The sequence below is a fragment of the Salmo salar genome, chromosome ssa27, assembly GCF_905237065.1.
Source record: "Salmo salar chromosome ssa27, Ssal_v3.1, whole genome shotgun sequence".
Lineage (NCBI taxonomy): Eukaryota > Metazoa > Chordata > Actinopteri > Salmoniformes > Salmonidae > Salmo > Salmo salar.
The window spans coordinates 17,686,161-17,758,249 of NC_059468.1; the positions used below are offsets into that span (position 1 = coordinate 17,686,161).

At 42.0% G+C, this 72,089-nt stretch overlaps 1 protein-coding gene across 1 annotated transcript; it reads right to left on the reverse strand.

The window, feature by feature from the left end:
- Nucleotides 1–1,242: 1,242 nt before the first annotated feature.
- Nucleotides 1,243–38,554, reverse strand: LOC106588605 (potassium channel subfamily K member 9-like). The gene is made up of 3 exons (XM_045709209.1): nt 37,954–38,554; nt 3,708–3,719; nt 1,243–3,521 (listed from the first exon to the last, which is right to left on the reverse strand). Exons 1-3 carry the CDS (start codon nt 38,552–38,554, stop codon nt 2,599–2,601), a joined length of 1,536 nt encoding a protein of 511 aa, XP_045565165.1. The 3' UTR covers nt 1,243–2,598.
- Between the last annotated feature and the right edge of the window lie 33,535 nt (nt 38,555–72,089).

Consider the following 72,089-nt stretch of genomic DNA (forward strand, 5'->3'; position numbering starts at 1 on the left):
AGTTCGCATAGAAAATACTGTTTGTGCGACAGTTGTCTGCTGGGGTGCGTTTTCATTTAACTATCTTGTCGATAAAAACAGAAGGACGTAATGACGTCACATCAACAACAAAAAATACATTTTTCGCATAACCCTAGTGTGGAATAAAAATGTAGTGGTTGAGTTGTTTCCATTACCCTTTTAATCAAATTGCTTGTTAATACATTGGCGACAGCTTGTATGCCCTCCCACCTATCTGTTTCATGTCTCAGGTAGCCTGCGAAAGCCAGCATGGATAGAATGCAATAATTGACTAATATTTGCCATATTGTAATAATTCTTATGTGCCAACATATCACCAAGGTCCTTGCCATGGTGAAACTCCTCTAGATCTGATATAATTGGATGGTGAAACTAGCCAACCAGAAAAGCAAGGCGAAGCAATTCAGGCATTCTTGAAAGTCAGGACAATCCTTTTCCTGAAAATAAAAAAAAATGTATAGTTGAAAAAATACATTTTGCAAGCAGTTGGCATTTAGAAGGAAATGTGAAGTAGAGCTTTATAGTTAACCTACGTGATGACATCACATACCCCGCGTACCTTCAAAATTATTTGGCAGTCATAATTTATTCGTAAATCACCATTTCCGTCATCATTTGTCACAATAAAGAAAGTTAGACAAAATAAAAATCCACCCCTGTAGAATGTCGATCTTTAGACAATTTCTCCAATATTTGCCGTTTCTATTACACGTCACAAATATTTGTTTTTCAACATTGCTTTTGATTACTAATAAACCAATGGAAATCTGCCTAATGGTATCCATGGCATTTATCCCTTATCAATGGCACATGGCAAATGGCACATGTTGTGCTAAATGAATCAATGCCCAGTATTGCATTGTTCCTTCAGAAATGCGTCTGGTCCTTTTTCACCCATTGATTGCCATTTGGCTGTCATTGAATTTAAATGACAGCCAGTGATAACATCACTGTATACATCTAAAATGCCTGTCATTGTGTTCGTAGGCTATAGTTGTGTATATATTCGCAGTGGCACAATTGAAGTTTGGATTACACCTGTCATCAACATTAACATCCTTACAGAATAGCAGTGGTTCCCTGGCCTGCTCCTCTATGGCTTGATACAGTGAAGGTGTGTGTGTGTGTGTGTGTGTGTGTGTGTGTGTGTGTGTGTGTGTGTGTGTGTGTGTGTGTGTGTGTGTGTGTGTGTGTGTGTGTGTGTGTGTGTGTGTGTGTGTGTGCACATGCTCTGAACCCACACTTCTCTATAGTACAGGAAGTTTCCCTTAGTAAGATGATGCATCTCAATATCCTTTTCCTGGAAAATTAGTACTATTTTTTATAAATGAATTAATATGTATTGTTTTGTTTGGCAGGTGCATTCGCATTTATGGGATTTCTTCTGTGATTTGATTCGGGGAGCAGAACCTAAAGAGGCTATCCTTTCAAAACCTGAGAGCAAAGGTTATTGTACAATTTTTCTGAATGAAAAAATTATGGAAAAGCGAATAAACTGTTCAGCCTACACTATACATCATTACTTTTAAGTGGCTAAATAAATAAAGTATCTTTTTAAATAATTATTATGATTATTTGCTATCAAAATTCATTTCAATTGCAAGGCTATTATTTTTCTCCATTCATCTATATGCATACCAGTTTCACAAAGTACATGCACATAGCAACTTTTCAAACTGGAAAGCCTTAAAATCCTTGCTTATTCCTTTTCACGTCCTCATATTTTACACTATCTGAAATCCAGAAAAAACCCATCTACAGACACAAACCATAATAATACAAAATCTGCTGTTTCAAAAAAATTGACAAAAGTATTGAAATAAAATAATTATGGAACACTCATTTGTTGACATCTAATGCACATGCTAAGATTGGCAACAATATTTTGGCATGATGTTCTGTGAACAAATCATTTACACTTTTTTTTCTGAGAATTGCTTATAGAAAATAATACCTGATGTCATTTCAAATTGTATCATCTCTGTCTGCAGTGACGCAATGGAGGAAAAGCACTTAACTGCAATCATTTTAAGTTAAGGTGAAACAGGCATGCTCACTTAAAAGAAATGACATATCCCCCTTATAATGCTAAGTGTGCATCATTTGGTACATTGTTACCAAGGTGCTATATTACCATTGTGAGCCAGCAATAAGAAAATGTATAACAAGATCTGTTGGTTCTGGTTAGTATTTCTCTGATGGGACAATTTCCTGGGACAATAAGTATCCATGCTTCATGCTTTGAATCCCTAACAAGAAATTAATGAGATAAATTCATGTCCAACAAGTTTGCCATTTCTTTCCAACGCTCCTTCCTCTTCAATCAATCGCTGTGAATCGCTTCAATATATTATATCCTTAGACCAACCAAAAGAAACAAAACAAAAGTGCTAAAATGAGATTTGGTTAGGAGCAGCATTGGAGATGCATTGTACTTGTGTATAAAAAGGAAAGCTAGCAGTTGTCTGTGTAGATAAGCCAACCCAGTCTGATGATCTGTTCCAATTCAACGTTTTAGCATTTAGGAAAAAACGTTGAAATGCAACATGTAGTTCAAAACACTATGATGCACTAGGCTCAGATAGATTTCCTTCTCTTCATGAGTCGGTGATTGTCTGTGAAGCTGTGGAGGCCTGGGGAGACTGAGCTGATGGGCGAGGGGAAGAAGCTGTTCTTTAGGGTGCTGGGAGAGATCTCCTCGATGCGGTACGACACCGAGTGAAAGTACTGGTGGGGGTTCAACTGGGAACTAAAGGAGTTCTGGTGAGAGAAGGCACAGCCCATCCCTCCGCCCCCCATCCCTCCTCCCATCCCTCCCCCATAGCTACCAAACTCGTGTGAGTGGTAGTTCATGCAGGAGCATACAGAAGGCAGGTCGGTGACCTCGGCGCAGTACTGGCCCTGCGTTTCCCTGCGCCTCCTCCTGGCACCAACTCCTCTCCCCAGCGTCTCCTCCTGGATGTGGATGATCATGCTGTTTCTGTTCCCCGCCAGCGAGGCCCTCTCCTCTGCGTCCCGCCTCTCGTCCTCACTGTTCATGGTCAGGAACCTCAGCACCACCAGGTTGAGGAAGGCTCCTATGACAGTCAGGCCCACCAGGATGTACATGAAGCTGAAGGCCACGTACAGGGGCCTCCGCTGCAGGGCCCGGTTCTTCTGCAGAGCCACAAAGTCCCCGAAGCCGATGGTAGTCAGTGTGATGAAGCAGTAGTAGTAGCTCTGGAAAAAGCTCCAGTCCTCGTAGTGGGAAAAGGCGGCCGCCCCGATGCACAGCGTCCCGATGCAGGAGAAGAACCCCACCGTCACCATGTTCTCCATGGAAACATCGGTGATGTGCATGCCACAGCACTTCTTGATGCGCTTCAGGAGGGACTTGACGAAGGTGTTCATCCTCTCGCCCAGGCTCTGGAACATGACCAGGGTCAGGGGTATCCCCAGGACGGCATAGAACATGCAGAAGGCCTTCCCCGCATCTGTGCCGGGAGCTGCATGGCCATAACCTGCAGGGAACAACAGACCACAGTCACCAGGATGTAACATCAACGGTACAGCACCATGGCCATAACCTGCAGGGAACAACAGACCACAGTCACCAGGATGTAACATCAACGGTACAGCACCATGGCCATAACCTGCAGGGAACAACAGACCACAGTCACCAGGATGTAACATCAACGGTACAGCACCATGGCCATAACCTGCAGGGGAGAGAAGACAGAGACATTGATCAGGACATAACATCTATGGTACAGCAGCATGGTCCTAACCTGAAAGAGAGACAACAAACCAGAAACCGGGACCTGTATTTTACAGCGATGGCTCGATAACTGCCAGGGTTGGGGTCAAATCACTTTTCAATTCAGTACATTCAGAAGGTCAAATAGCCCAATCATTTCCTCAATTAATTGAATTGAAAATAGAACTCAGCCCCACCAAGCCACTTTCCATAAACTTAACTCCCCAGTTTGGCTTCTGGCTTTGTTTACAAATTTGACCCAGTGAAAAATCCCCAAAGCGTCCAGCTAACCCCCACAGATTGTGCCGATTTTGAATAAGAGCTAACCCCCACAGATAGGGCCGATTTTGAATAAGCGCTAACCCCCACAGATAGGGCCGGTTTTGAATAAGAGCTAACCCCCACAGATAGGGCCGATTTTGAATAAGAGCTAACCCCAACAGATAGGGCCGATTTTGAATAAGAGCTAACCCCCACAGATAGGGCCGGTTTTGAATAAGAGCTAACCCCCACAGTTTGGGGCGATTTTGAATAAGAGCTAACCCCCACAGATAGGGCCGGTTTTGAATAAGAGCTAACCCCCACAGATAGGGCCGATTTTGAATAAGCGCTAACCCCCACAGATAGGGCCGGTTTTGAATAAGAGCTAACCCCCACAGATAGGGCCGATTTTGAATAAGAGCTAACCCCAACAGATAGGGCCGATTTTGAATAAGAGCTAACCCCCACAGATAGGGCCGGTTTTGAATAAGAGCTAACCCCCACAGTTTGGGGCGATTTTGAATAAGAGCTAACCCCCACAGATAGGGCCGGTTTTGAATAAGAGCTAACCCCCACAGATAGGGCCGGTTTTGAATAAGAGCTAACCCCCACAGATAGGGCCGGTTTTGAATAAGAGGGCAGCACAGAAATGGGTCCAGTCATTCATCTGAGGACGGCCCAGAGATTATAAGGTTGTCCAATTTAGTGCAACTTTCCTTTCCGGTCCTGTGAGCTGCAGGGGAGTGTGGGAAACGTAGGAGTTATTGGATGAGGAAGGAGTCGTACAGGAGCCAATAATGCTTTTAGGATAAGTAGACTTTATCTTTAGGCCTGTAGGTGCTTACACACACACACACACACTCAACCTGTGGTGATAACTAAAGAGGAAATAATAGTGTTTGTTGACCATCCAGATATGGAATATGATCAGATATAATGCAGAGGTAGGGTAGGCTATACATGCTTTGTTATACAGTACCGTACAATACAGTACAGTATATGAATGGCTTTGAGTATGAAAGGCCATGCTGAGAATATGCTACATTTCTGTAATACATTTCTGCTGTATCTGGCTCAGATACTGTATCTAGGCCTAACTCACTGTAACCAAATAACACCCACCATTTTTATACATGGATACAGAAACAAATGTTTTGACAAAGATACATTGCTCTCCTATTTTTCACAGACCCATTGTAACCTGAACTAGTCCATTGGCCTTTCTGTTTCTTTACTATTGATTTCATACATTCCCTGATGGGTGTCCACCCACTCAAGCACATGAGGAATTATTCTTTTTATAGACTCAGGACTTGCTCTATCTGACTTGCAGCAAGCGGAGAATGGAATTGTATGTGCATATAAAGTGTGCTCCCGTGATCCTATATGCTTTACCCGTGGAATTCAAGTGTTAAACTTCTTGAAGAATATCAAAGATGGACCATGGATCAATAGTTGATCTGACTGCATTTGATAAACTCCCGCAGCTTCTCTGAACTGGATTAGGTTTTTTTTTTTTACTTATTTAGCAAACAAATGGAAGGATAAACTGGTTTGAAAATCTATGGTACCTAACATACAGTACCAGTCAAAAGTTTGGACACAGCTACTCATACAAGGGTTTTTCTTGATTTTTACTTATTTTCTACATTGTAGAATAATAGTGAAGACATCAAAACTATGAAATAACACATATGGAATCATGTAGTAAGCAAACAAGTGTTGAACAAATCAAAATATATTTGAGATTCTTCAACGGAGCCACCCTTTGCCAGCTTTGCACACTCTTGGCATTCTCTCAACCAGCTTCATGAGGTAGTATTTCAATTAACATGTGTGTTTGAGCCAATCAGTTGTGTTGTGACAAGGTAGGGGGTGGGGGGGGGGGGGGTATACAGAAGGTAGCCCTATTTGGTAAAAGACCAAGTCCATATTACGGCAAGAACAGCTCAAATAAGCAAAGAGAAACAACAGTCAATATGGAACATTTCAAGATCTTTGAAAGTTTCTTCAAGTGCAGTCGCAAAAACCATCAAGCGCTATGGTGAAACTGGCTCTCATGAGGACTGCCATAGGAAAGGAGGACACAGAGTTACCTCAACTGCAGAGGATAAATTCATTAGAGTTACCAGCCTCAGAAATTGCAACCCAAATAAATGCTTCACAGAGTTCAAGTAACGGACACATCACAACATCAACTGTTCAGAGGAGACTGCATGAATCAGGCATTCATGGTCAAATGAATGGTCAAATGGTCAAACCACTACTAAAGGACACCAATAATAAGAAGAGACTTGCTTCTGCCAAGAAAAACATGCAATGGACATTAGACCTGTGGAAATCTGTCCTTTTGGTCTGATGAGTCCAAATATGAGATTTTTTGTTCCAACCACTGTGTCTTTGTGAGACACAGAGTAGGTGAATGGATGATCTCTGCATGTGTGGTTCCCACGGGAAGCATGGAGGAGGATGAGTGATAGTGTGGGGGTGCTTGCGCGTGACACAGTCTGTGATTTATTTAGAATACAAGGCACATTTAACCAGCATGGCTTCCACAGCATTCTGCAGCGATAAGCCATCCCATCTGGTTTGCGCTTAGTGGGACTATCATTTGTTTTTCAACAGGACAATGACCCAACACACCTCCAGGCTGTGTAAGGGCTATTTGACCAAGGAGAGTGATGGAAGGCTGCATCAGATGACCCGGCCTCCACAATCACCCAACCTCATCCCAATTGAGATGGTTTGGGATGAGTTGGACTGCAGAGTGAAGGAAAAGCAGTAAATAAGTGCTCAGCATATGCGGGAACTCCTTCAAGACTGTTGGGAAAGCATTCAAGGTGACTACCTCAGGAAGCTGGTTGAGAGAATGCCAAGGGTGTGCAAAGCTGTCATCAAGGCAAAGGGTGGCTACTTTTAAGAATCTAAAATATATTTTGATTTGTTTAACACTTTTTTGGTTACTACATGATTATTACTACATGTGTTTTTTCATAGTTTTTATGTCTTCACTTTTATTCTGCAATGTAGAAAATAGCCAAATAAAGAAAAATCCTTGAATGAGTAGGTGTGTCCAAACGTTTGACTGGTACTGTAGATATACACACCCCTTTGCAATGATGCTTCACATTGAGCATCCAATTTCCTTTGATCATCCTTGAGATGTCACTACAACTTGATTGGAGTCCACCTGTGGCCAATTCAATTGTTGGACATGATTTAGAAATAAACACACCTGTCTATACTGTATAAGGTCCCACAGTTGACAGTGCATGTCAGAGCAGAAACGATACCATGAAGTCCAAGGAACTGTCTGTAGATCTCCAAGAAATTGTGATGAGGCATATATTTGGGGAAGGGCAAAAAACAATTTATAGAGTGTTGAAAGTTTCCAAAAGCACAGTTGTCTCCATCGTTGGGAAATTGACAAAATATGGAACTACCCAGACTCTGCCTAAAGCTGGCCGTCCGACCAAACTGATTGACAAGGCAAGAAGGACCTTGGTCATGGAGGTGACCAAGAACCCAATGACCACTCTGACAGAACTACAGAGTTCCTTGGCTGAGATGGGTGAACCTGTCAGAAGGACAACAGTCTCTACAGCACTTCAACAAGCCGACGATTTATGGGAGAATGGCCAGACGGAAGCCACTTCTGAGAAAAAGTCACATGACATCATGCCTTGAGTTTGCAAAAAGGCAAGTGAAAGACTCTGAGAGCATAAGGCAAAAGATGGTGTGGTCTGATGAGACAAAAATGTAACTATTTGGCCTGAATGCAAAGCACTATGTCTGGAGAAAATCAGGCACAGCTCGTCACCATCCCGACTATGAAGCATGGTGGTGGTAGCATCATGCTATGGGGATGCTTTTCAGCGACAGGGAATGGGAGACTAGTAAGAATAGAGGGAACAATGAATTGAGCCAAATGGCAATTTTCCTTGATGAGAACCTGCTTCAGAGTGCAAATGATGACAGACTGGGCGTGCAAAGATTTACGTTCAAAGAGAACAATGACCCCAAGCATACAACCAAAGCAATGCTGAAATGGCTTCTGAACAAGATTGTGAAAGTCCATGAGTGGCCCAGCCAAAGCCCAGACTTGAGTCCCATTGAAAATCTGTGGAAAGACTTGAAGATTGCTGTTCACCACAGCTCCCCATCTAATTGAACAGAGCTTGAGAAAATCTGCAAGGAAGAATGGGACAGAATCCCCAAATCCAAATGTGCAAAGTTGATACAGACATACCCATGTTGACTCAAAGCTGTAATCGCCGCCAAAGGTGCTTCTACAAAGTATTGGCTCGGGGGTGAATAATTATGTAAATTAGATATTTCTGTATAAAAGTTTCAATTAATTTGCAAAAACTCTAAAAACATGTTTTCACTTTGTCATGATGGGGTATTGTGTGTAGATGGGTGAGAAATATTTGATATTTAATCCATTTTGAATTAGTAACAACAATGTGGAATAAGTCAAGGGGTATGAATACTTTCTGAAGGCACTGTATTTATGATTATGTCTAGCGTTCTGCGAGGTGAAATGTTTAGCGCTATGAATGTATCCAGAAATGTTAGGCTGAGAAATAGTGTAACGGCAGCTATGACTGTGCCCTCACTCACATCTTTACTTATTCATGTTTCTGCCCCAGTCCTCTCAGTGATACAGTAGCCCTGCGGTATTCATAAAATGAATGAACTGCATTATTAACCCAGAGCCTGGTCGACTGACTACATGTTCTGTCTGAACAAATGAAACACCGTTATTCTGTCAGACTGATTCTCATATTCCTCCTCAAAGTTTCTTAAAAGTTTCTACTTCATGTTGGTCGGTAGTGTGTTATAGTACCTCTCTATTTCGTTTTTCCCCTTTATCTCTTCTCTTTCTCTCTCTTCTCTCTCAATCTCTCTCTTGCTCTCTCTCTCTCCCACTGCATTTACATATTTAATTGTTGTGTACAGCTTGACAATGTTTCTCCAAGCAGCCACCACAGTTGGATAGCTGACTTGAATCTGATGACAGAATGGTGCAAATCAAAATCTCACACTGTCAGTAGGAATTCGTCTTGCTCCGTTTTGAACCAAATCAATGAGCCTCCGCAGCTATATCTATTTCTCAGACAAAGAGATGTCTGAAAGTGTTGTCTGTGTGTGAGCGGAGGGAAAAGTTGAACATCTGCCAACTAGGATTTAGATCAGTTACAGTGTATGGGGGTGTTTTGTTTATGCTGTCTTTATGCTGATAGTAGAATTGCGATACCGTATGCATTAAAATACAGTTAGGGTCCCAATGACAACACTGATATTGTTTTCTCAAAACGACCATATTACTCAGTTTGGCAGCATTTACTTTGAAATCTCTAGCTTCAAAACACAGTGAGAACCGCCTCTGTTACAGTAGCTAGGTGTAATATAAGATGATACTTGAGACGTCCTGTATACACTCCATCACCTTGCTGTGCTGCTCCCCTTGCCAGTGCTTATTCATCACCTTCAGATGGAGGGATGTTATTATCCTTTTCATCATCTCTGTGTTCTGCTTTTTAATCAGGTTGGGAGAGATAACAACCTCTAAGTGATTAAACTGTAAATGGATTTCATGAGACCAAACTGAGAGCCAAAACAAACACAAGTTGTTTGGCATTACCACAGGGACACTAGATGTTTGGCATTACCACAGGGACATTAGATGTTTGGCATTACCACAGGGACATTAGATGTTTGGAATTACCACAGGGACATTAGATGTTTGGCATTACCACAGGGACACTAGATGTTTGGCATTGCCACAGGGACACTAGATGTTTGGCATTACCACAGGGACATTAGATGTTTGGCATTACCACAGGGACACTAGATGTTTGGAATTACCACAGGGACACTAGATGTTTGGCATTACCACAGGGACATTAGATGTTTGGCATTGCCACAGGGACATTAGATGTTTGGCATTGCCACAGGGACACTAGATGTTTAGCATTACCGCAGGGACATTAGATGTTTGGCATTACCGCAGGGACATTAGATGTTTGGCATTACCACAGGGACACTAGATGTTTGGCATTACCGCAGGGACATTAGATGTTTGGCATTACCGCAGGGACATTAGATGTTTGGCATTACCACAGGGACACTAGATGTTTGGCATTACCACAGGGACACTAGATGTTTGGCATTACCACAGGGACACTAGATGTTTGGCATTACCACAGGGACATTAGATGTTTGGCATTACCACAGGGACACTAGATGTTTGGCATTACCACGGGGACATTAGATGTTTGGCATTACCACAGGGACATTAGATGTTTGGCATTACCACAGGGACACTAGATGTTTGGCATTACCACGGGGACACTAGATGTTTGGCATTGCCACGGGGACACTAGATGTTTGGCATTGCCACGGGGACACTAGATGTTTGGCATTACCACGGGGACACTAGATGTTTGGCATTACCACAGGGACACTAGATGTTTGGCATTACCACAGGGACACTAGATGTTTGGTATTGCCACAGGGACATTAGATGTTTGGCATTGCCACGGGGACACTAGATGTTTGGCATTGCCACAGGGACACTAGATGTTTAGCATTACCACAGGGACACTAGATGTTTGGCATTACCACAGGGACACTAGATGTTTGGCATTACCACAGGGACACTAGATGTTTGACATTACCACAGGGACATTAGATGTTTGGCATTACCACAGGGACACTAGATGTTTGGCATTACCACAGGGACACTAGATGTTTGGCATTACCACAGCGACACTAGATGTTTGGCATTACCACAAGGACATTAGATGTTTGGCATTACCACAGCGACACTAGATGTTTGGCATTGCCACGGGGACACTAGATGTTTGTGAGGATGTTCGTAACAAAATTGCTTCATAACATTTCATTGCAAAGTCAAAGACAGTAGCTAGCTAGATAGCTTCATTCATAGCCTATTTGTAGTGTTTGTTTTTAAATGAAGCATCTCTGGATGGGTTCTTACAGCTATTACATTGTGTACACCTTCTAGCAGCAGCAACCAGCTGTCTTCATTCCCTCTTGCACATTAAACAGCCTAATTAATATTGATTTTAATGTCTGGAATTATTCCTGGGGAGTAATCAGGCGGTAATTAATTACATTGGCAGACAGAAATGACAATGAATGAATGGATAAATCATATTTGTTTTGTTGCACTAGTTCAAGAGTGTGTTGAAACTAGCTCAACACCGTCTGCAGCCTATTGGTTAATGGCTGATTTATGCTTGATCCGGCAATGCTGTCTGGAGGCTCCGTATAGAGATGGAGCCTCCGGAGGCTTCCCAAATTTTGAAACAATGCAGAGGGCTTCTTTTATATAGAATATCCCTATACCTCTGCATTGACAGGATTGGTTGATGGTAGGTGAGGGCGGGAGGTCCTGTATAAACACAAACTCATTTCCTTGACAACTTCTGCTCAGCTGCTCTGCTCCGCGAAGCAGTGTGTGCTTTGCCCTTTCGGAAACAAGGAGCGCAGCCCACTGAGTACCTCTATCTCCATCACTCAAATCCACACAGACTATCTGGCATCAAACCTCACGTCCTCTGTACTCAGTCTCACAGAGAGAGAAGGGATGAGGGCCTAGACACATTGGTAAGCTGACAGCATGCACTTCTCTAACATGCAGTGTGAATCTTTAACTAAGACGTTAAGGAACCCACTGACCCCAGAACTGCTGTTCCCAATGTCCTTGAACAGATTCAACCATAATTGGGGGGAGGTTGGACATGTCCTTTTTTCTGCATTTCTCTCAGTAACACATCAAGTCCTACTGCTGACTAGATGAAACAAATAAGACCATTTTATTCTCCTTTCCTCTGTCCCTGCATTTGTTTCAATAATCAAGTTTAATCCCAATGTGCGACCACGCTGTTATGTTTTCCGAGTGCAGCTGTAAATATAGCTTACAATAAAATATGATTTCATTTTGCAAGATTGTCCAGAGCAGAGGGATTGTTGTGTTAGTAATGACTTGATTTACACAGTATATAGTACGTCTATGCTCTCTGAGCTGGCCTGCTAAAGTGACTGGTTGATGTTGGATACGTGGTTTTGTGTTGCAGTGTTGGACTGGTGATTGGATACTGTGTTCCATATTAGTGCTAGATTGGATACTTTCTGGACTCTGTCATTTGTTTGTCCTGTTATGACTATATTAGCTTTTGTCAAGAGAACAGACACATTTATTCTGCTGAGCAAAGACCTGTGTGTGGGGGTGGGTGCCTGCGTACGTGGGTGTTTGTGTGTTGACAGTGATGCACCTGACAATAAAATAGCTGAATAATCCCCTGTGCCTTCACAATTAGCAACTGAGTGTGACACTTTCAAGACTTCTATAGAAATCAATGCACACTGTGTTGGTCAACTCAAAGCTTTTGATACCTCTTTAATAATCGCAGTATTATCCAACTTGAACATCATGAAACTAATCCTGTATCTTCTCGACTTTCCTCATATATTTCAAGGCTAGTTAATGAGAATAAAATGGCCGGTATTGCAACACAGTGCTATACTCCCAACACATCTCAAACTGAGGTCTTGGTGAACCTGCTCTCTCTGTCATTCCTAACCATATCAAATGTATGGGAATGTAGCACGCATGACTGTAAGTTGCTTTGAATAAAAGCGTCTGCTAAATGGCAGATATTATCGAGGCCCCTCGTTGGTGTTGCGGAGAAGTGTTAGTTACTTGAGTAGTTGTTAAAACAAATCTCTATTAGCTCGTCTGTTCTGGGAGGTTAATCTACCTCATATTATTCCAGTGGCCCAGAGACATTAATTGCCTGTGAGCCATGGAATTATAAAGAAGGTCAGGACAGAGGAGTTAGACCGCAGGATAGGAGGCGGAGCAACAGTCAGACTGGATAACACCTTGTGCACCTCCCTCTGATGACCTGTCACCAGCTGCCACACTGACAAGAGCTAACTAACTGTGAGCTAACTAACTGTGAGCTAACTAACTGTGAGCTAATTAACTGTGAGTTAACTAACGGTGAGCGAACTAACTGTGAGCGAACTGACGGTGATGCTAACTGACGGTGAGCTAACTGACGGTGAGCTAACTGACGGTGAGCTAAATGACGGTGAGCTAACTGACGGTGAGCTAACTGACGGTGAGCTAACTGACGGTGAGCTAACTGACGGTGAGCTAACTGACTGTGAGCTAACTAACTGTGAGCTAACTGTGTGTGGTCCAAAACAGCACCTGCAGAGAAGACCTTCAAACACTCCTTCCATGACTCTGTCCAACTCAATGTTAGCATAACGGCCCAGAATGAAGTATCCTTAAATCTATGTATTTACTGTAGGTACACATTCATTTATGTGTGTTTGTGGTTCTGGAGAACATGAGAGAGTGGTAGAGAGGAAAGCCAATGGACATTAACTGAAAATAGTATCAATAGCCCTTTATTGCAATCGCTGATGCTTGATGTGGAAAGTTGAGTTTGTGTAGTCTAATGCTTTATGAGCGATGAAGCCTATGCTTGAAAGTATTTGTTTCATAGATGCATCTAGTTTCTCTGATGAAAGTACAAGAAGCAGTATCTGTCATCTAAGCTTACAGGAAACTTCCCGCGGACACAAGTCTATTTTTATCATTTTGTTAATGCTGAAGCTTCCAACAGTCTCATACACAGATACCAGTACGCAGGGACGTACACACATGCGAGCGTGCGCGCACACACACACACACCAGGCTGTTAAGATATAGACTATCTGCTGTTCAAACATCAAATTTGATCATATCTGTGTCATTTACGTTATCCCATAACCTTGTTGTCTTCACCCACTCACCTGCTCTACCATCTCCTGTGAGGCACACACACACACACACACACACACACACACACACACACACACACACACACCACTGATAACACAGGGGTTGGGTAGGTTATTATATTAGAGCGTTAAAGCACAGGTGACTCACATATCCTCTAACAACAACAAGGGATAGGATGTTTTACTAATTTTAAAGTGTTTCGTCTGAGGCCTGATTGGTTTGTCTTTCTCTTGCTGGGTGCCGGGTGCTCTTAGACTGATGCTAGAAGGGCCACCCTGAGTTACTAAAGAAACACACACACACACACAGGTATACGTTGGGGTTGCAAAATTCCAGGAACTTTCAATACATTTTCTGGTTTTCCATAAATCCTGGTTGGAGAATTGCGAGTTTCCTACTTATTCCCTCATGATGCCAGGAATCCTAGACCAAAGTGGAGCTACTGCCATACTGCTTACACCTTTAATCGTTTCAGATCAACGGCCTCTAAAAGGCGCTGCATGGTCAATCCGACGTCTGCATTGGCCGTGCAGCATTTACGGTGATACGGCCTCTGCAGAAGTCAGGGCATTCCCTGTGCAGCGTAGAGCTGTTGTATAGGAAGTTGTCAAGGAAGTGAGTTTATGTTTATACAGGACCTACTGCCCTCAGCTACCGTCAACCAATCATGTCAATGCAGGGCTATACGGAGCCCTCCGCATTGTTAAATAATTGGAGAGGAGCACGGCGATGCGGTACGGAGCTCAATTTGGCCTCCAGAAGCTCCACAATTGCGTCACACAATCCATACGCCGCCACATTTTTGGATCAAGCATAAATTGCCTATAATCCTTTTCAAGGTGAGTGGACAGAACTGTTAAAATGCCTCTAAATTACAAGAAGCTATCAAATACACCGATACTGAAGGTATTTATGGAAACAGCTCCACAGACAATGTGAATGTTCAGAAATAACAGAATTGGGTTTGGTATTGATGCTCACCAACCAGTGTGGTTGAATATTGATGTGGATGTCAATCATGTAAAGGTCAGTAATTTGTGCTAAAGTCACGGAGGCTTATAAATTATTAGTAGACAATCTCGACCCAGAATAACATAAAATATTTTTTGTATTATTCTGAGGTGAATTAGGTTTTGGATTTCAGAATTCGGTGTGAAGCATTTCAGTTCAGAGTTCAGTGAGCATACTCTCTCTCTCTCTCTGCCTCTGTCTATCACATTCTCACTTACTCACTTACACACACACACACACACACACCGCTACACACACACACTCACTCACTCACTCACTCACTCACTCACTCAGTCGCACAGTGCCTGCCTCCCTATCCCCCCTACACACTCATTCTAAAACTCAAAGGCAGCCAGTGCAGAGACTTTAAAACAGATGTAATGTGTGCTCTCCGTCTGGTCTTGGTCAGAACCCGCGCTGCAGCATTCTGGATGTTTTGCAGTTGACCAACAGCTTTCTTAGGTAGACCAGACAGGAGAGCATTACAGTAGTCAAGCCTGCTTGTAATAAAATAATGGATGAGTCTCTCTGTATAAGCCTGAGAGAGAAACAGTCAATTTGGTGAAGTCGTTATTTTTCAATAGAAGCTGGAACGTATAAAATAGTATATTTTACATACAGAAGCTTTTATTAGTGGATATTTTTGCACACACTGCACACACATGGTCTAATTCTACGCTACTGGTTACATGTCTCAACATGCCCATTACCTCACACTTCTAGCTGTTGTGTCACTGTTCACATAGGGCTATTTATAGTTCAGCTTTTTACACGGTGACACACACTGGCAGTGCCATTCCCTGCTGTGACCTGCAGGGGGAGCTGTGAGCACAGTGTTGATCAACTCCGGGGTATATTTGACTTTCCAAGCTGTGAAAATCAAATGTACTGCAGCCCTCCCGTGTGTGTGTGTGTGTGTGTGTGAGTGCTCTCTTACTACTGTGACTCTATTTGTTTTTCCAGCCCCTAGGGACACACTGTTTAGTATCACAGACACAAGACACCACTTGTAGAGCACAGCATGCTCTAAACTGCCAGAGCTGATTTCACTGTGCCCTGCCCACCACCATGTCTCTGGGGAGGGCATCTATTGTGTTTGTGGTACACCAGTCTGCTTTCACAAGGCAAACTACTGCTTCTTAATGAACAGAATGATAAGCTAATTAGGTGGGTGCTTCCATTTGTCCTTGGAAATATCATTTTTGGATATCCCACTCCCTGAGATTGGGGTCAGAGCCAGGGATCAGCCATTATTGACAGTGACCTAGGAGCAATTAGGGTTAAGGGCCTTGCTCAAGGGCACATCAGCAGATTTTCCACCTAGTTGGCTTGGGGATTTGAACCAGGACCCTTTCAGTTACTGGCCCAATGCACCTAACCACTAGGCTACCTTCCGTCCAAGAGACAGGACATGGACAGGATAACTCAATTATTCCTCCCACTGAGTGTATAAAACAAAGAACATAATGCCCCCCCAGGGTATGGACACTACAAGGTGTTGAAAGTGTTCCACAGGGATGCTGGCCCATGTTGACTCCAATGCTTCCCACAGTTGTGTCAAGTTGGCTGGATGTCCTTTGGGTGGTGGATCATTCTTGAAACACACGGGAAACCCAGCAGTTCTTGACACACTTAAACCGGTGCGCCTGGCACCTACTACCATACCCCGTTCAAAGGCATATACATCTTTTGTCTTGCCCATTCACCTCATGAATGGCACAAATACACAATCTATGTCTCAATTGTCTCAAGGCTTAAAAATCCTTCTTTAACCTGTCTTTTCCCCTTGATCTACACTGATTTGAAGTGGATTTAACAAGTGACATCAATAAGGGATCATAGCTTTCAACTGGTCAGTCTGTCATGGAAAGTTCCTAATGCTTTGCACACTCAGTGTAGATAAACCTTATAGGAGGCAATGAAGAGCACATTCCTTCCCTGAAAAGTAGTGGCAACATCAACACGTTGAGTACACAACATGGACCTGACACACCACGTAAACACTTTAGAAGAGGAATGCTTGGGAAGCAGAAGGTTGTGAGCTAAGCCCTAGCTGTTAGGTATTGTTGTGGCATTCTGCTGGCTCACCCGGTGAGGTGGGGTGGTCAGAGTGGACCAGGGGATTTAACTAGGGACACACTGAGCCAGAAGAGGAGAAGCACTGAGGTGGGCCGGGGGCACAGAGCAGGACCGGAGGTGCAGCGTGGTGTTGGACTGGGAGTGCAGTGCGGGGATGGGCCGAGGCCTGGACCTAATGGGCTAAATGCCACGGCTCCTAACGCAGCAGCACCCACGGGCCAGGCTACCGCCATCCCCCAGATCAGACTGCTATGGAAAGATTTGTAATATTCTAGTTCAGAGAATGTTCTGTGGAAACATGTTTGGTCAGTAACTATATGATGAAAATGAATATCCAATCCAACCAGTGACTTTGGTGCAACAACCAAAACACCTTCTAAATCTTCATACTGTGGTGTGATTGGGCTCTTTTTAAAGCTTATTATTAATTTGATATCTATTTTCTAAAAGTAATATATATGAGCAGGACAATAACCTACAACACAAGGCCAAATCTACACTGGAGTTGCTTACTGTGCCAAGAAGACAGTGAATGTTCCTGAGTGGCCTGGTTACAGTTTTACAGTCGCAGTGCTTGAAAAACTAGGGCAAGACTTGAACATTGCTGTCTAGCCATGATCCCCAACATCTTGACAGAGCTTGAAGAATTTTGTAAGGAATAATGGGCAAATATCGCACATGCCAGGTGTACAAATCTCTTATAGACTCACCCAAGAAGACTCACAGCAGTAATTGATGGCAAAGGTGATTCTAACATGTATTGACACAGAGAGTTGAATACTTATGCAGTGACTATATTTTAGTTATTACATTTTTATTAATATTATTATATATTTGTTTTCCACTTTGACAGAGTATTTTGTGTAGATTGTTGACAAAATATTTGTAATCTATTTTGTAACCATAAAATGTGAAGAAATTCTGAATACTTTTGCAAGGCACTGTATATCAAACCGTATACGTTTTAAGGCAATATGCAATATTTAAAGTGCATAAATCAATATTTAAAATATAACTGCTTCATTTTTATGCATTATTAATATTGGTACCCCTTTACCACCAGGATGCATCGGTGTTTAAGGATTCCTGCATATTTTAATGTATTTTTTATGAGTACAGCTGGATAAGAGCAAGTCTATGTATTTAATGGCATTTGATATGTTCATTTTTTAACATGGTTTCAAGGCTAGGATTGTTAGGGAATAAGGTGAATTCATTAAATAAAATAAAAACTCTCAAAATGGCCACTTGCTGATGTTGTTCCTACTTGTTGTTCATATGTCTCAGTACTGGTCCAGACACTTTCATTTGGATTGAGTATTTCTGCCAGGAGATAAGGGAACAGAAGTGGCCTAACACAAGTTAAAGGGTACACTTGTTTTCCCCAACACCTGCAGAGTTCAAGTGTTTAATCACTGTCTCTAACCATAGGGAACCCAAGACAACAGGGGTTAATTGGATGGAGAGGAATCCTGCAATATTACATGTAAAAAGTACAAGTAACTCCCCATACAGGTACTCTACATACATCTTGATTTCAGGAGAAAACGTCTGCACAAGCAGTAGCCATTTTGCTACACTTTCTTCACAATCTCCATTTCACACAGTGAGATAGCGAACTATATCTGCTGTAAACTCAGCACAAAGAGTGAAACAGAGGAGGAGCTCTCCTTTGGTAATAGATGTTCGATGCAAGCTGCTCTTTGAAAATGGGGGTGATACTTGAATGAATAGAACATGAAACATGAGTTTGATGAAACGCGCAACATGCTGTGTAGCACATTGCAAGTTCCAAGAACATCCTCACCGTGTGAACATTAGACTGAAGGCTCTTAAGACCAGGGGCCTTATCCACAAAGTGTCTCAGAGTAGAAAATTGGTGGTAAGTGCTGAGAATAGAGACATTTAAACTCAATCTTATGGGTAAAAATCAAAGCTATGCATGAAGCCTTTTTAGTCATAGGAGTCCCACCTAGTCGACAGATATTTAGGACACCTCATGAGTTGAGTTACCAGCAGATGTCTTGATTATAGAAAATGTAGTCAGTGATTCCTGTTCTACGGGCAATTGCTTCGGAGTTGTTGAAAGAATGTTTTGATATTTCTACATGATCAACCCATAAATAAGCTAGACCAACATACTTTTGAAAATGATTTCACATGAGCCCTATTTCACATGATATGCCTACCTACTTATAACCACATAAGCTAATAAATTATCACATTTTTCTTTTGATTATTTAATTAACCTACGTCACTTGGTTTCAACTAATCCCTTCGGAGCGCAATAACACGTAAAAAAATATGCCTAAAGTAAAGGCATCTCGGGCCTATGTGAACTTTGATTGTGTTCGGTGAAAATTATTGACCTTTCAAACATGTTATGCAACATTATCGGCAAGTGATTTGATGCCAACTGTGACAAAGACATTTAGAGTTGTTAAATGGTAGTGTTGAGTGTGCTGATTTAACGGTAATATTTTAAGAAATGCCGCTTTTGGAATAAAAAAACGAATAAAAATACATGTTAAGCATAGCAACATATTAGACATTTTACATTTTAGTCATTTAGCAGACGCTCTTATCCAGAGCGACTTACAGTAGTGAATGCATACATTTCATTTCATACATTTTTTTTTTTTTTCCCTCCGTACTGGCCCCCCGTGGGAATCCAACCCACAACCCTGGCGTTGCAAACACCATGCTCTACCAACTGAGCCACAGGGAAGCAAAGACTTAAGAGTAGGCAAAGTGATCGTGTCAGTCGAATTCTATCAAACGTTTTACCATTGCAACATTTCACAGTCCCTTTCACCGTGGTTGTCTGAAACGTGCACAGCTGGTGATGCCTCATCGCGATTGGTTATTCCCAATCATTTACAACGATGTCAAAGAGCATTACTATTTTCCCTTTGTGGTACCTCAAACTGTACTGATTACCAGCTGAGAAACTGTTATGAGTTGATTTTACTCGTGGCTCAGACTTTGTCTGGGCAGTGTCATACCATCCTAAAACATACTCTGAGCTGGGAGTTTTTTTGTCTAAACAGGTTTTAACAGGATTCCTAGCACCTTTTCTGAGAAGCTTTGTGGATACGGGTCCAGGAGTCTCTGGGAAAATTCTAGTCCCTAAAGTAATCAATAACGTCTAAAGAAACTCACCAAACAATCGCCGTCAAGACCACACGCAGACACACAGACCTCTCCCCACCAAAAAATCACTATCAAGACCACAACCTCATGGGCAGAACCACACACACACACATACACATTCACACACAGAACACCACCAAACAACAATCACTGTCAAGACCACACTACCCCATTGACAGAAGTCTTCACCAAACAAGCCTCGTCAACAGTGGTTGGAGATGACAGCCACTGAGACACACACGCCCTTCCACGTACGCACACACACACACACACACACACACACACACACACACACACACACACACACACACACACACACACACACACACACACACACACACACACACACACACACACACACACACACACACACACACACACACACACACCCAACAATCCCTGTCAATGTTATGGTCTTGCTCATGTAGCTGTAGGAGATGACAGCTAAGAAGGGAGGAGGGACAGAGTGCAGCTGGGAAGTGCCTTTGGCTACCGAGAGCTGTCGATCACGCTGGCAGCAGACAGAAAAGTCAGTGTGTCCACTGTCATCATTCTCCACACTAGATGATGTCATCACGCTGGCAAACAGATGAGATACAGAGACGGAAATGGCACCCTACTCCTCATTATACTTTCAACCGAGGCCCAAAGGGAATAGGGTGTTTTACACAATATAATGTTAGGAATAGGTTGTGTTACACAATATAATGTTAGGAATAGGTTGTGTTACACAATATAATGTTAGGAATAGGGTGTGTGACACAATATAATGTTAGGAATAGGGTACCATTTCAGACGCAGTCAGAGAATCAGCTGGTGTGGTGTCGCTCCATCAGTCATACCTATGATACATCACCTCTCTGCTGTATAAATGACTAGCATATTGCATGTAGAGACATATGGCCAGGGTAAACACATGACATGCTATTTGATATGATGCCTGCCAGGGATGAGGCTTACAGCTGGGAGTCCTACTGGTCTTATTAAGGAATCTGTAAACATTTACACTCAGCATGCCTTCACACATACCTCCCTACACACACACACACATACATATGCACACACACACACACATACACATACACACACACACACACACACACACACACACACACACACACACACACACACACACACACACACACACACACACACACACACACACACACACACACACACACACACACACACAGACAGACAGACACACCAAACGCAACTTTAAATTATTCATATACCCTCTTGATTGGAGACTCACCCACAGCTACTACTGTCACCACATTCTGTGAATGAGATGTGAATGTATATACTGTGTTAGGTGACATAGAGAGAAGGGCTTTTTATAAGAGGACTTTTTTACAATACTGAGGTCTACTCCACATAGCCACACTCTTAGAAAAAAAGGTGCTATCTAGAACCTTAAAGGTTTCTTCGGCTGTCCCCATTGGATAACCCTTTTTGGTTCCAGGTAGAACCCTTTTGGAACCCTTTTTTCTAAGAGTGTAGTTGAGTGACAGTGAATCAGGCTGTGCTGAACTGCACCTCATTGACAGTGCTTAACCCCTGTCTTTTGCAGCGACTGTACACAGAACATGATTGGTGCTCAGACTTCAATAGGTCCAGTAGTTGTTGTTATGGTAGAAAGGCGTGGGCAGTGTTTGTATTGGAGAATCTAACTAGTCGTGACACACAAAAGCAGCACAGCGCTTCGAGAGCTTATTCCTGGCTCCCATAAAAGCTATTGTTCTGAGAGCAATAAGAATATCAGTGCACCTGTCCTACACTCGCACACTCGCACACACAAACACACACACACAAGCACACACACACAAGCACACACACACAAGCACACATAAGGCAAAGGGAGTTTTTTCATCTCACCCCGTCATCAGAGCTTAAAAGATGTCAATCTATATACACCGGTTTCACATTTAGCTGTATTCCAGTAAGATAGAAACAGCTTTCTGAAATTTGATTTAGCAGCGCCCTTTTGTGGCTATGTATTTCAGTGAATTAAATGTAAAATATCTGTTACACTAATACATTTTGTGCTATGCCTTTTCGAAGAGAAGAGAGTGCTTTGTGACTAATGGTCTGTGTCTGTCATGTTTCACCAGTTACCCCATTACTCATGAAACCAATTCAAATGCATGATTTAATCAAAGGACAGAAATCACTACAGAGAAGAGCTCTACAACTGTTTTCCCACCACAGGATCCATATTGGCCCTGGTGGAAGTAGTGCAGTAACTAGAGAATAGAGTGTCATTTGGGACGACGCCTGTAAAAACATGTTACAGCACAGCCTCTGTGCTTGATCCATCACTGTACTGTCTCTGTCTCTGTACATAACATTCAGCGAGTCAGACCCCAACATTGAGTTTCTGCAAGACATGGGATTTTTCAAATCCGCATCTCTTGCACACCACAAGACTGTGTTAGCCTGTAGAACTAAAGCTTATTTTGTGTAGCTAAGGCAAGGCCTTAGGTCTCAGGTAAACTACACTGAACAAAAACATGAACACAACATGTAAAGTGTTGGTCCCATGTTTCATGAGCTCAAATAAAAGATCCCAGAAATCCATCTACCTGAGATGTGTGGCATATCAAGAAGCTGATAAACAGCATGATCATTCCACAGGTGCACTTTGTGCTGGGGACAATAAAAGGCCACTCTAAAAGGTGAAGTTTTGTCACACAATGCAAAGTCACAGATGTCTCAGGAATGTCTACCAGAGCTGTTGCCAGATAATTGAATGTTCAATACTCTACCATAAGTGACCTCCAATGTCGTTTTAGAAAATGTGACAGCCCGTACAGCCAGCCTCACAACCGCAAACCACTTGTGTGGTGTTGTGTGGGCGAGCGGTTTGCTGGTGTCAATGTTGTGAACAGAGTGCCCCATGGTGGCGGTGGGGTTATGGTATGGGCAGGCATAAGCTACGGACAATGAACAGAATTGCATTTTATCAATGGCAATTTGAATGTGATGAGATCCTGAGATCCATTGTCGTGCTGTTCATTCGCCGCCGTCACCTCATGTTTCAGCATGATAATGCACAGCACCCATGTTGCAAGGATCTGTACACAATTCCTGGAAGCTAAAAATGTCCCAGTTCTTTCATTGCCTGCATACTCACCAGACATGTACCCCATTGAGCATGTTTAGGATGCTCTGGATCGATGTGTACGACAGTGTGTTCCAGTTCCCACCAATATCCAGCAACTTCTCACAGCCATTGAAGAGAAGTGGGACAACATTCCACAGGTCACAATCAACAGCCTGATCAACTCTCTGTGAAGGAGATGTGTATGTGTAGCGCTGCATGAAGCAAATGGTGGTCACACCAGATACTGACTGGTTTTCTGATCAACGCCACTAACTTTTTTTATGTACAGTATCTGTGGCCAACAGATGCATATCTCTATTCCCAGTCACGTGAAATCAATAGATTGGGGCCTACTGAATTTATTTAAATTGACTGACTTCCTTATACGAAATGTAACTCAGTAAAATCTTCCAAATTGTTTTCATGTTGCGTTTATATTTTTGTTCAGTATAATTACGTGAGTGTGGTTCACCATCTGAACCACATCCATTACCAAAGCCCCCTTTGTCTTTCTTTACACGCTGCTGCACAGAGTCAAGAAACGTCTTCACTTTCCAAGCAATTAGTCAGAGAAATGAGAGGAACCAACCCCCGGGTCAATCTGGACACAGTGGAAACGTGAGTTAGAACTGCAAACAGAACAGAATTACCACGACGACATGTTATGCAGTGTCTCCACGGCAACAACCACGTCGCTACAGCTGTTCGCGCATGTGCTCATCTCCCCTCCTAAATCAGGACGATCACACGCTACTTATAGATTACAAGCAGTTGGCAGTGTTGGTGCCCATGGTGATGATGATGATGACGATGAGGATTTTATCTGAAAATCAACTATAGTCAAATTCAGGAAATAATTCTACAGTTTTGGTTTATTTTTACACACAACAAGCACAGCCAAAATGTTTACTGGAGTCTGTAGTTGTTCTCTCTTGAATGACTTCTCCAAATCATTATGACAGTCCTGTGTCCAGACTTGTGGATATCGACTTTCTTTGTTCACATATGCTGTGCACGCATACATGCACGCACGCACACACGCACACACACACAGTGTACAAAAACACCCACAAATCTAGTTGTTTCAACACATTATAATTAAGTAACTGGTTCCACAGCCTTTTTTTTGTTTACTCAACTTTACGGTCAAAGTGTTACCTGAACTTAACATTTTTAGTTGGTTCCAACTTGAGAAAACATAGGAAACAATTCTGTCCACTTAAAATAATGTATTTTCTCTTACTGTCTTACTGTATGTTCATTCAACCCCAATTTTTTATTTTTGGTATCTTAACTAAAAAAAAGGCTGTATACAGTATCTAGTTACACAAACAGATTGTGGCATACAATGTTTTCAACTTACATATTTGAAACACATTGTGCATGTTTAGTTATACAGTAATTATTATTTGACATGTCCTCACCTGGGATTTGAACTCACAATCTCTTGGTTCATGACATTCTTAACTTCCTGCTACACCACCATGTCTGTGTCAATTACCAGTTCATCTGACTATTCTCTCATCATTGATTTGCTGTACTTATTTAATCAATTTGAGTTTTTTCTGTATAGTTGTCTAATGTTGGTGGGGCATATTTCTTTGTTTTAATGTTACTCCTTAATCACTATGATAAATCAAATATTTTTTCTTGAGTATACTTTTAACATAGCAGAGGTTTACTTTGAAGTACAAAGTGTAGCAATACCATTGAAATCAGTTACTGACACAGACATAGTTGTGTAGCAGGAAGATTGAAATGCTGTGAACCAAGAGGTTGTGAGTTCAAATCCCAGGAGACGGCACGTTGAATACTAATTCATGTAGAAATAAACATGAACATGCACAATGTAGTCATGTATGTTGTATGTTAATAGCACTGTGTTTGAAACTAGCTCCACAGCTGCCGCCTTGGTAAAACGCCAAAATAATCATTTCTATTTGAATAAACATATGATACATATTGAGCAAACAATTATTCTGAAGTTGACTTCATTTTTGTCTACGTTTCCTCATGTTGGAGCTAAGTTTTGGCCGACTAAAAATGTTAAATTCAGGTAACACTTTGACCGAAAAGTTGAGTAAACAAAAAAAAGGCTGTGGAATCAGGTACTTAATAATATTTAGTTGAAAAAAAAAATCTTACAGTGCGCACGCACGCACGCACGCACGCACGCACGCACGCACACACACACACACACACACACACACACACACACACACACACACACACACACACACACACACACACACACCCTGAGAGGTTCCCAAGGTTCATTCTGCCCTTCTGATGTCTGTCTATCCAGCTAGCACTAACAACTACAGCCAATATTATCAGCCTATGGATACAGCATTATCAGCCTTGTGTACATAACGTGTACCATTTGTGTTTAGTATTTTTGCTTTACCCCTCACATGGCAAGCCGTTAGTGTCAAGTGACTCATCGTCCTGCGAATGTTTTGATGGAAAAACAAATAGTTTGTCAAAACTGCAACGCTGTGGCCCGTATCCATATAAACTCTTTATTCATCTGTATATGGAACGTGTAATTAGAATGTAATAACTACAATATCATTTCCATAACTATCCAGCTCATGTAGATAGGCTAGAGCAAGATTTTGATTCATTGGATAATATTTTAAACATGTTCGTATTATTCAAACATAACTAGCTCCTAAGCCCTTCTCCATCTGTTGAAACCAGAAACGTATGAGCCAGGTCAGGTAAACTCATTATAAGGCAAGCCATCAATACACTCTACAGCCATGCATAGCCATGGGCTGACCCACTTATAAAACACTGTGTACAATACTATATGTATAGGTTATACATGCACTCTCCCTGTAGTGGCCCTGGTCCTTTATCATATTCCATTTCTTTAAAGAAAAGGAAATTGTGTTCATACTGTTGACCTCTGTTATCATGAGAGGCACAGTGCTCGTCTTATCATTCACTTCCCAATGGGATGTCTCAGTCTGCACCTAGGGCAGGGGTTAGAAGCGTATTTAAAATATATATATATTTAACCTTTATTTAAGTCATTGAGATTTAAAATCTCTTTTTCAAGAGCGTCCTGGCCAAGATAGGCAGCGCCAAGTCATTACAAAAATTACAGACAAACAACATGAAAAACTACAAGTAATCTAGTAAAAACCATAGAATTCACAAGACTCTAACAAAATCAAAAACAGCAAGTTAAAAACATTGACAGGTCAGGGAATCAGTCTCAAAATCATTCATCAGTGATTTAAAAATACCAATCGGGAGAAGTTTGTCCAGTTTAAAAGTATTTTGTAAGGCGTTCCAAGCCGATGGCGCAGAGTACATAAAAGCCCTTTTACCAAATTCAGTTCGGACATTTGGAACAGTTAGCAAGATAAAGTCCAGCGAACGAAGAGACGACCCACCACATTTCTGAACAATAAAAATTCCCAAATAAAAAGATAGTAAACCAAAAATGGCTTTGTAAATAAAGGTATACCAGTGACTGAGCCTACGAGTGACTAGAGAAGGCCAGCCAACCCTGGTATACAAAGTGCTGTGGTGCGTAAGGGTTTTGCAGTTTAAAATAAATCTCAAAGTGCCATTGTAAAGGGTGTAAATTGATCTCAAACACTGAGTGGAAGCATTCATATTTAAAATATCCCCATAGTCTAGTAAAGGCTAAAATGTAGCTGATTTTATTGTATTTCATCAATAAATTTCATATTTTGTTCAATGATTCCACCGTGGCTGTAATATTCTCTCTACTAGCCTCCTTCTGGCTTCAAAAGAAAAACAGGACTTATTCCTAAAATAAAATCCCAATTTCAGCTTAAATTTTTTTGTAAGTTGTTGAAAATGCAATTTACAGTTTTTTACAGTCACTTTGGCACTAATTTCGGAACCTTGATGTCATTTTTCAAAACTCTAGACACAAAACTCACAACCGATGATCAAAATGCACATTTTTCTAAACTAACACTTTATCCAATTGCTTGGACACAATACACATAAAGCTAAGATCATTTGTTCATTAAACTAAAATCATCTGTTAAAAATGATACAACTTAACATCAAAGTATTACCATTTCAAAATGCAATTCACACATTACATCTGAGATGACTGTCTATTCATTTCATTACAATGATCTAACTATCAATTGATACAACTGATCAAAATTATAAATGACTGTTGCATTACTCTTAATGCATAGTTTTATGGAAACTGAGAAACAATATTCCATGTTTAGATCATGAAAGTTTCAGGATAACGAGATCCATTGACACCAATTACCGTGGAACATGAACCAATTAGACTACATTATCTATGGATGTAATATTTCATCATCATTCTTTATCAGACCCTGTTTCTATGGTCCCATGTACCACTTTTCCAGACCATGTTTTCAGATTTGACATTACTGTACACTCTATCTTATTAGGTACACCTATCTAGTACTGGGTAGGACCCCCTTTTGCCTCCACAACAGCCTGAATTATTCATTGTGTTGTATGTTAAGAAATGCCATTCTGCACACCACTGTTTTAAACAGCTGCTATTTGAGCATTTGTGGCCTTTCTGTTAGCTTGAATGAGTCTGGACATTCTCCTCTGACCTCTCTCATTAACAAGGTGTTTTTGCCCACAGAAATGCCGCTCACTGAATGTGTTTTGTTTATCGCACCATTCTCTGTAAACTCTGGAGACTGTAGTGCGTAAAAATCCCAGTAGAGCAGCTGTTTCTGAGATGCTGGAATCACCATGTGTGGCATCAACAATCATACCAAGGTCAAAGTTGCTTAGATTACTCATCTTGCCTTCTAATGTTTGGTCGAACAACATCTAAAGCTCTCTACTCTATATACTCAATATATTGAGTTGCAGGCAGCCACATGATTCGCTGTTCGAATGTAACCTTCCTTGATGGGATAAATCAGGTCTGTAGAGCTGATGGCGTGACATATGTCATTGTGTGGGATAATGTCAGGTTCCACCATGCTCAAATGGTGCAAGCATGGTTTCAGGCCCATCCACAATTTACCACCCTGTACTTACTCTCCTTTCCTTAACCCGATTGAGGTATTTTTCTCCACATGGAGGTGGAAGGTATATGATAGGCGCCCTCACGAACAACCCGCCCTTCTCCAGGCCATGGATGACGCATGCAATGACATCATGGCAGACCAGTGTCAGGCCTGGATTCGCCCGAAGATTCTTCCCAAGATGTTTGGCTAACGAAAACATCCATTGTGATGTGGATCAGAACCTGTGGCCAAATCCCCAAGACAGGGTTGAGGGAAATATAGAAGTACAGTAATCAAGCCTTTATTTTGCTTTTTACAGTAAGCCAGGTGAGGAACACTGCAGTTGATGTTTTACTGTAGTTTTTTATTTTTTTGTAGCTAATTATTTTTGCTTTGATTCAAAGAAACCTATGTTGTGATTTTATTGTATTTCATCAATACATTTAATATTTTGTTCAATGATTCCACCGTGGCTGTAATATTCTCTCTACTAGTCCTTTTACAGTGATGTATTTACGTGTAGTAGCATAATGAAACATGTATCACATATTTTGTACTACAATATTTAATGATTGTACGAACAACTACACAGTGAAACTATCGGTATCTTGTGTGTGGGTGATCTAAATGAATGTTCCTATGGTATTTCATTATAAATGAGTTATTTGAACCAATGATTCTGCAAGTGCAAGGTTTCTTTAAAGATATGAATGCACAATGCAATGTTTTGAACATTGGACAGCCTGTGTTACAAGTGATGACAGTTTTGAGTTTTGTGTCTAGAGTTTTGAAAAGTGACCACAAGGTTCTGAAATTCGTGCCGAAGTGATTGTTAAAAACTGTAAAAGAGAGGCCGTCATCAATTAAAATTCCAAGATATTTATATGAGGTTACGGTCTCAATCTCATTGCCCTGACAGGTATGGTCCCCGGGTCGGATCCAGCCCATGAGGGGGTCCAATCACGCCCACGGCTGGTTCGAGTAAAGAATATATATATCAATATACTTTAAATGACTAAAATGGAAACTGTGTAGAAATGATAACGGACTTACATTTATACACTTTATAAATATGATGAGGCCCTTCCCATATATTTTCACTCTGAGAGAGTTAACGGAAATTAAGTCAACATAGCCGAGTAACAACAACACCAAGATTTCTTGAATCAAATGTCCTGTTCAGTTGTGCTGAAAGGTAGGTAAGGTGACAGACATTTCGATCACTCATCTGAATTAAAGGCGGGGAAAGTCACATCAATTTCGAATGACTAAATGTATTCTACGATGGGAAAGTAAACACTAGTGTTTAAAATCTGAACACTTATGAGATATAGGTGTTCTCCTGGTTGGAAACTGACTGGAAAAAGCTGACTATCATGTTTAATCTTGCATTCTAAACGTCTGTGTTTAAGATGAGAATGCTTACTGGCAAATCTAAACAGCTAACGGTTAAGTTTTAAACACTGACATTTAGGTTCGAGGTTCTAAGGAATTATCATGGTCCACACACCAACGCAGTCGTGAAGAGGGCACGACAACGCCTCTTCCCCCTCAGGAGGCTGAAAAGATTTGGCAGCTGCATTGAGAGCATCATGACTGGCTGCATCACCACTCGGTATGGCAACTGCTAGGCATCCGACCGCAAGGTGCTACAGAGGTTTGTGCGTACGGCCCAGTACATAAATAGGGCCGAGCTCCCTGCCATTCAGAACCTCTATACCAGGCAGTGTCAGAGGAAGGCCCTAAAATTGTACAAATCTCCAACATCCCATGTCATACACTGTTCTCTCTGCTACCGCAAGGCAAGCAGTACCGATGTACCAAGTCTGGAACCAACAGGACCCTGAACAGCATCTACTCCCAAGCCATCAGACTGCTAAATAGTTAGTGCATGTAACTTTTGGTTAACTATTTAACTATCTGCATTGACCCTTTATGCACTAACTCTTTTGACTCATCACATATGCTGCTGCTACAGTTAATTATCAATCCTGTTGCCGAGTCACTTTATCCCTACCTATATGTATCTACCTCAATTACCTCGTACCCCTGCACATCGACTCGGTACTGGTACCCCATGTATATAGCCATGTTATCGTTACTCATTGTGTATTTACAATGCATTCGGAAAGAATTCAGACCCCTTCCCTTTTGCGCATTTTGTTACGTTACAGCCTTATTCTAAAATTGATCAAACCATTTTTACCCATCAATCTACACACATTAACCCATAACAATTAAGCGAAAACAGGTTTTTAGAATTTTTAACAAATGTATTAAAAATTAAAAATGTAAATATCTTATTTACATAAGTACTCAGATCCTTTGCTATGAGACTCGAAATAGAGATCACGTGCATCCTGTTTCTATTGATCATCCTTCAGATGTTTCTACAACTTGACTGGAGTCCACCTGTGGTAAATTAAATTGATTCGACATGATTTGGAAAGGCACACACTTGTCTATATAAGGTCCCACAGTTGACAATGCATGTCAGAGCAAAATCAAAGCCATGAGGTCCAAGGAATTGTCCGTAGAGCTCCAAGACAGGATTGTGTTGAGGCAAAACATCTCTGCAGCATTGAAGGTCCCCAAGAACACATTGGCCTCCATCATTCTTCAATGGAAGAAGTTTGGAAGCACCAAGACTCTTCCTAGAGTTGGCCGCAAACTAAGCAATCGGGGTAGAAGGGCCTTGGTCAGGGAGGTGACCAAGAACCCACTGGTCACTCCGACAGAGCTCCAGAGTTCCTCTGTGGAGATGGGAGAACCTTCCAGAAGGACAACCATCTATGCACCACTCCACCAATCAGACTTTTATGGTAGAGTGTCCAGACGGAAGCCACTCCTCAGTAAAAGGCACATGACGGGCCTCCCGAGTGGCGCAGCGGACTAAGGCAGAGCATCGCAGTGCTAGAGGCATTACTACAGACCAGGGTTCATTCCCGGGCTGTGCCACAACCGGCCATGGCCGGGAGTCCAATAGAACAGTGCACAATTTGCTCAGCGTCGTCCGGCTTAAGGTAGGGTGTGGACGGGGCTTTACTTTGCTCATCGCGCCCTAGCAACTCCTTCTGGCAGTGCCAGGCGCCTGCAGGCTCACCCCGGGCGGCAGTTGAACGGTGTTTCCTCCGACACATTGGTGCGGCTGGCTTCCAGGTTAAGCTGGCGGGTGTTAAGGAGCATGGTTAGGTGGGTCATGTTTTGGAGGACACATGACTCCACCTTCGCCTCTCCCGAGCCCGTTGGGGAGTTACAGCAATGAGACAAGATCGAAATTGGGGAGAAAATGAATAAGGCACACGGCACGCTTGGAGTTTGACAAAAGGCACCTAAAGCACTCTCAGATCATGAGAAACAAGATTCTCTAGTGTGATGTAACCAAGATTGAACTCTTTGGTCTGAATGCCAAGCTTCACATCTGGAGGAAACCTGGCACCATCCCTACGGTGAAGCATACTGGTGGCAGCATAATGCTGTGGGGATGTTTTTCAGCGGCAGGGACTGGGAGACTAGTCAGGATTGAGAATAACAAAGCAAAGTACAGAGAGATCCTTGATGAAAGCCTGCTCCAGAGAGCTCAGGACCTCAGACTGAGGTGAAGGTTCCCCATCCAACAGGACAGCGACCCTACGCACACAGCCAAGACAACGCAGGAGTGGCTTCGAACAAGTCTCTGAATGTCCTTGAGTGGCCCAGCCAGAGCCCAGATGTGAACTCGATCAAACCTCTCTGGAGAGACCTGAAAATAGCTGTGCGGCAACGCTCCCCATCCAACCTGACAGAGCTTGGCAGGATCTGCAGAGAAGAATGGGAGAAACTCTCCAAATACAGGTGTGCCAAGCTTGTAGTGTCATACCCAAGACGACTCAAGGCTGAAATCGCTGCAAAAGATGCTTCAACAAAGTACTGAGTAAAGGGTCTGAATACTTATGTAAATTTATTATTTCCATTTTTTATTTTGAATACATTTGCAAAAATTTCTATAAACCTGTTTTTGCCTTGTCATTTTGCGGTATTGTGTGTAAATCGATGAGGGAAAGAAAATAATTGAATCCCCGTTGGGGAGTTGCAGCGATGAGACAAGATCGAAATTGGGGGGAAAATAAATTTATTTTATAATAAGGCACTTGACAGCCCGCTTTGAGTTTGCCAAAAGCCACCTAAAGCACTCAGACCATAAGAAACAAGATTCTCTGGTCTGATGTAACTCTTTGAACTCTTTGGTCTAAATGCCAAGTGTCACATCTGGAGGCAATCTGGCACCATCCCTATGGTGAAGCACGGTGCTGGCAGCATCATGCTGTGGGGATGTTTTTCAGCAGCAGGGACTGGGAGACTAGTCAGGATCGAGGGAAAGATGAACAGAGCAAAGTACAGAGAGATTATTGATGAAAGCCTGCTCCAGAGAGCTCAGGACCTCAGACTGAGGTGAAGATTCACCATCCAACAGGACAGCGACCCTAAGCACACAGCCAAGACAACGCAGGAGTGGCTTCGGGACAAGTCTTTGAATGTCCTTGAGTGCCATCAAACACATGGAAATAAGATAATATTCCACCTATTCCACTCCAGCCATTACCAGGAGCCCGTCCTCACCATTTAAAGTGCCACCAATTTCCTGTGGCTTACATTCAACAATGGAAATATGGCCAAACTCTAAAGGGATCGTTTCACATTCAAATAGATCTAACCAGCTCATTATACATGTAGATACAACTCTAAAGCCCTTTAATTTGAATGTTCTTTAACTGCTGTAACTTAAAAAAATACAATGGAAGGGTACTACCTGAATTTACACTCTACAGTAGCCAGTTAATAAGTTTTGCTAGGCTTATCTGAAGACGTGATTAGTGCATTAGTTTCCTTTGCACCGTTAAGTGCCCGTGTTGAATAATATAATACGTAGATGGTGTCCATAACGTAGATGGTGTCCCCATGCACCTCTATGCTTCAGAGGGGTTGGGTTAAATGCAGAAGACACATTTCGGTTGAACGCATTCAGTTGCGCAACTGACTAGGGTTCCCCTTTCCCTAATGTAGGCCTAAAGCCCACCTGCTCTGATCTTCGATACAGTTTCTTCAAATATTGTTTGGGGGAAATGAATTATTGATATTGATTTCTGTCTGATAAAAACCTCTTCTCTCCAAAACAGAAACTTTTCAGGAATTTGAAAAAATTACCATATTTTCCCATTAACGAAAAGGCAATTATGAAAGTTCAGAAGCAATTTTGAAAATATTTTCTTGGTCCTAGAATCATTAAATGATCAGAATACATTGAGGGGAGTTACTGCTTTAAATAAATGTAAACAAATAAAAGTTATGAAATTAGGCTAAAATGTAGGCCTACTCTCAGTGTAGAAACAATGCTATCTAATCTACTGCCTGTCTTTTCTTGGCCCTCTACAAAGACCATTATGATTGTGTCTTGTTTTATAGAAATGCTGATTCACCTTAACATCCATTGTTTTGTGGATGAGAGCTGCTTAAAGAGATGTCCATACTGTGGCAAAGATCAAAGGAGGCTAAACCTTTCACTTTAAGGTTGGCAATACCACTTCAATCAATTAACTAGCATGCTCATTATAGGCCCTAAGGTAAATATAGGCCATGCAAATCTGTACATGAAAGGCACCAGACTACTCTGAATATGTTTTGTTTTATTTCTTTTATTTCACCTTTATTTAACCAGGTAGGCTAGTTGAGAACAAGTTCTCATTTACAACTGCGACCTGGCAAAGATAAAACAAAGCCATGTGTCACAAACAACAACACAGAGTTACACATGGAATAAACAAACATAGGGTCAAAAATACAATAGAAAAAAAGTATATATACAGTGTGTGCAAATTAGGTAGGATAAGGGAGGTAAAGCGATAAATAGGCCATAGTGGCGAAATAATTACATTATGGAAATTAAACACTGGAGTGATAGATGTGCAGGAGATGAATGTGCAAGTAGATACTGGGGTGCAAAGGAGCAAAATAAATAAAATAAATAACAGTATGGGGATGAGGTAGTTGGATGGGCTATTTACAGATGTGCTATGTACAGGTGCAGTGATCTGTGAGCTGTTCTGACAGCTGGTGCTTAAAGTTAGGGAGGGAGATATGAGTCTCCAGCTTCAGTGATTTTTGCAATTCTTTCCAGTCATTTGCAGCAGAGAACTGGAAGGAAAGGCGGCCAAAGGAGTAATTGGCTTTGGGGGTGACCATTGAAATATACCTGCTGGAGCGCGTGCTACGGGTGGATGCTGCTATGGTGACCAGTGAGCTGAGATAAGGCGGTCTTTACCTATCAAAACTTATAGATGACCTGGAGCCAGTGGGTTTGGCGGCGAATATGAAGCGAGGACCAGCCAACGAGAGCATACAGGTCGCAGTGGTGGGTAGTATATGGGGCTTTAGTGACAAAACGGATGGCACTGTGATAGACTGCATCCAATTTGCTGAGTAGAGTGTTGGAGGCTATTTTGTAAATGACATCGCCTAAGTCAAGGATCGGTAGGATAGTCAGTTTTACGAGGATATGTTTGGCAGCATGAGTGAAGGATGCTTTGTTGCGAAATAGGAAGCCGATTCTCGATTTAATTTTGGATTCGAGATGCTTAATGTGAGTCTGGAAGGAGAGTTTACAGTGTAACCAGACACCTAGGTCTTTGTAGTTGTCCACATATTCTAACTCAGAACCATCCAGAGTAGTGATGCTGGACGGGCCGGCAGGTATGGGCAGCAATCAGTTGAAGAGCATGCATTTAGTTTTACTTGCGTTTAAAAGCAGTTGGAGGCCACGGAAGGGGAGTTGTATGGCATTGAAGCTCGTCTGGAGGTTAGTTAACACAGTGTCCAACGAAGGGCCAGAAGTATACAGACTGGTGTCGTCTGCATAGAGGTGGATTAGAGAATCACCAGCAGCAAGAGCGACATCATTGATGTATACAGAGAAGAGAGTCGGCCAGAGAATTGAACCCTGTGGCACCCCCATAGAGACTGCCAGAGGTCCGGACAACAGGCCCTCCGATTTGACACACTGAACTCTATCTGAGAAGTAGTTGGTGAACCAGGCGAGGCAGTCATTTGAGAAACCAAGGCTGTTGAGTCTGCCGATAAGAATGTGGTGATTGACAGAGTCGAAAGCCTTGGCCAGGTTGATGAATACAGCTGCACAGTATTGTCTCTTATCGATGGCAGTTATGATATCGTTTAGGACCTTGAGCGTGGCTGTGGTGCACCCATGACCAGCTCGGAAACCAGATTGCATAGCGGAGAAGGTACGGTGGGATTCGAAATGGTCGGTGATATGTTTGTAATCTTGGCTTTCAAAGACCTTAGAAAGGCAGGGTAGAATAGATACAGGTCTGTATCAGTTTGGGTCTAGAGTGTCTCCCCCTTTGAAGAGGGGGATGACCGCGGCAGCTTTCCAATCTTTGGGGATCTCAGACGATACGAAAGAGAGGTTGAACAGGCTAGTAACAGGGGTTGCAACAATTTCGGCTGATCATTTTAGAAAGAAAGGGTCCAGATTGTCTAGCCCGGGTGGGGTCCAGATTTTGCAGCTCTTTCAGAACATCAGCTATCTGTATTTGGGTGAAGAAAAAATGGGGGAGACTTGGGCAAGTTCCTGTGGGGGGTGCAGGGCTGTTGACCGGGGTAGGGGTAGCCAGGTGGAAAGCATGGCCAGCCGTAGAAAAATGCTTATTGAAATTCTTAATTATCGTGGATTTATCGGTGGTGACAGTGTTTCCTAGCCTCAGTGCAGTGGGCAGCTGGGAGGAGGAGGTGCTCTTATTCTCCATGGACTTTACAGTGTCCCAGAACTTTTTGGAGTTTGTGCTACAGGATGGAAATGTCTGTTTGAAAAAGCTAGCCTTTGCTTTCCTAACTGCCTGTGTATATTGGTTCCTAATTTCCCTGAAAAGTTGCATATCGCAGGGACTATTCGATGCTAATGCAGTAAAAACAGGATGTTTTTGTGCTGGTCAAGGACAGTCAGGTCTGGAGTGAACCAAGGGCTATATCTGTTCCTGGTTCTACATTTTTTAAATGGGGCATGCTTATTTAAGATGGTGAGGAAAGCACTTTTAAAGAATAACCAGGCATCCTCTACTGGCGGGATGAGGTCAATATCCTTCCAGGTTGATTAGAAAGGCCTGCTCGCTATGTGCTAATCTTGTAGGCCTTACTCTATATCCTAGAGCATATACATCTGTTATCTTCTATCAAATTGGATATAGTCAGGCTAGACATTCGGGCTAAAATTCGTTGGAGGAAAAGGAAGGACGTGATCATTTGGCTGAGAAAAGGTTATCTGCGTTTTATTTAGGCAGTTCGTGCATGGCCAGCTGCAGATCCTCCCTCGTGACGTGGCTGTAGGCAGCGCAGCCTGCAGGAGCACGAGGATGTGTCTTTTCAGCAGCTCAGCTCATGTTCAAGCTGCAGCAACAACTGACAGAATGAACTTCAGATAAAGTTACGTTCACACAATAATGCGATTGTTGTGGATAGTCTGGTTAATATAATAGTTCGTTTAATACGTTTACATGCTTTGCAAGAAGAACGACTTCCCTAATAAAATGTTTACATGGACACATCTGAAATCAGGCTGATGGAAAATGCAGAAAATCGCCAATCAAAATAAACGTTCTACCACAGTGACCATTATTTTTGTGTAGACTATTTGATTCTGAGTTCGGACATGTAAAGTATGTGAAAACTATTCACTTGCACATGCGTAGAAAGGTTGCTCAGAAAACCAGGTGTGTTATCGGTGTATGCTTACACGATTATTAAAATAAGCAGAGTAAGGTGTTAACATTACTAATGCCATACTCCGCCTTCTGCCATAATCAGTTTAATATCGATTTTTTTTTGTGTGAATGTAAACGTATTGAAAACCTCCACAGTTTTTTGTGTTGACGCTTAATCAATCACAACATTTTGTAACCTACCACTTGCATGATCTGTCATTAAATCATGACGGAAATGTAAAGGACTCAAACCTGTTTTCTACAGGGGTAATGCAGATGCAGCAACAGTAGTGCAGTTGAAATTATTATACATGTAGGCCTGTCATTATTTGGTTTCCAAAAATGTGTTCTAGTCTATCTCAGCGGCGTGGTAGGCTGATGGTGCAATGTGGTACTCGAGGGAATGATTGCATACAGTAACCTATAGGTCTGATTTTTTGTGTAGGCTACTTATCTTTTCTGATTAAATTGATTAGCTGGTGAACTGTATAACGGAAATGGTCCGTTCATCTAGGCAGACGCATTATTTTGATGCTACTGATGGTAGTAAATATGTTTTTATTTTCTATAAAGTTGATGTGCAGAAACATTGCCATGCACAGGTGGCATTTTACTGTTATTGCATCATCATTTTGTTTCGCCTGTTAACATACCAGAGCTAAAACGACATTTGACCTACTTTTCGAAAACAATTTATGTTGCATAATGAACAGGTTTTAAGGGTTAATACCGGGTAGTGGGTATAGACTACATGTTGCTGAACTAAGTTTAGTGAAACGCCGCACAATGCTGTGTTGACTTTAATTCATTGTGCTATATAGTGGTTATAAGTTATGTAACTATTTAAAATGGAGCCTTTTCACCACCCAACAACCACGACCCTGACTGTGATTAGGCTATAGACTGTAAATCATCGCATAACTGACATTATCTTGACACAGTGGTTGTGCGTAATGCTGTTACGCAATTAAACCTCCATGGCGTGTAGACTGCAGACTCACCTATGGTGGTGATGACTGTGATGGCAAAGTAAAAAGATCCAGCAAATTTCCACTGAACCCCAGCCCTGTGGGGCTCGGCCTCCATAATGATGGTCTCCAGTTTGCGGTAGTCGTCCTCGCTAATGTTATATTTCCCTTGGAGACGCTTCTCCTCTGCCTCCAGCTGTTCTTTCTCCCGCATCTCAAAATCTGACTCCAGGGCATCGAACACCGCGGCCCCGACCAGCAGGTACGTGAACGTGCAGATGATCAGGGACAAGGTCCGCACGTTCTGCCGCTTCATGACCACCAGGAACCGGCGAGTGAGGGGCTCATGTCCCCTCGTATCCCCCGGGAAGGCTGCGCAGCAATCGGGAAAGCGTTGGCAGCGGCTGGAAGAGGAGGGACAGACTGGCGCGTGTTGGTGACGGTGGGTGCGCTGGACGGAGGAGCAGTAGTGGAGACTGCTATGTGTGCGATCCCTGTAACAGGTCCCCAGATCCTGCTCCGGGTTCGCAGAGAGACACAGGAGACTGCTCGATCGCCGGGACCACGAGCCCTGCAGCCTAGAAACTCTGCGCAAAACCTGCCCAAACCAAGTCCTCCCGGCGCGTAGTGCCATCAACAAGCAGCTGCTAGATTCCTCTGTTGTCTTCTTATCCAAGAGTCAACGTTTTTATAACGAATTCAATGAAACACATATGGAAAATTAATGTTCGATTATTTTCGTTGTGAATCTGTAAATGTTTGATGCGGTATTTTCAGGTCGTGTATCATGCATTCCTGGAAGATTTAAAGAGAAGTGAACAGATCCACGATAGGTTAGATGAGGGTGAAGCATCTTTCCGCATTTGCTCCCAGTAAGTTTCAGTAAGCAGCAACCTGTTCATCTCGGCGCCTCATCCTCAAGTGGCAGGCTATTTTTAACAACGAACCATCCCCCCCATTCGCACATAATCAATTGGCTGTGTGGAATCCAGAAATACAGCTCAGAAATAGAAGACATCGCACGAAGTTATTTCCATTTGATTCACAATGTGCTGTGTTGAGTCGTCGATAAGACAGATGGGTAAATGAGGAGAGCAACACAACTGAGGATCCGGGAGAAAAAAAAACCTACTCACTCAATTGATTCGCGCTGTGGGGATCTGAACCCAGGCAATGATCAACACATTTAACCAGAGATGTAATGTAACACTGTGCACAGCATAATTCGTGTCAATTGCGCAATTATTTACTACAGGTTCCTTTCCTTATATCGGATCATATTGCCATGCGTTATTGTAAAAATAAAACTATTCCAAAACGGTGACTCGAAGAACCACCTCGTGATCAATAAATCAACATTGTCAACAGGTTCAGTTTCAAATGCTCCTTTCCTAGAATAGTGACGCGGTGTTCTGCCTCAGGACCAAAAGTGCATTGTCACTGTGTAGCCTACTTTAGCAACCAGGAGCAGGCAAACCCAAAATATCGGTATAGCGTAACTGATAAATGACAGAATTGGAAATTTCACAAAATCCAAATAATTAATGATCCTGTGCATGTCTCCCATTAGGCGCGCGGTGACTACCGGCTCAGCTGCGAGCATCCAAGTGCCCTCGAGGCTTGAGCTGATTTCTCCGCGGGCTTCCAATCAACTGGAGTTGAATTAGAAAAAACATCGGGTTTTTCCTCGTTAGTAGAAGTTACTTGAGGCCATGAATTAACGCTACTTTCAGAGGATAGAGAGACAGAGATGATGATGCCGAACACTGCGTGTCCTCACTGGCTACTGACGCTGAGTGTGTGGATTCTCTCTGCATCAAAGTTATCTCCTGTGAGAAGTGTGGCAGGCTAGATCATTTAAGAGACCGTTGCGATCTGATTATCCCGCTGTTCTATTTTAGTCCACTCTATTTTAAGACATTCCAATTGTTGAACATGTTTACTTCAATCCGTCTTCCTCCCCAGGGACATCTCTTAATATCCCTCCCCCCTTGTCACCCCCACCCCTCTCCTCACCACCCCTCCGGCAGCGACCACTACCACTCATTATCAATACGAGTTTACTTTCAAATACATGACTGCCTCACATATGATTGCTCTGCCAGCCGGGTTAGCCCAAATGTAATGAAACGCTAAATCGTTGTATGTGCCGGTAGCCAACAGCTGCTGTCCATGGTGCTAGTTTACAGTCAGGGTTCGCATGCATGTGCACTGGAAGGACTAGGAAGCACCGTGCTGCAGCAGAATAATGCATTCATCTATGAAGATAAGAAACCGTATCTGAGGAAAATATTCTTCACGTGTCAATTCCTCCTGTTCTTTTTCTGTAATTAGATATGATATAAGTCTGTATTTCCTTGATTGTGTAATTATTAACAAGTTGTGATGCTGGTTTGATGTACTGTCAAATTCTCTAAAACAACGTTGGAGGCGGCTTATGGTAGAGAAATGAACATTCAATTATCTGGCAACAGCTTTGGTGAACATTTCTGCAGTCAGCATGCCAATTGCAAACTCCTTCAACACTTGAGACATTTGTGGCATTGTGTTGTGTGACAAAACTGCACATTTTAGAGTGGCCTTTTATTGTCCCCAGCACAAGGTGCACCTGTGGAATGATCATGCCGTTTAATCAGCTCTTGATATGCCACACCTGTCAGGTGAATGGATTATCTTGGCAAAGGAGAAATACTCTAACAGGGATGTAAACAAATTTGTGCCAAGATTTGAAAGAAATAAGCTTTTTGTGCATATGGAACATCTCTGGGATCTTTTATTTCAGCTGATGAAACATGGGACCAACACTTTGCTTACATGTTGCGTTGATATTTCTGTTCAGTGTCTCTTTTAACATGGTGAACTGATAATTCCAAGGGGTAGATAGACCTATCAACCATCCCTCTCACATGCCCCTCTTTATCCAACGAAATCAAAACCTTAAGATTTCCACAGTTTGAAATCCAATTATCAAAATGAATGATCTACAGCATCATTAGATCACAGCTTTCACAGTCTCAGGATCAATCTTTTGTCAGAAATTAAAAACAGCTATTCTCTGGTCTGATGTCAGTTTCATCTGTATGGAAGACAGGCCTCAGAGTGCACCCAATCCACTCACTGTAATCAAGGCAATGTAGTGCCAATCCTTCAATACACTCTGACTCTATGATTTAGTCTTTTGTCTTTTGAGGGAAGTGTGAACTTAAAATCCCGTTGAACTTCATGATAGCATACTTAAATACGCTCAACTGTCAGTTCTCTGCCTTCTAAGGGGCCATAGGGAAAACTCATCCCTAAGGCAGGCTCACATGATCGAATGTTAACCATGGCTAATCAGAAAATAAAACCTTTGGTCCTTTCTGAGAAGGGTCATACTGGATATTAGTCTATGCCAGAGGGCCAGCCCTACTCCTAGAGAGATACAGAATGTGCAGGGGTTTGATCTAGTCCAACTCCCATCTGATTCAGAAAATCAAGGTCCTGACAAGCAGCAGGGGCGGCAGGTAGCCCACTGGTTATAGCGTTGGACTAGTAATTGAAAGGTTGCAAAATTGAATCCCCGAGCTGACAAGGTAAAAATCTGTCATTCTGCCCCGAACTAGGCCATCATTGTCATAAGTGTCGTAAGGGACAGACCAAGGCACAGTGGGTATAGTGCTCATCTTCTTTCTTTATTTAGAGAGAACACTCAAACACAATAAACAAACGACAAAACAGTTCCGTAAGGCACACAGGCTATACAGAAAACAACCACCCACAAACCCAAAGGAAAAAAGAGCTGCCTAAGTATGGCTTCCAATCAGAGACAACGAAAGACACCTGCCTCTGATTGGAAACCATACTCCATACACATAGAAAATGAACATAGAAAATGAAAACTAGAACCAATCCCCTCTAAATAAACCAACCCCAAAACACACAAAAACAACACCCCCTGCCACGCCCTGACCATACTACAATGACAAATGACCCCTTTACTGGTCAGGACATGACAATCATTGTAAATAAGAATTTATTCTTAACTGACTTGCCTAGTTAAATAAAGGTTAAAAAAAAATAAAAACAGCTAATTTGTAGAATCAGGTGCGTTAGAGTAGGATTGGAGCAAAAACCTACAGGAGGGCTATACTGTAGCTCCCCAGGAATAGGGTGACTGGCTACCCCCTAGTACATTTTTACCATCATTTGAGAGTTACTGGGATGAAAACGATCAATGAGTCCCTCCAAGTTTATTAAGTGAAGTGCCCTTCACATTTTAATTAGCCCAGAGTGCTTTCTATTGTAAGTTACTGATGGGTAGCACAGCTATCTGCCCTAAACCTCTCCCTCAGAGTCAACAAAATTAAGGATCATGGACTACCGGAGACAGCAGAGAGAGCACGCCCCCATCCACATTGATGGGGCCACAGAGGAGAGGGTCAAAAGCTTCAAGTTCCTTGCACATCACTGCCGACCTGAAATGGTCCCTTCACACAGACATTGTGGTGAAGAAGGAGCAATAGCGCCTATTCAACCTCAGGAGGCTGAATAAATTCCGCTTGGCCCTTAAGACCCTCACAAACTTCTACAGATGCACCATTAAGAGCATCCCCACCCATCATCAGGGGAAAAATGCCTACCCTCCAGGACATTTACAGCACCCGGTGTCACAGGTGTCCCGACACCCGGTCACAGGTGTCCAAGGTGTCCCATATACATACTGCTAAAAAAAATAAAGGGAACACTTAAACAACACATCCTAGATCTGAATGAAATAAATAATCTTATTAAATACTTTTTTCTTTACATAGCTGAATGTGCTGACAACAAAATCACACAAAAATAATAAATGCAAATCCAATTTATCAACCTATGGAGGTCTGGATTTGGAGTCACACTCAAAATTAAAGTGGAAAACCACACTACAGGCTGATCCAACTTTGATGTAATGTCCTTATAACAAGTCAAAATGAGGCTCAGTAGTGTGTGTGGCCTCCACGTGCCTGTATGACCTCCCTACAACGCCTGGGCATGCTCCTGATGAGTTGGCGGATGGTCTCCTGAGGGATCTCCTCCCAGACCTGGACTAAAGCATCCACCAACTCCTGGACAGTCTGTGGTGCAACGTGGCGTTGGTGGATGGAGCGAGGCATGATGTCCCAGATGTGCTCAATTGGATTCAGGTCTGGGGAACGGGCGGGCCAGTCCGTAGCATCAATGCCTTCCTCTTGCAGGAACTGCTGACACACTCCAGCCACATGAGGTCTAGCATTATCTTGCATTAGGAGGAACCAAGGGCCAACCGCACCAGCATATGGTCTCACAAGGGGTCTGAGGATCTCATCTCGGTACCTAATGGCAGTCAGGCTACCTCTGGCGAGCACATGGAGGGCTGTGCGGCCCCCCAAAGAAATGCCACCCCACACCATGACTGACCCACCGCCAAACCGGTCATGCTGGAGGATGTTGCAGGCAGCAGAACGTTCTCCATGGCGTCTCCAGACTCTATCACGTCTGTTACGTGCTCAGTGTGAACCTGCTTTCATCTGTGAAGAGCACAGGGCGCCAGTGGCGAATTTGCCAATCTTGGTGTTCTCTGGCAAATGCCAAACGTCCTGCACGGTGTTAGGCTGTAAGCACAACCCACACCTGTGGACGTCGGGCCCTCATACCACCCTCATGGAGTCTGTTTCTGACCGTTTGAGCAGACACATGCACATTTGTGGCCAGCTGGAGGTCATTTTGCAGGGCTCTGGCAGTGCTTCTCCTGCTCCTCCTTGCACAAAGACGGAGGTAGCGGTCCTGCTGCTGGGTTGTTGCCCTCCTACGGCCTCCTCCACGTCTCCTGATGTACTGGCCTGTCTCCTGGTAGCGCCTCCATGCTCTGGACACTACGCTGACAGACACAGCAAACCTTCTTGCCACGCTCGCATTGATGTGCCATCCTGGATGAGCTGCACTACCTGAGCCACTTGTGTGGGTTGTAGACTCCGTCTCATGCTACCACTAAAGTGAAAGCACCGCCAGCATTCAAAAGTGACCAAAACATCAGCCAGGAAGCATAGGAACTGAGAAGTGGTCTGTGGTCCCCACCTGCAGAACCACTCCTTTATTGGGGGTGTCTTGCTAATTGCCTATAATTTCCACCTGTTGTCTATTCCATTTGCACAACAGCATGTGACATTTATTGTCAGTCAGTGTTGCTTCCTAAGTGGACAGTTTGATTTCACAGAAGTGTGATTGACTTGGAGTTACATTGTGTTGTTTAAGTGTTCCCTTTATTTTTTTGAGCAGTGTATATATATATGTGTGGAAAAAGTCAATGGGTGTGAATAGCTTCTGAAGGCACTGTATATTTATATTCCGGACTCTGACATTTCCTGTTATGATATTTCTTAATTTGGGGGGGTTTATGTGTGTATTGTTTTTATTGCCAGGTATTACTGCGCTGTTGGAACTAAAACACAAGTATTTCACTGCACCTGCGATAACATCTGCAAATCTGTGGACCGACCAATAAACCTTGATTTTATTTTGATTGACCACATCCCAGTTCGAACCTAACCCAAGCCTCAACCAAACCTAACCCTAGGCCTAGCTTCATGTCCACATCCCGGTTCAACACTAACCCAAGCCTCAACCAAACCTAACCCTAGGCCTAGCTTCATGTCCACATCCCAGTTTAAACCTAACCTTAACTCTAGTCTCAACCACAACCCTAGCCCTATTATGTGCTTCAATAATCACCCTAACTTTTTAAATGTACAGTTTAAAGCAAACATGATCATTCCCTCTCCCTCTGTCTCTCTCACTCTCTAACACTGTACATACATGTACACATACAAACACTGCATTCAGAAAACAAAAAATCTCACATCTGAATTCGTTTTAGGAAGAGAGAGGGGTGGTGATGGGGTACATTCACTGGAAAATAACGAAGTTTCTACACTGTAATGCATAAATCAAGTTTCAAACCGTGCATAACTGCAACCATTTGGAGTCTGAATAGCTCCTTCAATCAACACTGTCTGGATGGTTCTTCATTTTACTGAACCTTTATTTAACTAGGCAAGTCAGTTAAGAACAAATTCTTATTTACGATGACGGCCTACACCGGCCAAACCCGGACGACGCTGGGACAATTGTGCGTTTCCCTGTGTGACTCCCAATCACGGCCGGTTGTGATACAGCCTGGATTCAAACCAAGGTGTCTGTAGTGACGTCTCTAGCTCTGAGATGCAGTGCTATAGACTGCTGCGCCACTCGGGAGCCCCAGTGTTCTATCTATACCATCTATATATAACTCCATATTTTCTACTCATCTCTCGTGTCTCTGCTCTCCTCCCACCTACAGAGCTGTACATATTCCTGGAGAAGAGTAAAAATAAAGTTGGATAACGGCAGCAGGGGCCTACAGTACTTTAGAGGAAGTCTCCATGGTATGGACGAAGTGGATCACTAGATGAGGGTGATTATTTTCCTCAATAGAGTAGCTATCAGTAAGGTCAGAGCTAGAAAGGGCATGGGGTGTTGGTTCAGGAAAGTATATTTTGGGGGGGTCGAGATTACATGATACTTATGTGGTTTAATGCAGTTTTTGGAATGTATTGCAAATTGCCAAATATAAAGCCTCTGTGTGTTAAATACAATATACTGTACTACTATGGACAAAAAACTATTATTTAATTTAGGTAAGATTCTAAAATAAATTGCATTATGTGAAATATATGATAAATCATGCTATGTGCACATAGTGTAAATATCTTTTAACCCCTTTTTCTCTCTCTCTCTTCCTCTTTCTGTTCGTTTCATTCACTCTCCGTCTCTCTCTCTCTCTCTCCCTCTCTCTTCCTGTCCATTTTATTCTCTCTCTCTCTCTCTCTCTCTCTCTCTCTCTCTCTCTCTCTCTCTCTCTCTCTCTCTCTCTCTCTCTCTCTCTCTCTCTCTCTCTCTCTCTCTCTCTCTCTCTCTCTCTCTCTCTCTCTCTCTCTCTCTCTCTCTCTCTCTCTCTCTCTCTCTCTCTCTCTCTCTCTCTCTCTCTCTCCCGCAGTGCATGCTGGGAGTTTTTTGGAGTTTGAGTGTTTGGTGTGGAGGGCTCTGTCCTAACTTTTTTTTCTCTCTCTTCCTCTTTCCGTTCGTTTCACTCTCTCTCTCTTTTTCCCTCTCTTCCTCTCACTCTCTTTCTCTCTCTCTCTTCCTCTCTTTCTGTTTGTTTCATTCACTCTCTTTTTCTCTCTCTGTTCGTCTCTCTCTCTCTTTCGCTCTCTGTTCGTCTCTATATATTTCTGTTCGTTTCTCTCTCTCTCTCTCGCTCTTTCCATTCGTTTCACTCTCTCTCTGTCTCTCTTCCTCTCTTTCTGTTCGTTTCATTCACTCTCTTTTTCTCTCTCCCGTTCGTTTTATTCACTCTGTCTCTCGATCTCTTCTACTCTCGCTCCCTCTCTGTTTATGTTCGTTTCATTCACTCTCCGTCTCTCAATTCAATTCAATTCAATTTGCTTTATTGGCATGACATAATAATGTACATATTGCCAAAGCTTATTTTGGATATTTACAATATGAAAAAAAAAGGAGAATCAAAATTGTCAATGGGACAACAGTAACAACAATAACCAAGGGTCAAAATAACCATACATTGAACAATAACAATAAGCATACAGTAGAGGACATGTGCAGGTTGATTGGTCTGTCAGACACTGTCCCTCAACTTATGGCAGGCAGCAATGTAGTGTGCTGTCAACCCACAGCTCTCTGCGTCCTCCCCCAACAGGACGGGTAGCCTATCCTCATCAGAGAGGTCTGTGAAACCTTGAATAAGGGTTTCAAATTTGGTGAAATGACACTCTCTAATTGTTTTATATTTTTCACATTTTGTCAGGAAATGCAGCTCCGTCTCAGGTTCTGCTGTTGTGCAGTGGTTGCACAGCCTTTCCTCTACAGGGAGCCAGGTTTTCCTGTGTCTACCCTTCTCAATGGCAAGGCTGTACTCACTGAGCCTGTACGTTGTCAAGGTTTTTCTAAGGTTTTGATCAGTAACCATGGTCAAATATTTAGCCATAGTGTACTGTCGATTTAGGGCCAGATAGCACTGCATTTTGCTTTGTGTTTGTGCTTGTGTTTCCCAAGAAGCAATGTAGTTTTGTTTTGACTGTGTTATAATTTGGTTAATTCTGATTGATTGGATGTTCTGGTCCTGAGGCTTCAGTGTGCTAGTAGAACAGGTTTGTGAACTCAGGACCAGCTGGATGAGGGGACTCTTTTCTTTGCTCAGCTCTTGGCATTGCAGGGCTTGGTAATGATATGAGAGGGGGTCACTGTATTTTAAATGTTTCCAAAACTGAATTGCTCTTTTTTGAGTTTTTATTATTAGTGGATATTGGCCTAATTCTGCCCTGCATGCATTGTTTGTAGTTTTCCTCTGGACATGTTGGAGAATCTTACAATCTTACAATCTCTCTCTGTCTCTCTCTTTCTGTTTCATTCTCTCCGTTAGTTTCATTCACTTTCTTTTCTCTCTCTCTCTCTCTCTCTCGCTCTCTCTCTCGCTCTCTCGCTCTCTCTCTCTTCCTCTCTCTTCCTCTCTCTGTTCGTCTTTCTCTCTCTGTTTGTCTCTCTCTCTCTTTCTCTCGCTGTTCATTTCTCTCTCTTTCTCTCTCTATTCGTCTCTCTCTCTTTCTCTCTCTGTTCGTTTCACTCACTCTCTCTTTTTTCTCTTCCTCTTTCTCTCCCTCTATTTCTGTTCGTTTGATTCACTCTCCATTGTTCTCTCTCTCTCTCTCTTTCTGTTCGTTTCATTCACTCTCTGTTAGTTTCATTCACTCTCTTTTTTCTCTCTCTCTCTGTCCATTTCACTCACTCTCTCTTTTTCTCTCCCTTTCTTTCCATTCGTTTCACTCACTCTCACTTTTTCTCTCTCTTCCTCTCACTCTCTTTCTCTCTCTTCCTCTCTTTCTGTTCATTTCATTCACTCTCTTTTTCTCTCTCCTGTTCGTTTCATTCCTATGTCTCTCTCTTTCTCTCTCTGTTTGTTTCTCTCTCTTTCTGTTCATTTCATTCTCTCTCGCTCTCTTCCTCTCTATTTCTGTTCATTTCACTCACTCTCTTTTTCTCTCTCTCTTCCTCTCTCTCGCTCCCTCTCTATTTCTGTTCGTTTCATTCTCTCTATTTATGTTCGTTTAATTCTCTCTCTCTCTCTCTCTCTGTTTGTTTCATTCTCTCTCTCTGTTCATTTCATTCTCTCTCTCTCTGTTCGTTTCATTCTCTTTTTCTCTCTCTCTGTTCGTTTCATTCTCTTTTTCTCTCTCTCTGTTCGTTTCATTCTCTTTTTCTCTCTCTCTGTTCGTTTCACTCTCTTTTTCTCTCTCCTGTTCGTTTCATTCACTCTGTCTCTCTCTCTCTTCCACTCTCGCTCCCTCTTTATTTCTATTAGTTTCATTCACTCTCCGTTTCTCTCTCTCGCTCTCTCGTTTTCTGTTTTCATTCACTCTCTTTTTCTCTCTTCCTCTCTTTCTGTTAATTTCATTCACTCTCTTTTCTCTCTCTTCCACTCTTCTGTTTTTCATTCACTCTCTCTCTTCCTCTCTTTCTGTTCGTTAAATTCACTCTCTCTCTCCCTTCTTTCTGTTTGTTTCATTCACTCTCTTTTTCTCTCTCTCCCTTTTTCTCTGAATTTTATTCTCTCTCTTTCTGTTCATTTCATTCACTCTCTTTTTCTCTCTCTCCCTCTTTCTGTTCATTTCATTTACTCTCCTTCTATCTTATTTTTCTGATCGTTTCATTCACTCTCTCTTTTTCTCTCTTCCTCTCTTTTTGTTTGTTTCATTCATTTTCCGCCTCTCCCCTCTCTCCCTCTTTCTGTTCATTTCATTCACTCTCTTGCTATTTTTCTCTCTCTTCCTCTCTCTCTGTTTGTTTCATTCACTCTCTCTCTTCCTCTCTCTCTGTTCGTTTCATTCACTCTGTCTCTCATGATAGAAAAATGTCAAGATGATGTTTTAATGGTTGATGGTTTGGTGATAACCTACAGCCTGCATTCCATAGAATAAGTTGGTGTTTGTGACCCGAGATGGAGGGAGCCTGGAGGAGTAGAACAAACCCCTGTTTGTTTCTAATCATCTTTGCATCTGAGAAACAACACCCGGTGCACATAACTCACAAGATGAACCCAAGATAGATTGTGATGCCCTGTGCTACCGGGGAGGGGTGGAACCAGCCATGATTAAGCGTTTTTTGTGTCAGCTATATAAGACCCATGATTCCTCTGTAAGGTTGGGCTCTCAACTATCACCGACGGGTGGTCGTTGACCAGCTTCATTATTGCAATTCTTAATCGATAATAAAGATTGATTATTTGAAGAAATAACAAAGTCTCTCTCACTTAATAAATCATTTTTCCACAACATACATGGCAACGAGGATGGGATCCTTATGTCTGTCTGCTGACCGCTCCTGAGGACCAGGGTCAACCGTGCATGGGAATCACTCGAGGTGTGTTTCAAGGCAACCCGCACTTCACTAAGGAAGCAGAAAGGGACCTGCCCAAGGTGCTCCAGAGGGGGCTGGTGGATGGATACAGGATCTCGAACAAAGACAAATTGAATAGGGTGAGACTAACATTTCTTGGAAACAATTAATAAAAAACAAAGTCGAGATTATGAGGTCCTGATAGTATTGTCATAATAAAGACGGCGTCGAGACTGTACTGCCCTAGAGTAAAAGACGGCGTCGAGACTGTACTGCCCTAGAGTAAAAGACGGCGTCGAGACTGTACTGCCCTAGAGTAAAAGACGGCGTCGAGACTGTACTGCCCTAGAGTAAAAGACGGCGTAGGGACTGTACTGCCCTAGAGTAAAAGACGGCATCGGGACTCTACTGCCCTAGAGTAAAAGACGCCGTCGACACTGTACTGCCCTAGAGTAAAAGGCGGCGTCGGGACTGTAGTGCCCTAGAGTAAAAGACGGCGTAGGGACTGTACTGCCCTAGAGTAAAAGACGGCGTAGGGACTGTACTGCCCTAGAGTAAAAGGCGGCGTAGGGACTGTACTGCCCTAGAGTAAAAGACGGCGTCGAGACTGTACTGCCCTAGAGTAAAAGACGGCGTCGGGACTGTACTGCCCTAGAGTAAAAGACGGCATCGGGACTCTACTGCCCTAGAGTAAAAGACGGCATCGGGACTCTACTGCCCTAGAGTAAAAGACGGCGTCGAGACTGTACTGCCCTAGAGTAAAAGACGGCATCGGGACTCTACTGCCCTAGAGTAAAAGACGGCATCGGGACTCTACTGCCCTAGAGTAAAAGACGGCATCGGGACTCTACTGCCCTAGAGTAAAAGACGGCATCGGGACTGTACTGCCCTAGAGTAAAAGACGGCATCGGGACTCTACTGCCCTAGAGTAAAAGACGGCATCGGGACTCTACTGCCCTAGAGTAAAAGACGGCGTCGAGACTGTACTGCCCTAGAGTAAAAGACGGCATCGGGACTCTACTGCCCTAGAGTAAAAGACGGCATCGGGACTCTACTGCCCTAGAGTAAAAGACGGCATCGGGACTCTACTGCCCTAGAGTAAAAGACGGCATCGGGACTGTACTGCCCTAGAGTAAAAGACGCCGTCGACACTGTACTGCCCTAGAGTAAAAGGCGGCGTCGGGACTGTAGTGCCCTAGAGTAAAAGACGGCATCGGGACTGTAGTGCCCTAGAGTAAAAGACGGCATCGGGACTGTAGTGCCCTAGAATAAAAGACGCCGTCGACACTGTACTGCCCTAGAGTAAAAGACGGCGTAGGGACTGTACTGCCCTAGAGTAAAAAGACGGCGTCGGGACTGTAGTGCCCTAGAGTAAAAGACGGCGTCGGGACTGTAGTGCCCTAGAGTAAAAAGACGGCGTCGGGACTGTAGTGCCCTAGAGTAAAAGACGGCGTCGGGACTGTACTGCCCTAGAGTAAAAGACGGCGTCGGGACTGTACTGCCCTAGAGTAAAAAGACGGCGTCGGGACTGTACTGCCCTAGAGTAAAAGACGGCGTCGGGACTGTACTGCCCTAGAGTAAAAGACGGCATCGGGACTGTACTGCCCTAGAGTAAAAGACGCCGTCGACACTGTACTGCCCTAGAGTAAAAGGCGGCGTCGGGACTGTAGTGCCCTAGAGTAAAAGACGGCATCGGGACTGTAGTGCCCTAGAGTAAAAGACGGCATCGGGACTGTAGTGCCCTAGAATAAAAGACGCCGTCGACACTGTACTGCCCTAGAGTAAAAGACGGCGTAGGGACTGTACTGCCCTAGAGTAAAAAGACGGCGTCGGGACTGTAGTGCCCTAGAGTAAAAAGACGGCGTCGGGACTGTACTGCAGTTCTTAAGATTCTAAGATTTTGAAGCAATCGTCATAATAGAAAACAAGTCGTGACCGTACTATCCTGAACAGAGAAATGCAGAGTCGTGACCGTGCTGTCCTGAGAAGAGAAATACAGAGTCGTGACCGTGCTGTCCTGAGAAGAGAAATACAGAGTCGTGACCGTACTATCCTGAGAAGAGAAATATGGAGTCGTGACCGTACTATCCTGAGAAGAGAAATACAGAGTCGTGAACGTGCTGTCCCGAGAAGAGAAATACAGAGTCGTGACTGTGTTGTCCCGAGAAGAGAAATACAGAGTCGTGACTGTGCTGTCCCGAGAAGAGAAATACAGAGTCGTGACCGTGCTGTCCCGAGAAGAGAAATACAGAGTCGTGAACGTGCTGTCCCGAGAAGAGAAATACAGAGTCGTGAACGTGCTGTCCCGAGAAGAGAAATACAGAGTCGTGAACGTGCTGTCCCGAGAAGAGAAATACAGAGTCGTGAACGTACTTCCGTCTTCAGAAAATATCGTTATAATAAAAAGTAAGTTCTGATTATACTGTCCTAATAGGTGAAAACACGGAGTCGTGAACGTACTGTCCTTGTAAGGAAAGGCGTGAAATGCATTATAAATGCCCTGGGTTAGTATACAGTAGTAAAATGCAAATGTGCATATTATGTCATTCCAGGAACTAGTCCTTAAGTATAAATGCATAGGAGTAAGAAAATATTTCTGCAGGTTATAAAAATATTGATTAAGTATGTTTGTCAACTGTACTGTGTGAATGGTGATATGAGAGACGTGTGAATGGTGATATGAGAGATGTGTGAGGGTGGAAATAAGTGTAAATCTGGAGATGTGGTAATAAGAGATTGAAATTTGCATAATTTGAAATGTGAAATTATGTGGATATATTGAAGCAACATCTCAAGACATCAGTCAGGAAGTTAAAGCTTGGTCTCAAATGGGTCTTCCAAATGGACAATGACCCCAAGCATACTTCCAAAGTTGTGGCAAAATGGCTTAAGCTGTTAGTGATCCCTTCGCTCGCCAATCCCTTTAGCGGGATCAATTTGACAACATCCAGTAAAATTGCAGAGCGCCAAATTCAAACTACAGAAATACCAATATTCAAGATTCACGAAAATATAAGTGTAATACATCAAAATAAAGCTTCACTTCTTGTTAATCCAGCCACAGTGTCAGATGTCAAAAAGGCTTTATGGCGAAAGCAGATCATGGGATTATCTGAGGACAGCGCCCCGCATACAAACACATGAAAATAATTTTCAACCAGGCAGGTGGTTGACACAAAAGTCAGAAATAACGATATAATAAATGCCTTACCTTTGAAGATCTTCTTCTTTTTGCAATCCCAAATGTCTCAGTGACACAATGAATGGTCGTTTTGTTCGATAAATTCCTTCTTTATATCCCCAAAATGTAAATTTATTTGGCGCGTTTGATTCAGAAATACACCGGTTCCAACTCGCCCAACATGACTACAAAGTATCTAATACGTTACCTGTAAACTTGGTCCAAACATTTCAAACAACATTCCTAATCCAACCTAAGGTATCCTAAAACCTAAATAATCGATAAAATTTAAGACTGGACAAACTGTTTCCAATACCGGATAAAAACAATGTGAAGCGCGTTCCAGTTCACGCGCACCAAACACTAGAGTCCACCTAGAGTGACACTTGCAAAGAACTGCCATACTTCTTCATTTCTCAAAAGAAAAACGTCGAACAATTTCTAAAGACTGTTGACATCTAGTGGAAGCCATAGGAACTGCAACCAGGTTCCTATTAAATAGGGCTTCCCATTGAAAAATATTGGGAAATACTATGACCTCAATTTCTTTTTCCACTGGATGGTTTGTCCTCGGGGTTTCGCCTGCCAAATCAGTTCTGTTATACTATTTTAACAGTTTTAGAAACTTTAGAGTGTTTTCTATCCACATCTTCCAATTATATGCATTTCCTAGCTTCTGGGCCTGAGTAACAGGCAGTTTACTTGGGGCATGCTTTTCATCCGGACGTGAAAATACTGCCCCCTATCCCTAAGAAGTTTTAAGGACAACAAAGTCAAGGTATCGGAGTGGCCATCACAAAGCCCTGACCTCAATCCTATAGAAAATTTGTGGGCAGAACTGAAAAAGCGTGTGCGAGCAAGGAGGCCTACAAACCTGACTCAGTTACACCAGCTCTGTCAGGAGGAATGGGCCAAAATTCATCCACCTTATTGTGGAAGCTTGTGGAAGGCTACCTGAAATGTTTGACACAAGTTAAACAATGTAAAGGCAACGCTAACAAATACTAATTGAGTGTATGTAAACTTCTGACCCACTGGGAATGTGATGAAAGAAATAAAAGCTGAAAGAAATCAATCTCTCTACTGTTATTCTGACATTTCACATTCTTAAAATAAAGTGGTGATCCTAACTGACCTAAGACAGGGAAGTTTTATTAGGATTAAATGTCAGGAGTTGTGAAAAACTGAGTTTAAATGTATTTGGCTAAGGTGTATGTAAACTTACGACTTCAACTGTATGTAGACATAAGTAAGGGGCGTGTAAAGTATTCTGAGAGGTTCAGAATGGTCCCTTAATGGATAATTTTATACTGCCTATAAGGCCTGAACATTTTTGGGGGGCTTTTTTGCAGCAAGAGGGGTTTTATCGAATAATCCCTTTTTCCGTAAAGTTAATTAAGACAGAATATAAGATGTAATGACGTAAAAAACGAATGAGCTTTTCCATCAAAATAGTAATTATTGAGGAGCTAATGTGATGTAACAGAGGGATTTCAATATGTCGAAAGAGAAAAGATAATCCGCTTTTATTAAACCTGACAGATCTGTTTCCAAATCAGTGGATGTCGATTTAACTTGTTTGACTGTTTTGTAAATAAATGCCTTTGCGCATGTAAACTTTTTGCAAAAAAACATTTGTACAAATTTTGGGCAATTTTCTGGTAATTGGGTCGTTATTATGTGCCAGATATTAAGAATACAAACCATTATAATTGGGTTATTTGCGGGATTTGCTTTGGATCTATGTTACTGACCAAAATCTGGGTTTCTTATTGTAATTCAACTATTGCCATGGTTTGCTTAGCTGGATATATCAGCCAGTGTTTGTATTAAGATGTAAACTGAACAATTTAGCAGCTTGCTTGGTTAAAATGTAAAGACTTATTCAACATGAATAGCGAAGCAATTGAGGTAATACGTTTTTTTTGTATAGTATTAACTATTAATAATATGGATATGAACTGAATATATGCTTGTCAACAACAGCAAGTGTTTGTTTTATTACCTGTAGTCTAATCAGAAGGGACGGTTTGCATTATATTTAAGTACTTTCTAACAACAGCTGATCAGCAATTGCGATAGAGCTGTGACCATGATCATAATTGATAACTAAACATGGGTATTCATTATTGCATGATTAAACAAGGCTGAAACAGCGATTAATTGACTTTGGGGGCAGTGAGAGGCTCTAGTATTGTGGACTATTTTCGCTCCCACTGAAATTGATCTTTTCCATTAGGAATTGGCTGATGTATTTGATAAATTTGGCGCATTACATGTTAATCTTAAAATAATCGACATTTAATAAGCGTGAAGCAGAAAGTGAATATCCAACAGAGGTTGGTAATACAATTTAGAGTAACATTGTTAGGGTAGACTACAATGAAAACATTGCTGTCACGGGCGTCGCATAGAGGGGACCAAAATGCAGCGTGTTCATAGTTCCACATATTTATTTAGACTGTGAAACTTAATGTAATACAAAAATAAACTGAAGGACAAAACAACAAACCGTGACGCAGGAGAAACAAACACTACTCACAAAATATAATCACACACAAAAACAGGTGGGACAAACATCAACTTAAATATGACCTCCAATTAGAGACAATGACAACCGGCTGCCTCTAATTGGAGGTCATGCCAAACAAAAACTAACATAGAAATACAAAACTAGAAACTGAACATAGAAATAGAAAAACAGACAAACACCCCCTGTCATGCCCTGACCTAATCTACCATAGAAAATAACAACTTACTATGGTCAGGACATGACAATTGCCTTCTAGTAAGGAGAGAATGATCATGTTTGGTTTGTTTTCTAAACCTTAAGATAAGTGACAGTGAGGAAGACATTGATAAGGAGGGTTGTTGTAAACTTAATAAGTGTTGACAGTATGTGAGTGGTAATATGTTATTTGTTTTTTTGGATAGCACTCTAATAATGCCATAGTTTAGTAAATTGGAGAAGCTGAGGTTTCAATACAAGGTTACGTGATGAATAAAGGGATTTTGAGCCTTGAGACAAATTAGATAAGCCGCGAGTGACAGTGTGTAGTACTTACTGAACTCAAACAGGCTGTAAGGGACAAAATGGGACATTTGGAGCAGAGGTATGAATAGTTGAATGGGAGATGTTCTTTGACTATTTCTAATTATTATTGCTCAATTTTATAGTTTGGTTAACACCAGTGAATTTAAGCAAGAAGGTAATGTCATTTAAAACGATAATCTGTTTCCATTACGTGGAACAGTGTCAAGTATTTAAAGCAGATTGAAGTAAATATTTTAGTAGCAACTTTTAAGCTGATAAATCAGCACTAACTTTTTGAAGGTTCAAACAGATTTGTTAAAACCTCTTACATCTAGATCTAACGCCTCACCAATATCCAAGCACCTCAAAAATCCAAAAACTTCAATTTTTCAAACATATGACTATTTTACACCATTTTAAAGACAAGACTCTCCTTTATCTAACCACATTGTCTGATTTCAAAAAGGCTTTACAACGAAAGCAAAACATTAGATTATGCCAGGAGAGTACCCAGCCAGAAATAATCAGACACCCATTTTTCAAGCTAGCATATAATGTCACAAAAACCAAAACCACAGCTAAATGCAGCACTAACCTTTGATGATCTTCATCAGATGACACTCCTAGGACACTATGTTATACAATACATGCATGTTTTGTTCAATCAAGTTCATATTTATATCAAAAACCAGCTTTTTACATTAGCATGTGACGTTCAGAACTAGCATACCCACCGTAAACTTCCGGTGAATTTACTAAATTACTCACGATAAATGTTCACAAAAAACATAACAATTATTTTAAGAATCATAGATACAGAACTCCTTTATGCAATCGCGGTGTCCGATTTTAAAATAGCTTTTCGGTGAAAGCACATTTTGCAGTATTCTGAGTAGATAGCCCGGCCATCATGGCTAGCTATTTTGACACCCACCAAGTTTGGCACTCACCAAACTCAGATTTACTATAAGAAAAATTGGATTACCTTTGCTGTTCTTCGTCAGAATGCACTCCCAGGACTTCTACTTCAACACCCAATGTTGTTTTGGTTCCAAATAATCCATAGTTATATCCAAATAGCTGCGTTTTGTTCTTGCGTTCAAGACACTATCCGAAGGGTGACGCGCCGGCACGTATCGTGACAAAAAAAATTGAAATATTCCATTACCGTACTTCGAAGCATGTCAACCGCTGTTTAAAATCAATTTTTATGTGATTTTTCTCGTAAAATAGCGATAATCTTCCAACCGGGAGACCTTGTTTTCGTTCAAACACTGAAAATAGAAAATGGAGTCTTCACATGCACGCGCGCACCAGTGTCATTGTTCTCAGAACGACCACTTTCCAAAAGCCCTACTGTTTTTTGCCCAGGGACTGCAGAGTTATCATTCCCCATTCTGGCGCCTTCTGAGAGCCTATGGGAGCCTTAGAAAATGTCACGTTACAGCAGAGAGCCTCTATTTTCGATAAAGAGGCTACAGAAGGCCAAGAAATGGTCAGACAGGGCACTTCCCATATAGAATCTTCTCAGGTTTTGGCCTACCATATGAGTTCTGTTATACTCACAGACACCATTCAAACAGTTTTAGAAACTTTAGGGTGTTTTCTATCCAAATCAAATAATTATATGCATATTCTAGTTTCTGGGCAGGAGTAATAACCAGATTAAATCGGGTACGTTTTTTATCCGGCCGTGAAAATACTGCCCCCTATCCTAACAGGTTAAACAACAGGTTTTATATTTTGACTAAATAAATGCAACAGGTTAAAAAGATAAGATTACCGGAAAGGGGCTCTGGGATAGTTTATTCTAGAAGGTATTTATTCCACTTAAAGGGACACTGTATCATCTGATGTGTTTTAAGTTTACCCTACGGTTTGCAGGCACCCATACACAACACAATTGTTATGAATATTTGTTAGTATTTTTAGTACCATGTCTGATTTATTGAGTGGATTTTTTTAAATGTAGTTTTAGTGGGTTTTTCACGGGTTAGAAAGGATGCACCTTAAAGGGCACAACATGTTTTCTATTGTCAGAGTTTTGGTTGAACACATGTAAATTATTTTGATAAGGAATGTACTGAAAAACAACCAATGTAAACCTGGTACACAAGATGTTTGAAATGTTTTTAAATAATTAGTCTGAGGTTCAGGGAAAGGAACACATTTAAAGGGGTTGAATTACCTCTGTTCTGACTTTATAGTGTGGCCTGATCACCCTCACTAGAAAGGCTAGAAACATTGGCTAAGATTTAAATGTAATACTGATGAATTACGAAGAAGTTTATCCTCTCTAGGCTAGGCGGGACGAATTCGTCCCACCTACGTAACAGCCACTGCTATCTCTTTCAATTTCTCAAACATATGACTATTTTACAGCCATTTAAAGACAAGACTCTCGTTAATCTAACCACACTGTCCGATTTCAAAAAGGCTTTACAACGAAAGCAAAACATTAGATTATGTCAGCAGAGTACCAAGCCAGAAATAATCAGACACCCATTTTTCAAGCCAGCATATAATGTCACCAAAACCCAGAAGACAGCTAAATGCAGCACTCACCTTTGTGCGATGATGTTCTTACTATTACTTTTCCTTCTTTTTATCACATCTTCATCAGATGACAACCCTAGGACATTATGTTATACAATACATGCATGTTTTGTTCAATCAAGTTCATATTTATATCAAAAACCAGCTTTTTACATTAGCATGTGACGTTCAGAACTAGCATACCCCCCGCAAACTTCCGGGGAATTCGCTAACATTTTACTAAATTACTCACGATAAACGTTCACAAAAAGCATAACAATTATTTTAAGAATTATAGATACAGACCTCCTCTATGCACTCGATATGTCCGATTTTAAAATAGCTTTTTGGTGAAAGCACATTTTGCAATATTCTAAGTACATAGCCCAGGCATCACGGGCTCGCTATTTAGACACCCGGCAAGTTTAGCACTCACCATAATCATATTTACTATTATAAAAGTTTCATTACCTTTTGTTGTCTTCGTCAGAATACACACCCAGGACTGCTACTTCAATAACAAATGTTGGTTTGGTCCAAAATAATCCATCGTTATATCCGAATAGCGGCGTTTTGTTCGTATGCGTTCCAGACACTATCCGAAATAGTAAAGAAGTGTCACGCGCATGGCGCAATTCGTGACAATAAAATTCTAAGTATTCCATTACCGTACTTCGAAGCATGTCAACCGCTGTTTAAAATCAATTTTTACGACATTTTTCTCGTAGAAAAGCGATAATATTCCGACAGGGAATCTCCTTTTCGGCAAACAGAGGAAAAAATCCCAAAGGCGGGGGCGGTCGGGGTCACGCGCATAAGCCAGTGTCCCTTGATCGGCCACTTGAGAAAGGCGATAATGTGTTTCAGCCTGGGGCTGGAATGACGACATTCTGTTTTTTCCCGGGCTCTGAGAGCCTATGGACGACGTGGGAAGTGTCACGTTAGAGCAGAGATCCTTAGTAAATGATAGAGATGGAAAAGAAGTTCAACAAATGGTCAGACAGGCCACTTCCTGTAAAGGAATCTCTCAGGTTTTGACCTGCCATTTGAGTTCTGTTATACTCACAGACACCATTCAAACAGTTTTAGAAAATTTAGGGTGTTTTCTATCCATATGTAATAAGTATATGCATATTCTAGTTACTGGGTAGGAGTGGTAACCAGATTAAATCGGGTATGTTTTTTATCCAGCCGTGTCAATGCTGCCCCCTAGCCCTAACAGGCTAAAATTGATCAATAGTCCTGTGTGAGATTCGGACTACGAGAGAGAGAGAGCGCTGCCTCTGAAGGGGGGAAGCCAGTCTTTAATCCATTCACTCTCTCTTTAACCCCTTTTTCTCTCTTTCTGTTAATTTCATTCTCGCTCTCTCCCTCTCTTCCTGTTCGTTTCATTCACTCTCTCTCTCTCTCTCTCTCTCTGTATGATCTAGCACACTGCTTCTCAGCTGTGTGTAACGCAGCATAGATTTGTCCAGTCTCTCTTTCCACTCTTTCTCCCTCTCTTCTGTCTCTCTCTCTCCTCACCTTCTGTATCTCTCCCTCTGCCGCATCCCCCTATCTCTTTCTGAATCTCTTTCTCCTCCCTTTCTATGTTTTGGCAGTTAACCAATTGTTTTCTCAGTAGGCATCCCATTCCAGTAGTGAATGATATTGCGGATTAACTTTCCGAGTGGCTTCTGTAATCAGCCTAGACACCACGAGACCCCTTACTCCAATTACACTCACCACAGGTCGCTGGAGACAATAATCATTATACCATTGAATGGGTGTCTGTAGGGCAATGGCAACCTGCCTGTTTGGCATGTTAATTTGGAATTAATATGTGTCACATATCAGTTTGCAAACAATGTAAAAACATTTAAAAAATCATTGAGTTAATAAAGCTGCATACAAACATGATATCTTTTTTGCCTTCTTGAGTCAGACAGCTCCACAATTCAGGTGTTTCAGCCTAGCTCAGTGCTTTCTGTGGTGGTGGGGCAGCCAGCAGATAATATGGAGAGTAGGGGTTGGTAATGTTCTCTAGTTGTGCCGTGATTGGCTCAGTGTTCAGTCCTTCATGGGGACACTACGTCACTGACAAAATCTACAGGTAATGCTCCAAAAGAATCAAGCCCCTTGGGTGCTGCCATGGAGTTACATTAGAAGTGCCCATCCAAGAAGGCTCAAAGTCATTGGCCACAGACAAAATGATGTCAAATCATGTTATATCTACGGTAGCTTTGATTGGACTCATCATGTCAACATCATACTTTCAAAATCTTAGCTAGCAAGCTAGCAGTCATCATCATTAATCAAGTTGACAATCTACTAGCACATCCTTTTCAATCCAAGTCATATGAAGATAAATTATTGATAAAATGAATCGGTGCTCATCGGCCATTGGGCATAAACATTACACAAGTTTGAAATCGCAAATTCAACAATGTGTGATTTAGAAGGAATCAATGGCTAACTGCAAGCATTGCAAAGCAATTACTAGCCTGCTATTCAGTAGAGTGGCTGTGTGGTCCCAAGTCTGGGTTGAAGGGTCTCTTTTCCAAGCTTAAAATTATAAACATTCGACATTGGCCATGCTGTCAATCCAGCATGATTTCTGATGCACTCAAAACAACTGTTAACTCGGAACTGAGAAATCTGACTTCAGTGAGTTCAGGACAACTGGGAGCTTGGGAAAAAACGAGCTCCAACTAGGAAAATATGTTTCCAACAGTCATCCAACTCAGAATTGTAAGTCGGGAAGTAAAGCCTCTTTCTAAAGCTACGACCTGAAGATCACTGATGTCATCATGATTCGACCGTTTTTTCAGTTCCCAGTTGTCCTGAAAGCACCATAAATCCAGAGAATGCCAGATTTTGATGACAAAATTTGCACTCTGTAACGCTCGTCGTTGGAAGGAGAAGTGGACCAAAGCACAGCGTGGTGAGTGTTCATGATAATTTATTACAAGAAGCACTCAAACAAGAATAACCAAAAACAACTAAACGAAAGCGAACAGTTCCGTCAGGCTCAGATGCTAAAAAGAAAACAACCTCCCACAAACACAGGTGGAAAACAGGCTGCCTAAGTATGATTCCCAATCAGAGACAAAGATAGACAGCTGCCTCTGACTGGGAACCACACTCGGCCCAAAAACAAAGAAACAAAAAACATAGACTTCCCCACCCGAGTCACACCCTGACCTAACCAAACATAGAGAATAATAAGGATCTCTATGGTCAGGGCGTGACACCCACGAAGGGCCATCGTGCCACCTTCCTGTTCAAGTAAGCACAGCACAACAAGATGAGTCCAAAAATGTCTTGCATGCTGCTGCATAAATTATGTAATATGCCAGGGAGACATGTATACTGTAGCTAAGAAAATAATACTGCAGTAGTTTATGTGTCGGGGGGCTAGGGTCAGTCTGTTATATCTGGAGTATTTCTCCTGTCTTATCCGGTGTCCTGTGTGAATTTAAGTATGCTCTCTCTAATTTTCTTTCTTTCTTTCTCTCGGAGGACCTGAGCCGTAGGACCATGCCTCAGGACTACCTGGCCTGATGACTCCTTGCTGTCCCCAGTCCACCTGGCCGTGCTGCTGCTCCAGTTTCAACTGTTCTGCCTGCGGCTATGGAACCCTGACCTGTCCACCGGACGTGCTACCTGTCTCAGACCTGCTGTTTTCAACTCTCTAGAGACAGCAGGAGCGGTAGAGATACTCTGAATGATCGGCTATGAAAAGCCAACTGACATTTACTCCTGAGGTGCTGACCTGTTGCACCCTCGACAACCACTGTGATTATTATTATTTGACCCTGCTGGTCATCTATGAACATTTGAACATCTTGGCCATGTTCTGTTATAATCTCCACCTGGCACAGCCAGAAGAGGACTGGCCACCCCTCATAGCCTGGTTCCTCTCTAGGTTTTTACCTAGGTTCTGGCCTTTGTAGGAGGTTTTTCCTAGCCACCGTGCTTCTACACCTGCATTGCTTGCTGTTTGGGGTTTTAGGCTGGGTTTCTGTACAGCACTTTGTGACATCAGCTGATGTAAGAAGGGCTATATAAATACATTTGATTGATTGATTGAATACTAAGTGTATGTTGTGTATTAAGCTGGTAGTAGCCCATGTGCCTCACCCTTTTGTCTATTTTGCCCTCTTAATTCTGCCCACTGTTCTGAATTTGTGGTGCACATGTAGCCTATAACCTGTTTTAGAGAAATGTAATCATTGAATATTGTAAGAGCTTTCATTTTCTGCTTATATGCCCCCTTTATTTATTCTACGGTTCTGACTTGGTGTACAGGGAGAACAATGTAAGAACGGCCCATGTTATGAATTCTTTCACTGTACATTTCAAAAGTACAGGACAAATAGTTAAATTTACTACGTCCTGTCCTAGCTCATTAATGTCTTAATGGAAATTACAGATTGCCACTTATCTGCTTGTTGTCCACTTCTGTCATAGTTGATACATCTCAATTGTCAGTAGACACCACATTTGTTTAAGCAAGTCAGCCATGTCAGCTACGTTTTTCTAAAAAAAGGCAGTAAATGAGGCTGTATGAACTGGTTTAGCAGTAGTAAGGTGTTGGGTCTTTGCTGTTGGGACAGCTTAATGTAGGCACCGTTTGTCACCGTTATAGTGCAATTAATGTATTTTTTAGTGTTGTGTAGTGGCTTTGCTGGCATGCATCCTTCAAATATTTTGTTTGTTTGCCCCACCAAGATTTCCATGATAAAAATAACACTGCTGTAGGGTTAGGGGTTTCCTATTGAGGTGTATGTTAGGATTTAGTAACTGGTTCCACAGCCTTTTTTAGTTTACTCAACTTTTCTGTCAGTGTTACCTGAACTTAAAAAACATTGTTTGCCCAAACCTAGCTCCAACTTGAGCATAAATTAGATTTTTTATTTATTTAACCTTTATTTAACTTGGCAAGTCAGTTAAGAACAAATTCTTATTTACAATGACAACCTACCCCAGCCAATTGTGCGCTACCCTATGGGACTCCCAATCACGGCCGGATGTAATACAGCCTGGATTTGAACCAGGTACTGCATTGATGCCTCTTGTACTGGGATGCAGTGTCTTAGTCCACTGCACCACTCAGGAGCCTAGGGACACTCACACATACATGATTACATTGTGCATGTTCATTTATACAGTAATTATTGTGTCCTCACCTGGGATTTGAACTCACGACCTCTTGGTGTACAGCATTCTTATCTTGCTGCTTCGCACCATGTCTGTGTCAATGACTGAGTTCACCTGTATCCTTACACTTTGCACTTCAAAGTAAATCTCACTTCTTAAAAGTACACTCAAGAAAAAATATTTTATTCATCATAGTCAGTGGTGTAAAGTACTTAAGTGAAAATACTTGAAAGTACTACTTAAGTCGTGTTTGGGGGTTCTGTACTATTTATTTTTTGACTACTTTTACTTCATTGCATTCCTAAAGAAAATAATGTACTTTTTACCCCATGCATTTTCCCTGACACCCAAAATAACTCCTTACATTTTGAATGCTTAGCAGGACAGGAAAATGGTCTAATTCACATACTTATCAAGAGAATATCCCTGATTATCCCTACAGCCTCTGATCTAGTGGACTCACTAAACTCGTGCTTCTTTTGTAAATGATGTTAGTGTGCCCCTGACTATGCTTAAAAAAATATATTATATATAAACTCAGCAAAAAAAGAAACGTCCTGTCACTGTCAACTGCATTTATTTTCAGCAAACTTAACATGTGTAAATATTTGTATGAACATAAGACATGTGACTAACAGAAATGGAATAATGTGTCCCTGAACACAGGGGGGGTCAAAATCAAAAGTAACAGTAACAGTCAGTATCTGGTGCGGCCACCAGCTGCATTAAGTACTGCAGTGCATCTCCTCCACATGGACTGTGCTAGATTTGCCAGTTCTTGCTGTGAGATGTTACCCTGCTCTTCCACCAAGGCACCTGCAAGTTCCCGGACATTTCTGGGGGGGAACAGCCCTAGCCCTCACCCTCCGATCCAACAGGTCCCAGACGTGCTCAATGGGATTGAGATCCGGGCTCTTCGCTGGCCATGGCAGAACACTGACATTCCTGTCTTGCAGGAAATCACGCACAGAACGAGCAGTATGGCTGGTGGCATTGTCATGCTGGAGGGTCATGTGAGGATGAGCCTGCAGGAAGGGTACCACATGAGGGAGGAGGATGTCATCCCTGTAACACACAGCGTTGAGATGTCAGATGATGCTGTGACACACTGCCCCAGACCAATGCGGACCCTCCACCTCCAAATCGATCCCGCTCCAGAGTACAGGCCTCGGTGTAATGCTCATTCCTTCGATGATAAACGCAAATCCGACCATCACCCCTGGTGAGACAAAACTGCGACTCGTCAGTGAAGAACACGTTGTTGCCGTGAGGACCTGCCTTACAACAGGCCTACAAGCCTTCAGTCCAGCCTCTCTCAGCCTATTGCAGACAGTCTGAGCACCGATGGAGGGATTGTGCGTTCCTGATGTAACTCGGGCAGTTGTTGTTGCCATCCTGCCACTGCGTGGACGATCAGCTGTCTGTCCTGTCTCCCTGTAGCGCTGTCTTAGGCGTCTCACGGTACGGACATTGCAATTTATTGCCCTGGCCACATCTGCAGTCCTCATGCCTCCTTGCAGTATGCCTAAGACACGTTCACACAGATGAGCAGGGACCCTGGGCATCTTTCTTTTGGTGTTTTTCAGAGTCAGTAGAAGTTTTCAGAACTGTGACCTTAATTGCCTACCGTCTGTAAGCTGTAGGTATCTTAACGACTGTTCCACAGGTGCATGTTCATTCATTGTTTATGGTTCATTGAACAAGCATGGGAAACAGTGTTTAAACCCTTTAAAATGAAGATCTGTGAAGTTATTTGGATTTTTACGAATTATCTTTGAAAGACAGGGTCCTGAAAAAGAGACGTACATTTTTTTGCTGAGTTTATATGAAAATGGTGCCCTCTGGAATTTGAAATGATTTATACTTTTACTTTTGATACTTAAGTATATTTTAGCAATTACATTTACTTTTGATAAAGTATATTTAAAACTAAATACTTTTAGACTTTTATTCAAGGAATTTTACTGAGTGACTTTCACTTGAGTCATTTTCTATTAAGGTATCTTTACTTTGACTCAAGTATGACAATTGGGTACTTTTTCCACCACCGATCTTAGTGAGTAACGACTAACATTAAAACAGAAAACCCTAAATTAAGTAAATCAAAGATGAGTTAATAGTCAGATTAACTGATAACTGACACAGACACTGTGGCGTAGCAGGAAGATCAGAATACCGTGAACCAAAAAGTTGTGAGTCATGTTAGTCATTTGGCAGACACTCTTTGTCACGTCCTGACCATAGAGAGCTCGTATTTTTCTATGGTAGAGTAGGTCAGGGCGTGACTGGGGGGTTTTGTCTAGTTTATTTATTTCTATGTTTGGTTCTAGTTTCTTTTTTCTATGTTTAAAAAAAAATCTAGTTGAAATATTCTATGTTGTGTTATAGGTTATTTTTTCTAGGTTGGGGTTTTCGTATGATTCCCAATTAGAGGCAGCTGGCCATCGTTGTCTCTAATTGGGGATCATATTTAAGTTGTTGTTTTTCCCACTAGTGTTTGTGGGAGATTATTTTGAGTTTATGCATGTAGCACCGCTTTGTCATGGTTTGTTGTTTTTGTTTATAGTTTGTCTGTCTTGCATAGTTTCACATAGAAATAAAGATGTGGAACGATACGCATGCTGTGCCTTGGTCTCTTTCATACGACAGCCATGACACTCTTATCCAGAGCGACTAGGGTTAAGTGACTTGCTCAAGGTCACATTGAAAGATTTCTCAACTAATCGGCTCAGGGATTCAAACCAGCATGCTTTCAGGTTACTGACCCAATGCTCTTAACCACTAGGCTACCTGCCAAGTCTCAAGTAAGGACATGTTGAATAATGATTACTGTATAAATTTGAGAACATACGTTAAAAACACTGTGTGGGTGTCCCTGACCTCAAGTTGGAGCTAAATTTGGGCCACTTCTTTTTTTTAAGTTCAGGTAACACTGACTGAAAAGTTGAGTAAACAAAAAAAGTCTGTGGAACCAGTCACTAAATAATAATAATCTCTTGTGGACAGACTACGTAAACAGAAATCAAATTGTATGTGCCGAATACAACAGGTGTAGACCTTACAGTGAAATGCTTACTTACAAGCCTTTAACCAACAATGCTGTTTTAAGAAAAATAAGTGGTAAAGTATTTAAATTAAACTGAAGTAAAAAATAATTGTTTTTATAAAAAATAAATAATAGATAATAGAAAAATAGAAATAATTAAGGAGCAACAATAAAATAACAGTAGCGAGGCTATATACAGGGGGTACCGGTACAGAGTCAATGTGTGGGGTGTCTTAGGTCTGTTATGATACAACAGGATGCGTGAGATAACAAGTGGCATTAGTTCCGTTGCTTGGGTTTTTCCATCACTGGTTATTTGGACAAATCACCATTTCAGAGGTGTTAGCATCTTTCTAATTTCAGAAGGGGATAGGACATTTGCAAAAAGAGAGGGTGTAGTTCTTTGTTCCGGTTCTGATCCTTGTGCTATCTTTCCTCTTAACATGTATGGGCCCAGAACTCAATCGAGCATCTAACCAATTACGCAAGACTTTAATTGTAGATTAACCAACATTAGCCTAGGCGTTAGCTTGGAGAGCTAACGCAAGTCGTTCGATCTTCAGGTGCATTTATGCCTACCTCACAATCATGCAGTTGAGCATTTCTTTGTTTATACTGAGAGATTGGTTTATAGCTCCTATTGCTTAATTAGCTAAATCCACTTCTAGCAAGCTTAGTTTAGCCAGGGGCACTATGCACCATGCACGTCATATAGACATAACACAGGAGTCAGAGGACTACAATCTGCTCTCCACCTCTCTGAGATCATTTACATATCAAGATTGTTGAAATGCATGAATGGACGTGACTATACTTCTAAATGGAGGAACAACAGAAAGAGATTTAATTCAACAGCTTCTTGGGGCTTCATCTGCATAAAGCCTTTGGGTTTTTACGTTCTTTTTCTTTGGGGTAAAAAACCGAATTATTTCCTCCTACTGTGATTGGTAGAAGAGTGTGGAGGAATGGCACCAAGGAATATGAGGACACATTGATCATTGCCAAAACCGTCAACAAATCTTTTTAGGATGAGAAGGGTACAAACTATAGTGTGTCATTTTGGGTGACACATCTTCGGATGACACATCATTTTGAATTACACATTTTGTATCATCTTTGGACTGTTTGGGCATAAATGTGAAACATGTCCAACCTTCCATGACTTACGGGTTTCTCAAAGGCTCTGTGGTGTTCCCATTTGACACGTCCTTTCCCAATAATGGCCTTGTTGACCTGTTCTCTTTCAGCCTGTGTTTAGTGTCCCTGTGTGATTGACTGAGGACACCAGCCCTTATCCTATTATCTCTTATGAATATTTTAGATGCCATATCTTCAGTCACCATTCTCTACTGATTCTCCTCAGGTGGAGAAAAATAGAAAGTCATTGAAACGTAATAAAAATATTCAGCCGATAATGTCCTGCTGATAGGTTTTGATTTGGTTTTAATGCTTAACTGAACCTGGCTCCACAGTATCTGTCCTCTTGGTTGATTTCGAGCATTTCTCTGTGGGCTGAGCTCCCCCATTGTTATTGGAGCGCTAATGTCAAGTAAATAGCTAGCTAATCGACAAAAAAAGTTCAGACTGAAGACATTAGTCTAGACTAAGACTCACCATTCTTAAGTACTTTTCCTTCTTTATTGTGAAGATTTAAAATGAGGGGAACAGACTTCTATTCAGTAAACGGTGGTGATTGATAATAGTACTGAACAACACAAGGAGAGAGAGGACGTTCTAGTTCTGCTGAAGCAGACAAATAAAATGGAAGTGTTTGCAGCTAATCAGTGGCTCCAGAGCGTAGAGGGACGGACAAAGCATCCAGGCCTTGTTCTTTTCTCAGCCAATAAAAGGGCAGGAATGGAGTCCACAATCACGATCAAACCTCTTTAGAGGAGAGATATCTCACATGTATTGTTCATGTTCGTTTCTCTATGTAACTTTTATATGAGCGAGGGGAGAAAGGGAGAGAGAAAGAGAGACAGTTTTACAATTACTATTAGTTTGTTTTTGTTTTACTAATGCAAGTCCCAGACCTATTCCTAGTTTAATTCCATCTACCTAGTGTTTCCGTAACATTAGCACCTGTAAGACAGCTTCTTAATCTACATCAACATCCACAGATGGAGAAGCCAATGCTTTCGTTTGTTTACTCATAAACGTGCTCAGTTAAATGATGGACATGCATTATTCATTAAAACTTCCAGCTAAACAAAGGTTATCACCGCTATAGTGTAGCCTTGTATTGTGCAGTTAAAAAACACAACTGTTACCTAATGGAGAAATAGGCCTACATGTGTGTTCCAGCAAAGGGATTTAAATATACATTTAGCATATGATTAACCATCTGTGGGATACTTCATAATTGTATAATTACCTGGAGAGAATATAACAACCTCATTGAAAGAATCAGGAATCCTTAGCTCAGCTTTGAGTTCCCAACAAGTTTCAAGTTATCAATATCAGGGTAACAAAATAGCAACACACACACACACACACACACACACACACACACACACACACACCTCAAGCCTTGTCTTTCTACTACAAAGCCTTCCGCTCTCTGCACGGAGAGAAGCAAGATATCTACAGGAGACGGGAAATATGATCAGCCTCTCTAGGAAAGAGGTATTGTTTGAATCTCCAGGGCACTTATCGGCATGATCACTATCTGCCTTTCTGACGCTCAGGTGCTGCATCTTCTCTGCAGTATAATTCATGTGAATACGGGATTCACTTCTCAGCCCTTCAAAAGAGGAATCCATTTTTTGTAAGTGTGGTCTTACGTTTCGATTACGTAGTGTCGCGATCATACCTTGTGCTGCTCAATGTGAGCTGGTAATATGGCACTGAGCTGTTTTTAACAGATATATTGTGTTTCAGCTAAGCATTCATTTAGAGAGAATCATATGTTTTGATAAGAGAATATAATATGTTACAGTATGGTACTGTCTTTTCTGTCACCAGAATATGGCTTGTGTTAGCTAAATCCACTGTAACCCCATGAGAACGGTAATTCATTATTTAGGATATGAGACAATTGTGTTAATTGTAATTGATTGGTTATACACATGAGACTAAGGCCTGTATTCAATCAATTGCAGAACGTGGATCTCCAGATAACTATGTCATGAGTGCACATATACATACGAGACCGAACCTTAGGATGTGCATCAATGATTTAGAAAATCTATTTCACATTTGCATCGAGGAGAATCGTGTTGTTTGTTTCGCTTGGAAAACGACCTTGCTGTGAAAATGAGTAATGTAATGTTAGAGAGTGATTAAGCTGTTAGTGATATTCAATGTATATTGAATAAAGGAATGTTTCATCTCTATTCATTTCTAACAGCCAACTGTGAAGCCTTATGATATTCGCCTCTGTTTGAGAAAAGGGCCTTTTCTCCCTGTGTAAAATAGAACATGGAACCGTTCATTTAGTACTGCACAATCAAGGGGCCAATAATCCTTAATAGCTTTGTCTCAAAGTGTGCAATGCATCCAAGATTTCAGCGAGGATGACTATAAACCTTCATCTCTTTACACCCCAGCAGACAGGGTAGATAGGCAAGAATAAGCTAGCATCAGGACTGTGAGGTTCGACAGGGGACCGTGAAATAGTTTTGGACATTATGCTGACTTTGATTCTGTACTGATGCTGGGCTGTGTTATGGAGAGTGCAGGAATAAGCAAGCGCCGGGCAGTAAGGTCGGACAGGGGAGAGTATACTGTCCTTTTTTACATTGTGCTTGTAGTTGTACCGGTGCTGTGCTCTTCTGTGCTGTGGAGAGCCGAGTTGATGATCACCCCTCAGTTGGTATTCACTTCACTCACTGATAAGCAGCAGCTCTATTGAAAGGAGGCTTGTTGCAGGGAATGTAACCATCCCTACACTAGACCTGGGGCTGATGGGATGGATCCCTCTCCTATCCACAGCTACACAGTTGTCAGAACTCTTCAGCACACTGCCAGACAGACCTCTCTCTCTCCACAGCCTAATGTCCTCTTCTGATCTCCTGTTTGTCCACTTAGGGTTGGTGGGCTCCCTCTCCCCATCCCTCCCACATCCAGAGGGTTCTAAGACAGGCCTCTCCAGCATCCAGCCAGCCTAATCTCAGAACTAGGGCTGGAATCAATCTGTATCGCTAAAGTTCAGCGTTATAGCTTGATTGACATTTAAAGGCAACCCACTGGGCATAGATGTAATTTCAACGTCTAGTTTTGATTTACATTTGATTGAGTTGTTAACTAACATGAAATCAACAAAATGTCACGTCGTTGGGTGAAAATAAGACTTTTCGCGAATCCAATCAGTTTTCCATGTTGATTCAATGTCATCACATTGAATTTTGTCGTTGAAATGACGTGGAAATAAAGTTGATTCAAACAGTTTTTGCTGAGTAGGAATGTTCCCGCGTTAGCGGAGACTGCATTCATGGTGAACGCTGCATATGTAGGCTCAAATGGAAATGACCTTTACATTTTGTTTGCGCTTCAGTGATACAGATGGAATCTCTCCCCATCATCTCCTATTGGTCCACTATGGATGGCTGTGCTCTACCTATGACAAGGCAGCAGGCTCAGGGAGGGAGACCTGCGATGAGTAGCTACCAGTGATGTAAAGTACTTAAGTAGTACTTTAAAGTATTTCTACTTACGTAGTTTTTTTTGGTATCTGTACTACTTTTACTTTACTACATCCCTAAAGAAAATATTGTTCTTTTTATTCCACACATTTTCCCTGACAACCCAAAGTACTCAATACATTTTGAATGCTTATCAGGACAGGAAAATTGTGAAATTTACACACTTATCAAGAGAACACATGGTCATCCTTACTGCCTATGGTCTGGCAGACTCACTAAACACAAATGCATCTTTTGTAAATGTCTGAGGGCTGGAGTGTGCCCCTTGCTATCCGTACATATATATATTTAAAAAATGGTGCCGTCTGGTTTGCTTAATATAAGGAATTTGAAATTATTTATACTTACTTTTGATACTTAAGTATATTTAAAACCAAATACTTTTAGACTTTTACTCAAGTAGAATTTTACTGGGTGACTTTCACTTTTAACTTTCTATTAAGGTATCTATACTTTCACTCAAGTATGACAATTGGGTACTTTTTCCACCACTGGTAGCTACAGCCACAAAATGACCCTTTTTATCTGATTGTGAGTTATTAGGTGTTAAGTCTGTCCTGCAATGAAATCATTAACCTCACAATGCTTTCCCCAACTTTAGAATAGTAGTCTACGGTTACTTATTTAAAATGGCCCACGTTCTTTGAATGTCTTGGATAATTCCCCACTATTATCCGGCGTCTGTATTGTTGCATTTTAAACGGTGAGTTTAAAAGCATTAGCTAGGCTTACCTCACTTTGTTGTTTTTCCATGCTCTAGTCTCATTGCTGTTAAGGGACAATGTAACGGACACACATTAGCTAATCGCTGTAGAGAAGACTGCTGCTATTGCGCCTGGTTGTGGGAACTTCATTAATGCACTGAGAGAGAAAAGCTCTGGATTGCTCCCAGTAAAGTATGTGTTAAAGGAACCAGCAGTACCTGTTCCATCCCGCATGGTCTCCTCAGTCTCCCCTCCTCTAGGACGTTTAATTCTGCTCTATAGCAAGCAGCAACGCGTCTCATCTACCTGCCATAATGACATTTTATTCAACATAGCGGAGGAGAACTTTGCCCAAGGCTCCCTGTTTATTATGATAACATTTTGTTTTGTAAAGGATTTACTTGCTAACGTGTGTGTGTGTGTGTGTGTGTGTGTATGTTGG

Excerpts from the sequence above, each read along its gene's own strand:
- LOC106588605 (XM_045709209.1), bottom strand. The coding sequence starts at position 38,554 with ATGGCACTACGCGCCGGGAGGACTTGGTTTGGGCAGGTTTTGCGCAGA.